The sequence below is a fragment of the Lycium barbarum genome, chromosome 3, assembly GCF_019175385.1.
Source record: "Lycium barbarum isolate Lr01 chromosome 3, ASM1917538v2, whole genome shotgun sequence".
NCBI lineage: Eukaryota > Viridiplantae > Streptophyta > Magnoliopsida > Solanales > Solanaceae > Lycium > Lycium barbarum.
In genome coordinates, this window is record NC_083339.1 from 92,852 (window position 1) to 153,799 (window position 60,948).

Sequence of the window (60,948 nt, forward strand, 5' to 3'; positions counted from 1 at the left end):
TTTGGCAATTAACAAAACATGTAGTGGATATTAAAGTATTTAAAAAGATCAATTAGTATTTGTGGTGATTTATATGGTCGCCAAATAGTATGTTAAGATATTCAAGAAAATTTTTGATAACATAATAATATATAGGGAAAAGATGCCTTTTATGGGTATTTTGTGTTGTTTACTCTAGCATGGGAAAAAAGAACACAAATGTCCACTGCATGCAAAATAATTATCCAAAAATGTCTCTTTAATTGATGTCTCCAAAACTATAGTACCAACATGTTATCGCCCTATTTCTTATATCATAATGGTATCACAAAAAGACTTCATTTTTTCTAATACACTCATCAGTCCTCGATGAAAATCATATAATATATATAATATACTGACAGTGAATCATAAAGGAATATGTTTATTTATTTAAAAAACACTTTCCTGAAAAAACTCTATAATACCATCATTTATATATATATATATATATATATATATATATATATATATATATATATATATATATGTTGAGATGGTATCACGGAAGACTGCTTCAGACCTTCAATGAGACAGTACTCCTCTCAGTCCTCTATGATATTGTCATGGTATATACCGTATACTGAGATGGTATCATGGAGGACGGCTTAAGTCTTTAATGAGACACTCTCTCAGTCCTCCATGATACTATCATGGTATATAAGATTTTGGGTGGGGGATATATCGGGTAAATATTTTTGACTGGACCGATAAAAGTCAAATCAGTTTATGAGGGGGCATGGACGGATAAATATTTTGCCTTTTATAGGTATTTTGTTTTGTTTCCCTAATATATAGTTACTACGAAAGGGATTTATTTATGGAAACGAGCTCTGCTTTTAGTACGCCCAATTTGTTGGGAATTTGTGGAAGTATTTGTGGCGACTTGAGAAACTTTACGTGGCGGCTTGCTTGGAAACAATGTTTTCCGTGACAGTGAGCGACTTGTACTGGCGACTCTTTCACTTTCCCTGGCGGCATTCTTGTGATAAATGTATATATCTTGTTCAAAGAAATTAGCATAAGTTAAGAGATTTGATTTCAGCTAAGAAATTACTAGCTTCTACAGAATGTATGTAATTCTTATTTTCAAGTTGAATTAAGCATTAGATGAATTAATTGTATATGCATACTGAGTATATATGTGTTTTCTTAAAACTAAAATATGAAAAATAATGACTTTGGAGGGAATAATATTAATATTATTATTCACTGGGTCGGCAAACTCACTCCTTAATCCTTAAAGAGATCCAGGAATAGAGCGTTGCCCCACATTCGTTCGTGGAGCCAAGTCAGAGTTATTTATACGTCCTTTCAGAATATTCAATTGTATTAATGTTTTTACCAAAGTTCTTAAAGAGTATTTCACTTTATAGTACGTAGATCCATTTTTTTTTGTGTTGTTTGGATTGTTTAACTATAACTAGGAGGTGCTTCTGGTGGTGCTAAAACCAGAAGGAAAATAATTGTATTTTACATAACTTCCACTATGTTTTGAGAGCTAATTAATCAACTAGCTTTAGTAACGAGTTCAGAATTTGATACTTCGACATGTGATTAAAATATCTGCTATTAATAATTTGCTTCAACAGCTTCTTCACAAAAATTGTTTGGTTTAATATTTCAATAATCAAGTGAAAAGGACCTTGATTTGCGATGCAAGTAGCATCTGATACTTAGGTTCTAATCCCGACGTGCCCTTCCTTTAATTAGGTTATTATATATGGGCATATGGCTTTCAATGACCAAAAAGCACACTTTGACTTGAGCTTAATTCTCATTTGATGAAACACATGTTATTAATATATAATCATAGTACTTAGAAAAATAACTGCAGACCTGCTTAGATGCCAAATTATCTACATCAAATTATGAGCTCAGTTAAATATAATTCCCCGACAGCCCTCCTTTATTTATATCCCGACTAGTATAAATCATTAAGTTGGAAGATGCGTATCAACCTTTAGATTATGATTCATTGCTCTTGGTCTTAAATAATTTTTAGGCAGATGTTACATTGCACTGATACAATCTGAAGAAGACAATATTATATTTTCATTTAAGATGTAATTGATTTTTTCTTTTAATTAATGAATACCTCCCCAAAATGCCTCAGTCATCATGCCAACTCGCTAAGAAAGACTTGGTCATTATTATTTCACGTGTACCTGGCCGCATTTTAAATTCTACAAGAGATAATTATTATTATGCTGTCAGTTATATACTATAAAACTATTCGAAAACATTACTAATATATTATACGGGGGATAGGGTGTGGGGGAGTGGGGGGTGTTCAGTAAGTAAGTGTCACAGATTGGTCATACACCACCAGATAGGTTTTCTCGCTTGGAAATTGGAGAAGTCCAGATTTGGAAGTATTTAATTTGTTTCTTGTTATCAGCTCATTTTTTCAGAGTAGTCACCACTTTCCCCAAATATCTCATGATATTGTCTTGTTCTACCCCATTTGGACAATATTTTATTGAAAATAATGCAGTAACATTATTAAATAAAAAATTCTCGCAACAACATTGTAGATACCTCACCTAACGTTAAATTTTAGATTAAATTGAAAAGTATTCCATAACCAAAAATGAACAGTATAATACATATAAGGATATCATTTTTAAAAAGTTTTGGACACTAAAAGGTTTCACTTGAGATTCTATTTTGATAAGTAGCAATAATAATTTATTCAAACTTTGTTCTTTTCTAACTCAAAATTCGTGAACTTGTTCTCACAAGCATACTTGGTTAATTATATTAATCAACTCATGACAAGTACTTCCGTGATGCTTAGTATTGAAAATATAGCATTATCTTGGTGGATTAATTCTTCATAAAAAGAGTATTAGTATTCGTTTATACATGATTGACAACATTAGACAACGTTGATATGTTTAAGTAACCCATTTAATTCATCTTTAAGAAAGAAAACACATAATTAGTTAGTCGTTGTTTGTTTGTCAGTTGTATAAATAACATACGCAATGTATACATATAATTCTTCTTGTGAGTTAAGCTATATAACGATAACAATAATATACACTCCACCCCAAGCAAGTCGATTAGTCATATAAAATTTTACTGTCTTGTCCTTAAATTTTTAACACTTGGACAAGAATTGTCATGCCAGACAGGCACGACGGTGAAACAGTCACCTTAAGCAGCTAAAATGTGGCTTCTATTATAAGAGATATTATACATCTGTGATAAATGTTTATGTCTCTTAGATGCGGTAGTAGTTTATTTATGTATACTATTGCTCGTGAATTGGAGCCAAAGTTGATAGATGGTGATTTTTGACTTTTTCTTTTGAATAAAAGTGGATTACGAGGAGCATGTGAGATATGCAAAAATCTGTTAATGATTATAAGATGACACAAGATTGTTTGTATGTATTTGTATTGAGATTTGAGGGGCATGCACGTATATATAGATATGTAACAAAGCTTCCCAACAACCTCAATTATACAAGTTTTTTGTGTTCCCGACATCTACTTAATAAACAACTACTCCTGCCTTTTCAAGGGTGTCTGAATCTACCTGGAAACTGAGGTGGGATTTGTCTTAAACACGCAAAGCTATGAAAATATCCAATATTTATTTGAAGAGAATAATTTTAAAAAAGAATCAATTTGAGCAGTATGCAGTTTTCAATTTAATTGTACTCATCATCAACATCAATGGCAAATGGCACTTGTTAAGATAAAACATGACAGGATGTACAATTAGTTGAATTTTGAACTTCAAAAAGTTCCACTTTAGTTTTTCTTTAATTCTAACCTCAAATTCCAAAAGATAGTATATGTATACTAATAGATGCAAGAGTCTAGGTAAACATTTGGTAAGACTCGTCACAAACGTCATACAAAAAGGAGGAGACCATTTCAAAATATTGAATTTGAAATCTAAAGATTCACTTGCTGTAACATATCCAATTATAGTAAATGACCATTGACGTGCTTTGAGAGTCAAAACTTTGCAAAATTCTCTGTATCAAAATTTTTAATGTCCAGACTCCCTGTTTATGAAATTTTCCCCTAAAACTATGGCAAGATATATAAGTATCTTACACTTGCAAGTATATATATTAGTAATACTTTTACATGTACACAAATTTTGATGACAAAGTACCTATTGATAGAAAATAACATATAATCGATGAAATAAAATGAGGTAGGAGAGAGAAATGGGGTGTGTCCAAATTGAAATGAGTGTGATTAATGTGAGAGAGGAAATAAGAGGAGAGAATTCAAACACGAAGTCTAAAATGGAAAAGGCGGTTTCCTTCTCCTTTCTGTTCCCATTGGACAAATCTTATCTCATCTTTTTCTCCCCTTTTCCCTTATTAATTTCTGATGAATGAATAATTATAAGGAGATCTGAGCATTTCTCTCTTTAAATTTTCCTCCCTTTTTTTGTTCTCTTGCCCACCTCCTTTTTTGTTTTCTTCTCGTCCCATCCATCCTCATCATCATCATCATCATATCATAAAACTAGGAATGGCCAAACGTCAATAATGTTGCTGTCATGCACGTGACTAATTTTACTAGTCCAACTAAAAAAGAATTATCCTTACGAGCTGAAAATTAATACTATCTACCTTGCAAGTTCCTCATGTAAAATGTGTCTGCGTCAGATATATATTTCCTATAAGTAGAACAAGTGCAAGAATTTACCATTACTTGCTTTAGCTAGCGTCGATAAATTTGCTAATCAAAAAGGGCTTCTTGGAATCTATCTACCTACCAAATAACTTTCCACTTCAGTATATTTTTAATATTTACTGATTGTCTAGTGACAAATATCTATAGACGAATATCTATGGTGAAATAATTTTCCAATTCAGTGGAAGCATGCATTTGATAAAAATTAAAGAATGCTACTTACAATTCAAAGACAGAATTAATTAGTAGTTGCGACTCTTTAGACCTAAATTCTCAGGCTTAATCCCTATCCAAAGAAAAAAATCGCGTGGGCGATTAGCGTGTTGAAATAAACAAGGGGACCATATATAGCATGTTTATTTGTTTTCCAAATTTGCATTTACTGTATAAAGTACGTATCCTCGAAAAACAAGAATATTTTTGGAAATAGCCCACTCAATCACATAGTTAATCATCAAATGGAGGCTGTTGAACCAAACTAATCAGAGTACACTGAATTAATTAATTACAACATTATCATAGCAATGCTTATTTAATGGTTGCACTACTAATACTTTTCAAATTATTAGCATGGCGATTTTTTAGGTGGTCCTAGCTTATTATTGTGAAGATTCTACTATACAACATCAGGTGTAAATTCTGAAAAAAACTTACCGTGCGAGTGTCAGGCTCAAACTAATTAAGGTGGGTCATGAATCATATTTTTATTAAATGAAGTTTTGGTCTTAGAAAATATTTAACTTATATGCATGACAATGTGAAGAAGAATCACCGAGTAATTAACCTAGCTAGTAGTGAAAACTAAATCTATAATAAAATATTTGACGTTTAGAAAAAAAAAAAAAAAAAAAAAAAAAATCTTAAATCTACTCTTACAATTTCAACTGGTAGGGGTCGTTTGGTATGATGGATAAGAAAAAATAATCCTGGTATAAAAAATATAGTATCACTTGTTTGGTTACTAATCCTGACATAAGTTATCTCATAAATAAAAATAGTACCATGGGATAAGTTATCCTTGGCAGGGGATGAAAAACAATCCCCGGATCAGTTATCCAAGGATAAAACAATGAAAATGACATGAATAGTCCCTAGGTCCCTCAAACCCTTTTTATACTAAATAATGTGAAGGGTATTCTAGTAAACAAACAAATTTTCCTTAGAAATTATGCAATGCATGTTACTTTAAATAAAACAAACCAAACAACCAATAAAAAAATAATACCGGGATAACTAATCCTAATAGAACTAATCTCAATATAACTAATCTCAACATAACTTGTTTTTAAACCAAACGACCCCGTAGAGTGTTAATTAAGTGAGGAGTTTCAAGGTCAATCTCCTCTCCTCCAGAGCATACTTTCAAAGTCACTTTTGTACTGATCAAATAGTAAAATCTATTTATCAACAATTTTTTTCCCCAAATCAACCCTTTCTAATCGGCCCGGCCCCTTGATAGATAGTATAAAATCAACTAAATCAATGAGGTTAATATGATTCAAAGTCGAAGCATTTTGCTATATATATTAAAGAGGCATTTCGAAGAACCTCTGCGACGATTAAGGCTATAACACTATCTTGTGTGGGCATAAAAATTTTAAAAGATAAATAGTATAGCTCCAGAAAGTATAATACGAACTTTGATAAAAACTTTGCATGTTCAGAAATTTGCGTACCCACCCCTAGAGTCTATATTAGGATGTGGTACAGTGTCAGCTGGCTGGGCCTACTCAGTTCATGATCTGTTTGTTTGGTTTAAGAACAAAGGCACTAGCCAGCCAGCAAACATAGTAACATGGCCTGTGTTTCCTATATGCTCATGAAGTATACAGTACTGATCTCTAATTTACATTACTGCAATACATATATCTGCTACCAATAAGATACAGAATCTCTTTCTTACTCCCCAGATTCATATGAAGATACATGTTCTGCCAATTTCAGTGCCACCAGTTATCTTTATATTTCGCTTCCCTCCCTCATTATTAGTTACTCTTTCACATTTTTTCCCAAAAGAAAAAAAGAAGGTGAATAATCCCGTGAGTCATATATATACTATAGCACTACATAATTAAAAAAAACATTTGAATCATTTCAATGGGATCCACTTGAAAAAGTACAATCAATTAATTCCTGCCCTCTTGTTAATTCTAAAAAGTTGGATGTATCTTAAGACCAATGTATCTAGTTCGAATTTCAGACATCAGTTACTCAAATTGTCTCGTCTGATTCAAGTGGGGCTTGCAAAACCAAAGTCGCTTTTGTTATAACATTTTGCCAAAAAAAATGAGTTAACAAACTAATAGCCGTTTGACTAAGCTTTTGAAGTACTCAAAAGCACTTAAAACTTTTCAAAAAATGTTTATTTTAGAAAGTTAAGGTACTTGGCAGACTTTCAGGGAAAAATAATTGCTTTTGACGTAGTAACAAAAATTAGAATTCTCCAAAATAATTTTGATATTAGCCACACAGAAAGTATTGCTCTAATATTAGCAAAAGGGCTTAGATTTTGAAAGTTTGATCAAACAAATTAAAATATATTTAGTTGATCCTTTAAATCTAGTTTGGAACAATCTAACAGACTACTTTTAGTAATCTCAAAAACTTTGAGTAATTTTTCTTGCAAAAAACAGTTCAAGAAAATAATTTTTCAAACACCGAGTTTGCGAAGTCGTTCTCTAAAAACTCTAAAACGAACATTATAGGTAGTAATTCCATCATTTACGTATGTGTATATCTTATATTAAGATGGTCGGCAATGACAAATGAATACTAGTAGTACTAATGTTCATAAAGAAACAAGGTATATGTGATGCCCCGGCCAGTACATAGTAAATTGCAGTGAATATAATGATTGATTTTTTTTCTTATCACGCAAATACCTTAAAGTACTCTCGTACTTACATCTGTATCTACCTGCCCCTTAAACCCCCTCTCCCTTAAATACCCACCTTTTGCTACTAACCTTTTCCTACATCACTTTGCAAAAAAATCTTAATAGTAACCCAATTTCTCTCTCTCTCTCTCTCTCAGAAAAGAAATGTCCGTAAACCATATTTCTTCAGACCTTCCAGAAAGAGTGTTTTGGACTAAACAACAACAATATATCATAGACTCCTCATCCAAGAAATCCTCATTCCACCACCACCCACCTGAAACTACCGCCATGTTCGCCTTCAACCTTAACAATATTAACGACGAAGACAAGGAACAAGAACGACAACAAATGACAGAAGAAAAAGACCAGAACTTGGAAATCCCAAAAGAACATTTGTTCGAGAAACCATTAACACCTAGCGATGTCGGGAAGCTCAACAGGTTAGTCATCCCCAAACAGCACGCCGAGAAGTATTTTCCCCTCAGCGGCAATAACAATAACAATAATAATAATAATAATAATAATGAGTCGGGTATTGAAAAGGGTTTGTTACTGAGTTTCGAGGACGAGTTAGGAAAATCATGGCGATTTCGATATTCTTACTGGAACAGCAGCCAGAGCTATGTATTAACCAAAGGTTGGAGTCGTTTCGTGAAAGAAAAAAGGCTAGATGCTGGTGATATTGTTTTGTTCGAGCGACACCGGTCGGACGCTGACCGGTTGTTTATTGGGTGGAGACGGAGGAACGCAGCCGTACAAGAGAGCGGTGCTGCGGTGGCTCAGCCAGGGGTGGTGGGTGGTGGGTGGGCCCAGGTATACTACGGTGGGACAGGTGGACATCCTTATCCAGGGGCAGGTCTTCCATACCAACCTGACTGTCTTCATGCAGGTACCATCATTTTCTTCACACGCTACATTATACGCATGTACAAACCCTATCTTCTTTTTGTTTTTATCAATTACTACTAATCCGATATTTATCATTTTTAGCAATCTTTCTATATATATACACACACACACTGACAGATCATATTTGTTTGAAAATTTGTATATTTTCCCACATAAATTGGAGAATTGATATTTTTCCTTTTTGTGGTAAATGGCATATTCAAATTATTGAGTATAGTAGCCAAAAAATAATAATGCAGATACTTCAATACATTTTAATGTAAAAATATTCAACTATTTAACTAATTAGGTGGTATTAGAGAGAATCTCTCTCTCTCTTGGTGGCCATACATGTATTTTGCAAAGAGTTGTATATTTTGTCGCATAGCAGAAAGTTTGTTTTGTAGGTTTCTAACAAAGATGATGACATTAATTATATACTAGCTAGTGTTATAACAAGTGGCAGTGGCTACTAGCTACCTACCTGCATATATAAACAAATACTGTTATTGTGGCTTGTATGTGTTTTTTTTAGAGATTCTTGAAAATGGCCACATCTTTTCCAAGTAGCTAGGGCCGTTGAATTCTCACGCATTGGAAAATTGAAAGAGATATTAATGGTCCTAAACCTTGCATTTTGTAAAGTAACTAATAGGTGCAATAATTTAAAGGGATTAGTAGAGTGTTTATTCATTTTGTTTTGTGACTTACATATAGGAAGAGGAGCAATGCAGAATCAAACAACAACAAGTGTGAACAATAACACAAGAAGACAAGTGAGGTTGTTTGGGGTTAATTTGGAATGTGAGGCCGACGAGTTGTCGTGGTCGGAGCCACCCCCAACTCCAGATGACGGTGGCTCCTCCACGTCGAGCCACCATCAGCACCACCAGGGTCAGGGCCAAGCCAGCCAACACTATTATCAATACCAATTTCAATATTCAAAGCCTCATGTTCCTGCTGCTGCATCTTCCTATAATAATAACCATCACAATCACACGGTACATGACTCTTTATTTTATCAATGAAAAGTTTTTATTTTCTGTAACTTCGCTTTTCTTTTTAGACTAATTAGAATATGGTTAAAGATGTGACTAGTCCCAATTTCCAACTATGATTTTCCTGTTTCCTTTGCCGAGACAGATAGATACAAATCTCTACAGTTATCCTAGCTAGTTATAATGTATAGTATTTTTTTATTTCTAAAAACTAGTATCTGCCTAACAAGTGGATTAGTTAGGCCAGAAAAAGGTCAGTCAAGGAAAACAACAAAATCTTGTGCTTATAGTAAGTAGTCTAGTTGAACAAGTAATGTTCTTTTCTGGAAGCAGTCAAATTTTCTGCTTACTAGTAGTTGAAAATAACATGTAAGCATTTTCAGAACTTGTGTTAAATGTAGCTTAGCTTACTTTGCTTTGCTCCCCAACCATATTATCTCTCAGAAAAAGCTTCACCAGAGATATCTGTAGATTTTATTCTCTTGTTTTTTTGTGAAAAATATGCTTTAAAAAATTAGGTTAATCGAATTGTTAAAAAGAACAAGTATGAATGTGAACCACCTTCAACAGTGTCATTTTAGAAAGAATTTGTGAGAAAAGAAAGATAGGGGTAGAAGTGCTTAGTATATATTGGAAGGAAGACCCTAATTCAGGTTAAAGTTTAACACATTAAAACTTTATTTCTACGTTTTTTATTTTAATGAAGATAAACTTTTGGGGGTAAATTTTTGTTCTTCTTTCTTTACCTTTTCTTTCTTTTTCTAGTTTCCAAACAAAAGTTTTTGTTCTTGTTTTTCTCCACCTCCTTTTGTTACACCTGTTGAGTCGTGTGAAATGAGAATACCTGGGGCTAAGACTGGCATGCCTTTTAATAATATAGTATGTTATCATGTCAACCATTTCATGTGACCTACTTGGTTTTCCTTTCCCCTTCTTTTTTTTTTTTTTGAAATGCGGGGTGGGGGGATGGGGTCCAGACTCCTATAGCTGTAATTTAAAAACTTGAATGGTAGCAAACCTCAATGAACCTAAAGATATTTATTACTAATAATTTAGTTCAAAAAGAAAAGAGGGTCAAGATGAATAGCTGTTTGCGCTAGCCTCCTTTAGTTAAAACATAACATGTTATATAGTCAACTTTGCTAGTCACCAGCAGGAATAAACTACTTTACAACCAAACCAAACTCTTTGGCATTCAAGAATATCTTGAAATAACACCAAACATGTCAAAGACTTGAGCAACTTTGCTATGGACCATTTTAGCTTGGAAAGCGACAATACACACAACTTTTTTTGTGATTGATTGAATCTTAATACAATTCCTTTCCAGCCCATCTTTGTTGTTTGAAAACCTTGGGACCCTAACTTTCAAATCTTGCAAAATTGTTTAAACAGGTAAAATTACATTTAGAAAGTTCCCAAATATATGCTTGGCTAGTTTAATATAATATAATCTCCATTATTTTTTTAGTTTAGAAAGTGATGATTCGTTTTAAGCTTAAAGTGTACTTTTATCTTCTTTTTAATAAGGGGGGAGGTCCAAAGATTAGTAGGGGAGTAATATTGTTTACAATCAACATGAAACACACGTCTTGCTTCTGATAAAGACAGCAAAGCTTAATCTATATATATTCTCCTTTTAATGATGCTTTCTAGAGTCGAGTAATCATGCTTCCAACCCTTTTAACATGAACCAAACTGACGTACCTATTCTTTGATTCTCCAAATTGAGGTTCGCAATTATGAAAAGAATTGATACAATAAAATATTATTAATGACCGAGCCAATCTCTACCGCCAAATAACCAAATGGTCCACTGCTGGTGTATGTTACTCCTATTAAATAATATTATCCTTTTTATATTTATTTCTACTTTTTGAATGCTCAAACCTCTATGATGGGATTGCTAATAATTATACTGTATGGTTGTAACAGGATATGAATTTCTCAAGAGATGTCAACCAGATGAGATATCACCAGGGATAAGATCTGTAGATTTGACATCCAGGATTGACTATTACAGGCACTTGAAAAAAAAATCAAAATGAAAATATTGTTGAAAAATAGGAAAAGAAAATCCAAAAAGGGAAAAATCCCAGATTTTCTGGCACAACTTTCTCCCCCTAGAAAAAGCTAGTGTATATCATAGAACTTTTTAACACCTAATTCCAAGTCCAGGGGGAATGGAAAGAACCATATAAAATATTGGAGATGAAACTTTGAAAGAGACTTCAGGGTGTTGGGTTTGTGGGTCCCTCAGATTATAGCTGACGTCAGCAAAAGCCAAGATGGAAGAATATATACATGGGTGGTTGCATTCAAGAATCTATATAATTACATATTTTTGTTTTTTCATTGTTTTTGGTTGCTACTATGGAGATTCTGCCTGAAGATTTTTGCTAGGGGTTCATCATAATCATGACACTTGACCAAAAATGAAGGATAGGAAGAGGAAGAAGAAAGATGGTGTTTTGCCAAGTGGTAGTGGTAGTGATAGTGGGCGGTGGACTTGCTTTCTTACTGATAAGATGGCTGTCTGTCACAGCCCCATTAGTCATTTAGAAAAAAATGTTCTTTGCCATCTCTTGGAAGGCAACTAACAGTTTAACTGCTTTTCTTTCACATGTTTGTTGATGCTAATCAAGGGCAGAATTCTTTTTGTTCAACAGTAGTATGTATATGTACATTGTACTTTTGATGTTTTGATTATTCATATGAAAATCTGACGAAAAGACTCATCAATCTTACCTCTGTGAATTGTGTAAGTTTCAATTGTCACCAACATCAGTCAAACGTTAAAACGTTAAAAATAGACCAACTTTTCCTATTTCCATAAATACTTTCACCACTTTGTCCAAGAAGAGTGAATCTATAATTTACCTGTTCTCTGGGGCATAAGTAGGCGTTTAGATATGCGATTTCATATCATAAAATAAATTTCAAATCATTCAAAAAGACATGATTTGGGATTTCAAATTTTCTAAATGTAAAAGTTGATTTACAAGTTTATATTTTGTAAAAAAAGATCTGTAAGTTGATAGATATATTTATCAATCATGTTTACTAGCCATTTAATTCAAAAATTAAAAGATCTACAAGTTGGTAGGGAATTTATAACAAATTACTCTTATCAATCATGTTGGAGGATTATATTAAAGAATAGTTACATTACAACTGATGTTTAATTTTTCATTTTATTAAACTAAAATTTAATCAATTGATGTTGTATTTTTTAGAAAGGGTGTCTAGTTGTGTATTAATTTTGTTACGAACTATGACTTGCTCATTTGGTTAGATTGTATAAGAATTGGAAAAGTTTTGATGATTTTCACAACTTGTGGGGTTTTTATGTCCGTAAGAAAAAAATACAACTTAAGAAATTCAAATTACATGTCTAAACATGATTTCATCTCATGATTTTATTTCATGATTTCAAATCATGTCCAAACGACTCCTAAGATAAATACTCTATATCAAATATCATGTAAAAATAAATTACAGACCTCTGAACACAAGAAATTGGAAGGTAAGATATAGATATTTCTGAAAGACCATGTATATTCCATCTCGGTGGTGAATGCAAAGAGGTTTAAGAGTATAATTGTTAATTTGCATTTGTATATTCTATTAAGTTTTACTAGTCTGTACTTGTCATGACACTGGCACCATAACTTTTAATAGTGATTGTTTCTAAGGATTTTCCTATTTTGTAAATCTCCAATTACATCTCTGTTCCTACTTCCCCTTGATCGTTCCACATTGGTTGACGATATGGACTAATAATATCTTTATATTGACTTGGAGAATCCGCACAATTAGCTGAATTAGGTATAAGATTCATTAATTTATTAACATCCCTCAATGTCTACCAAAAGAGGCAAACGTACAAGATTAGAGATTCAGGACCCAATAATTTTGATATTTGTCACTAATACTACTCATGCCAAGAATTATGAGCAACTCCAGTAGCATAGGGAAAATCCTACAGAGCAAATGACCAGTTTCAATACTGAGTTTTACAAACTAGTAATGTAACCGAGCAAAAGCAAGATGGCCAGGAATTATCTGCTCATAACTCCAATATTGCCATTTTCTGTTTTGACATTAGAAACCATCCTATGTTTCACATTTTCTAGTGTTTATCAAGATATAGCAAGTTCCTTCATTATCCAGCAAGCAATTGCTCCAAAATACAGAAACATTATGTTTTATGTAAACACCATCTAAGCATATACTAACCGAATCGTGAGATTTGTGCATCCATGTTTTCCTGCAAAATTCTCACAGGGTAATCAGGGGAAAAGGGTCACTAATAGTAATAGCACATCCTTAACATATAAGGACAAAGGCACCACAAATGAAACATGAATACAGCTTCGGAAGCACGTCAATTTGCTGTTTTTTTTTTTTTCTAGGCTGCAATTATGCATCAATAAAAACAGTTTTTATAAACTGCTCAGAGCCCAGTGTGATCTAAGCCCGTCAACCGGTCCGGACCGGCAACCGGTTATAAAACCGGCCGGTTTCCGGTCTAAAAACCGGAACCTGACACCGGTTCCGGTTTATCGGTTTGAAACCCCAAACCGGAACCGGTCCGGTTCAAAACGTCCAAAACCTTTTGTTTTGTATAGTATATGTATATTATAGTATTTATTAGTATATTGTAGGTATATTTACATATGTTATATAAGTTTATAAGTAAAGTTTATATATTTACTGACTAACAGACTAACAGCAAGTCAGCAATACAGCATATACGTGTATATATATATATATATATATATATATATATATATATATTAAGTTATATGCTCAAGTTATACTACATATACCTAAAATATAATAAGAATATACTTATATATATCAATATACTTAGGTTATATAACTTACATATATACATATATATATATATGTATGTTTAAGTTATATATAACTTATATAAACTTAAATTTTTGTTATATATAACTTAAATATACTTAGGTTATATAAATTAAGTTATATGTATACATACACACACACACACACACACACATATATATATATATATATATTCTTAGTATATTTTAGTTATTTTTCAAGTATATAACTTTCTAGTTTTTAATTTAAGTAGATGTATCATGTATATTATAAGTATATATATATATATATATATATATATATATATATATATATATATATATATATATGTTTAAGTTATATGTATAATATATATTATAAGTATATTCTTAGTATATTTTAGTTATTTTTCAAGTATATAACTTTCTAGTTTTTAATTTAAGTAGATGTATCATGTATATTATAAGTATATTCTTAGTATATTTTAGGTATATTCCTAACTTAATATAAGTAAAAATATGAACACAAGTAAATAAAAGAAAGCTCAATGAGCCATATATTTTATTCATTCTTGGATAACATTTATTTGCAAGTTGTAGTTTTTTTAACTTGCAAATAATACATGAGTTACAAAGAAATAGTAGAATAATAAAATCACCAATTCTCAATCATTTGGTTAATTTCCCTCATACCATATTCGGACATGGAGATATCTTCAAAGTCTTCCATTTGGTTCGGTCCACTTGCTATCAAATCTTCAATCTCTTCCTCTTCGCCTTCCTCAGCTTCTAAGTTCTGGTTGCGTCGCTCCGATCTAATCCAATCACGAATGCACACTAGTACTTGCAAGCTAAAGCCGGATAATGAGTGTCTATGATCTCCAATTTGTTGTCTTCCCTGACTAAATGCACTCTCCGAAGCCACGGTTGATACTTGAACCGTAAGGATATCTTGAGCCATTCTTGAGAGTATCAGATGACTTGCCTTGTATTTCTTCCACCATGCTAAGACGTCCAGCTCATCTAGTTCCTTGATATCCACATTTGGCTGCATCAAATAAAAGTGTTATTCATCAAAGTTTGCATTACAAGAAGGATTTGGATGTGAATGTAAAACTTTTAAATCCGACAAGCCCTTTTTGCTACTTTGAGAAGTAGTAGGGCCTGGAGAAACGGGTGTAGCATGTTTTTCAAACTAGAATAATGAGTAAAAAACTTTTCTAAACTCATCATCAATAGTGGTTTCGGCTTCAGCTAAAGATGGTTGAACTCCCTCTTCAATTTCTAAAAATGTATAAATTTGATCAACCAATGCTTTAGTATAAGACACTTTTAAACAAGGATTTAAAAGAGAACCCAATATAAATAAAGTTGGAATGGGAAAAAAAATACTTCTTAAATTTTGTTGTCATATCAAAAATAGCCGCTTGATAATCGGGTTTATACTTATATTCTTGTAAAACTCTAGCTATTTCTGCTAAGTAGGCTAAAATTCCGGTTACCGTGGGATAGAATTATCTAGAAAAAGCAAGAGTTGCATTATAAAAAATTTCTAAGAGTTCAACACATTCCTTAACATCTTTCCAATCTGTAAAATTTAACCAATCATCACTATTAATATTATATTTGTTGTGAACTTATTGTATGAGAATCCTATACTCATATGCTTATTGTAGCATAATGTAAGTGTAGTTCCACCTAGTCTCAATTTCTACTTGAATTTTCCTAGGTCTAAGGTTATTTTCCACACAAGCATTCTTAAAATCTCTAATTCTTCCCCTATTAGCATTACAAAAAAGAAACGCAACCGTGTCTCTAACTTTTTGAATAGAATCGTCAAAACGCATAAGACCATCTTTAACAATTAAGTTTAAAATATGACAACTACATCTTACATGAAAAATATTTCTTAGCGGAGGGTTTAGTTCTCTTTTTAAAAGACCAATCGCCATTGTATTATTAGAAGCATTATCTAAAGCAATACAAAGTGTTTTTCTATAAATGTTAAAAAATCTCATAATAGTAGACATTGAATCCGCTAAAATTTTTCCATCGTGACGACCTTTTCCTTCATCATATAAAAAAGCTATAATTCTTTTTTGCATAACCCAGTTGTCATCAACCCAATGACATGTAATAGCAAAAAAATCTAACTTGTTAAGACTAAGACCAAATCAGCGGTAAGAGAAACATTACAATTTAAAGAATTAAATACATAGCGCAAATAAAATCTATATTTTTTATACAAATCTATAACATCCGCTCTACAAGTACTTCTAGGAATACCCTCAGATAACGGATTATAACAACGTTGAATGTAAGTAACAAACTCCAAACCCGAAGGAAAGGAAAATGGTAAACAATCATAAGCTACCATTTTAGTTATTTCTACACGCTCTTTTTTCTTGTCATACTTAAAAATTTTACCGGTCGTGAGTCAATCGTCATTTGAATACCCCCCACATTTGGACCCGTTTGCTCTCCCCAAACATCCATATGTTTCTTTCTCATATGACCATTTAGTGTACCCGTTCCACCATCCTTACTAGTTTCTTGCTTAAAAGTAAATATTTGTTCACATAGGGTACATTTAGCGGTTCCGGTTTCCCTATCCTTAGTCATAAATTTTCAAATTTTAGCGGTTGACTTACGAGTTCTAGGCGATTTGTCTTGTGTATGTGATTGTGCAGGACATGTATCTCCTATGGGATTTTCGGGGGGTTGTGTTTCATCATCATCATCAATTTCATTAAAAGTATCGGTATAATGTTGTTGCATTACCTCATAACCTAAAAGTGGATTATTTCCACCAATATCAATACCTAAATTAGGTGTTTCTTCCACAAATGTTTCCTCATTAAGCCCACGCCTAACAATACCACTACTACCGACATCATGTCTAAATCTCTTCGCCATTATTAAATAGAATTAATTTAAATCACACTCAAATAAATCACAAGAAAATGAATTGCAACAAATTAAATTGCTAGAATTAAATTGCGAAAAATAAAGATAGAGTTGGAACGAAGGTACCAAATTGCCAGACTAATTTCCAACAAAGTGAAGGCGGCTACAATTGCAAATCCACCAAAGCTACTTCGGATTGTTGCAAAATCACCAACTCCACCAACAATATTATAATTGCAAAATTAATAATTAAAACTATAATAAGACTTTATAATATTTATTTGAGAGAAATTTAAAGTGGCTAATTGTTGCAAAGTAACTATAATTGAGAGATTGAGATTTGAGAGAAAGAGAAGAGTGAATTGGTGTGGATTTAGGAAATGGAGAGGGGTTTATATAGGGATGGGGGATGGGTTAAAGTGTTAAAAAAAAGGGTTTGGGGGGGGGGGGAAAAAAAGAGTTGGGGACCGTTTGGCAACGGCCATTTTTGCAAATGGACCGTTGCCCAACGGTCCAATTTGGGCCCAAGCCGCAACGACTACAAAGTAAAAAAAAAAAATTAAATTTCACCGGTTAACCGGTTCCGGTTTCAAAAAAATTGAAACCGGACCGGTACAAAATAATCGGTTAACCGGAACCGGTTAATTGGTTTCGGTTCCGATTTTACCGGTCCGGTTACCGGTTTGAACCGGTAAAACCGGACCGGTTGACGGGCTTAGTGTGATCATCATCTCAGTCGGAAGCATGTCAATCACTTGCCATATAGTACAGGCTGCAGGCTTTTCATTGTGGTCACATATCCAAAACACAAGTTGCAAATGAATTAGTAGAATTTGACACTATGGCTAGTTGAATAAATCAACCAAAAGATGAAAAGAAAGACTAAGTATTACTTTTTTGTAAGAGTGGACCATTAAGAATCAAGAAAAAGAGATACCCCATTGACTTCTACTGAGGACTCTCGCAAAATATTAGTGCTCCTGCAAGTGGGAGGATCACCAGATATACATATAGATTAGAGGTGGTAGCTTATCACCAGATTGAAGGGACTCCTCTTGCAACAACTAGTCAATCATCACAGTAATAAATACATCTAATAACACAAGGGGCAATTTCTTCCATTAGTTTTCCTCAAGCTCCACATCTTATAGTCCGTGCTTACATTTTCTAGCTGCAAATGAATCAAATTGAGTCTTTTTAAACAGAAAGATTAAGAGGATGGTAAGCTTAGCTAAGAGAAAGTACCTAGTCAATTCTTAAAATAAGCACCTTTAATTTAAAATAGGATAGTGAAATCATATGACTCAGTATTCTCCAAATCAGTATCTGCAACTGTTTTGTGCATATAATAATTGAACTTAGCAGCATAAGAACAAGACCAAAATCACAGTATATGCACTAAAAGAAACATAGAATGATTCCTGATTCTATCTTATGTAGGATCCACGAAGATGATAGAACTACAATTTATTGGACATGGTAGAAGATTCTTATTATAATGTGCTCAAATGAAGACCCATGTGCTCGACAGATTTCAATCAAGTGGCCAATGTTATGACCCCACCAACAATGACCTAATAAAAACACCCACAAACAGTCACAGATGGGTCCGGAACTACAAGTGCAGGGACTATCTTAATGGAGAGCCGATGGCCGTCAAATAAAGATGGAAAGAAATGTATTAACTTTATCAGAGGAGACTCAACATAGCGGGCAAGAGACGTTGATGATTGATTCAAGGGCTAAATCATTATCTTCTTTAGAATCTGTAGCACATATTATGTGGAACAAAGCACCAAATAGAAGGAATTTGGGTGGAAGTCATTTTAAACTATCTTACATCCAGTCCTAGCTCACCTGACCTGTTTTGGTCTAGGCCTGCCTCCTCCATCCTAACTTGAAATCAAACTACAAATTTAACTTCAAGCCACTAATTACTCCAATAAGCAACGGAAAAGCTCAAATGACAACTCCTTTCCCACATGCATTTGGCGAGGAAGCACATTAGATAGGCTCAGGGGCGAAGCCAGTAAGGGCCAAGGGGGTTTATCCGAACCTCCTTCGGCGAAAAATTACACGGTATATACAAGGTGAAAATTATTTTTCATGTATATATAGTAGACGTTGAATCCCCTTGACTTCTTCGTTGGTATACTTCATTATATTTTTGAACCCCCTTATTTAAAATCCTGGCTCCGCCACTGGATAGGCTTATGTGTTCGGTCTTGACCTTACACATTGAAGTTCAATTGATGTCAAGCCAAATCTCTATAAAAAAAGACCATCAAGAAGCTGAACATTGACCATTTCCGATGTAATCTCTTTCTCCCAATTTCCCCACTACATACTGAAAACAGACCACAACAGCATCAGTAATTATATAGAAGCCAAAGGTCAAGGGCATATATAGCATTTAAAATGGAGTTCACTTATGGTATCATATAATGCATCAATAGGACATTGAGACTAAGCAATGTGTCTACATATAGAGCATTCAAGGCAACTTTAGATATGAAACTTACAAAAGCATTGTCATCCTAACATCTGAAGAATGCTACACTTAACAAGGAAAATGAAGTAGTGCCACAATTTGATGACAAGGTAATCCCCAGGTAATAACATCCTTGATATCAACATCATTCTAGTTATCCACACGACATGAAGATACTCGCTTAAAACTGTATAAGTTTTACGAGATTAGTTCATCATGAGAAAACTCACAGCTTTTACTTCGGAGGTCAAGTTTGTCCTTTGGGTGCATCAGTGTCCTTATGTGATTTAGAGTCCTCGTTTTTCTCCATGACTTGTTGAATACCTTCTTGATATCCCCCTATGAAACTTTAAAGTGCATCTTTATATGCTGATGCTCTTGTCATGTAAACTCGCTGCAATGGTGGCCGTAGTGTCTCCATTCCACCTCTTGCAGCCACAGCTAGTGTTGAAGAAATGGCAGAGGTTCAGAACTCAAAACTAGAAAAGTTACCACAAGAGTTAAACAATTAGTGTCTACTGATCGAAGAGGCTACAAAAAAGGTCCAACTACTGCATTATAATAATATCGCACTCCCAAGTATGTGCTATAAGGCAGAATGGAAGAAATAGATATCCAGAATATGTTTATATGCTTCTCTAGTAAGCTCTCACAGGGTTGTATTGTATCCAGGATACATTAATCTTGCAGTGTTTCTTAAAGAATTACAGCAAACATAATAACTTTGATATCTAATACTATGGCACCGACTGACTAAAAAGCTACTAGATTGTCATGCCTGAAGACAATGAATCATAGAATGAGATGCAACAAAATATTCATGTAAATTCAGTTACCTGTCCTCTAGGTTAACCCAGCTTTCAACTTTAAGTCCTCGCCTCGTTCCCTTCTTAAGAGTTGTTATGGATGAACTAATGGAGTATATAGTAGCTGTAATTCTCTATATAAGTCACTTGTAACGATCTTAAGAGATGAAATAGGAGAATGAACTCACTATAATCCAGTGTGTTCTTTTATTTTTTCAAACGATGGTGTCTGAGTCAGCTTGTGATTCCACGGGGTCTTTGCTACCTCCTACCAGCAAAGGTAAGGGGTAACTGTTCCAAAAAGGCTTAGGGAGATGCGGAAAAATAACCTAGTTTTTTTTGTAGAGCCACAGATCAATAATATTAAAGGCTAATGCATAATTGAAATGTTAGTAAGAACCCTAAAAAAGATTTAAGCATAATCAATGTCGAGGGTTGAGAAAAATATGAATCATGAAACTCAAGTAAAAATGGTATGACAAAAGATGAGTTTCCCAATGTGTGTTAAAGTATGCTGAGCTAGGTCGCTCAAATTATTTCTGTCATAAAAACTCATTTCTCTAAGAAATGCATTTTAGACTAATAACAGAAGAAGTTATGTTCTGAAGCACAAAATTGCATATTAAAGAGCAAGACTTTCATGAGATAATCATCAGTAAAGCAAGAAAGTCAAGATATATTGCATAAAAGTTTGAGCAAGACCTAAGATATGCTAAGAGAAAAATAGATTAAGAGGAAGAGAAATAGATGAGATGGTATAGACTTGTGTAAACATACTATAATATCAATTGAGGAAATTCGTTATCAGCTGGTAACCAATATGATCAGTTAGAAAGATTTTTGGCCCGTCATTTATATTCTTCGTATTACTCCTATTCTTGAACATGTCCACATCACTACTTAAATTTCCAATAGCTTGAAAAAAATAATCAAGCTTAGTGATTCCAAATTATCTCTGTTTCTTCTTCTCATTCTACAACTCTCCTCTCTTCTCAGTCTACATGGTATCAGACTAAGTTGTTAGTTCTTTCCCTGAAATCTTCTCTTGATATCTTTTCTCTTTGGTCCGCCAAAAAAAAAAAAAACAAGTCAGAGTCACGAAACATCAAGGGGGAAAGGTAGAGTCTGAAACTTCAAGTCGCCAGATTCAACCGACCTATGAACATCACTAGCCTCACAGTCCCTTCATAGAAGACGCACGTGCAGAGCATGACACTTCTGGCCAACCCCTCTTTGCCAGCATTGGCTCCATCAAGAACATCTGACTCCTCCATGGGAGGAGCCCTCCCATCTTAGATGCGTAGTTGTTAGGTTTCCTTTTCTAGCTTCTTTCTTTAGTATATGGTAACTGGTTGATAGTCTTTAGTAAGGGAGTCGACTCTTATGCTACCACAGGATCAGAGGTAAGCTTTATGTCCCCCTTGAGCCATCCGAACTGCTAGCACTATTCCAGTTGAGACCAAAAACAGCCTGTTTTTATCTCCTCTCCAGTAGGTGTAGCCACAAAACTTGCATTTTGCTCCTCAGTAATCAATCTTGTAACATGAACAATAATGTCAAAATCCTGCATCCCATCAACTCACTTGCGTGAATTGTTCTTTGAAGAATTTACTGCCTCATAAGACAGTCAATTTTGGATTATATTCAATTGAAGCTTCTTAACATGGAAGAACTTAGTATTTCAAAAACTTAGTTAGCTTTCAAAAAAAAAAAACTTAGTAATCCTGTCTCCACTTTGGAACCAAGACGTGCTAGCTTTTTCCCTCCAAAATTCTTCCTCAATTGTGCCTAGTCAAGTGAGCTTGCACCTTGTGCAATTATTTTCTAATCAATTGAGATGGATTAAGTTCAAATTGAATTCAGGCAATTTAATAATATCCTCCAGTGTGGCAATTTGTTGAAAAATATCACCATAAGTGGCCTTACTCCACCCTCTCAAAGCTTGCTTAACATTCTACAATTTGTGATGAAACATTCGTCCTCCAATGCTACCTCACTAAGTCATGGAAAGTCTCATGCTTAGTCTGAATATTTTTCAAACCGCCATGAGTCGCAGAGAGAGGAGTGCTAGAGAGTTCTCGGCTCACATCTCGTGAATAGCCATCAGATTGCACCTCATCAGTTACCACTCTACGGTTAATTAATAACCTTAATCTCAAGATCCAGTATGTTCCAAGCGAGGCCCAACATTCACTCTGAAGTTGAATTCTTTGCAGGCTTTGATGCAACTTCTTTAATTCAGCTACTCCTACAGTCACAAGCTTCACTTTGTTAAGGTTTCCAGAGTCATTGTGCTCTCTGATCTAATCCCTTTATCCTGGTACATCTAGAAACTGTAGCGAACTAGTAACAAACTGATAGCTGCAAATGATATCGATTTATAAATAGGGACACATCTTAGACATTCTCTAGGTAGCAAAATCCAATTGCCTTAAGTTGAGGACTAGAGCCAAGACTGATTTTGAAGATCCATTTGAAATTTAGGTCTATTATGGAAGACAGCTGACACAACATAAGTTGCAGCATTGCATGATTTCCCAAAAGGACTTTCCAGGTGATTCCACAAAGATTCGTCTATACAGATTAGGTTACTAAACTAAGTGGGAAATCCAATTTCATTCTCCGCATGAGGGTTATAGAGGATTATACCAGGATCCTCCAATGTTGTGGGCTCCTCCTTCATGCTACTATTTTCTTCAATGAACTTGTCCTCACCCTCTTGCATCTTTTTGTAATCATTAGGCCTAAGTTCAGGACCAATGTCTCTCTCACCCAGCTTGCAGCATAAAGTCTAGAAGCTTCCTTCAGCACAACAACAACATACCCAGTGAGTCCCACAATGTGGAGTCTGGGGAGGGTAGATTGTACGCAGACCTTACCACTACCTTTGGTAGGGAGGCTGTTTCCGGAAGACCCTCGGCTCAAGAAAAAGCATAGGAAAGGTTAGATACGGGTAAACAATTCAAAACAATTATGAAAATGAAAACAACGAAAGTGAATAAGCCATGATAAACCATTCTGTGCAAACAGATACTCGCAGAAATCAAGGGACAAGAAACTAAAGATCAATGCAACTACTCGCAAGAAAGGATAAACGCGACTACCTACTAGCCTTTTACCCTGATCTGAGTCCTCCATACCCTCCTATCTAAGGTCATGTCCTCGGTAAGCTGAAGATGTGCCATGTCCTGTCTAATCATCTCTCCCCAATACTTCTTCGACCTACCTCTACCTCTTCTGAAACCGTCCATAGCCAGCCTCTCGCACCTCCGCACTGTGACATTTGTGTCTCTCCGTATCACATGCCCAAACCATCTCAGCCTCGCTTCCCGCATCTTGTCCTCCACCGAGGCTACTCCTACTTTGTCTCGGATAACTTCATTCCTAATCCTACGCTCTTAGTGTTCCCACACATCCATCGCAGCATTCTCATTTCCGCCACTTTCATCTTCTGAACGTGAAACTTCTTGACTGGCCAACACTCCGCCCCATACAACATAGTCGGCCTAACCACCACTTTGTAGAACTTGCCTTTGAGTTTTGGTGGCACCTTCTTGTCGCACAACACTCCGGAGGCAAGCCTCCATTTCATCCACCCTGCACCAATACGGTGTGTGACGTCATCATCAATCTCCCCATTTCCTTGTATAATAGACCCAAGATACTTGAAACTATCTATCTTCTGTATGACCTGGGTGCCAAGCTTCACTTCCACGTCAGCCTCATGCACTGTATCGCTGAACTTGCACTCCAAGTACTCTATCTTGGTCCTACTCAACTTGAACCCTTTAGACTCTAGAGTTTGTCTCCAAACCTCCAGCTTAGCGTTAACTCCGCTGCGAGTCTCGTCAATCAGGACTATGTCATCCGCGAATAACATACACCATGGCACCTCACTTTGAATTTGCCGCGTCAATCCATCCATCACCAAGAAAAATAAAAATGGGCTAAGAGCTGATCCCTGGTGCAACCCCATCATAACTGGAAAGTGCTCCGAGTCTCCTCCCATAGTCCTTACCCTGGTCTCGGCCCCATTATACATGTCCTTGATCGCCCTAATGTACGCCACAAGTACATCTCTAGCCTTCAAGCATCTCCATAGAACCTCTCTCGACAATTTGTCGTATGCCTTTTCTAGGTCGATGAACACCATGTGTAAGTACCTCTTCCTCTCCCTATACTGCTCCACCAGTCTCCATACAAGATGAATAGCTTCTGTATTAGAGCGCCCCGACATGAATCCGAACTGGTTCTATGAAATAGACACGTCTCTCCGAACCCTTATCTCCACCACCCTTTCCCACACTTTCATAGTATGGCTTAGCAGCTTGATCCCTCTGTAGTTGTTGCAACTTTGAATGTCGCCCTTGTTCCTGTACAATGGAATCATTGTACTGCATTGCCATTCTTCGGGCATCTTAGCCGTCTTAAAGATGACATTAAATAATCGAGTCAACCACTCCAGACCTGCCTGCCTGCAGTCTTCCAAAACTCCCCAGGAATCTCGTCGGGCCCGGTCGCTCTTCTTCTACTCATCCTACGAACAGCACCCTTAACCTCAATCTTTATACTCCTACAATATCCAAAATTACGACACCTCTCGGAGTGCTCTAAATCTCCCAACACAATGTCTTTGTCCCCTTCGTCGTTCAAGAGTTTGTGAAAGTATGACTTCCATCTCTATCTAATGAGAGCGTCCTCCACCAGTACCCTGCCATCCTCGTCCTTGATGCACTTCACCTGATCCAAGTCACGCGCCCTCCTCCCCCTCGCCTTGGCTAGTCGGTGCAACTTCTTATCTCCGCCTTTGTCCTCTAGTTCTGCATACAGGCGTTCAAAAGATACTGTTTTTGCCGCTGTAACCGCTAACTTTGCCTCCTTCCTCGCCATCTTATACAATTCCCTATTCGTCCGCTTCTCATCATCATCCTTGTTGTCTACCAACTTCGCATACGCTACCTTCTTTGCTTCTACCTTCTCTTGAACTTCTCCATTCCACCACCAGTCCCCTCGGTGCCAGCAACGACTACCCTTCGAGACCCCCAGCACCTCTCTAGCTGCTTCCCTAATGCAACTGGCTATCCTATCCCACATGTCGGTCGCCTCCCCACTACTCTCCCAAGCTCCCATAGCCCTCAACTTCTCCCCCATCTCTAAGGCACCCGTCATGGTCAAACCCCCCCCCCCCCCCCATTTGATCCTAGGCTTGTCATCCACTACCTTCGTTCTCTTCCTCATCTTGATCTCCAAGTCCATCACCAAGAGCTTATACTAGGTCGTTAAGCTATCACTCGGAATCACCGACCTTTATCGCCCTTCCTAAGGAGTAAAAAGTCTATTTGCGTCTTAGCCACCGAACTACAAAAGGTTACCAAGTGCTCCTCCTTCTTCGGGAAACTCGAATTGGCTACCACCAGCCCAAAGGCTTTTGCGAAATCCAACAGTGCAACTCCTCCTCCGTTCCTATCCCCGAAACCACAACCTCTATGCACATCGTCATATCCCCCTGAAATTGACCCGATGTGTCCATTGAAACCTCCTCCTATGAATAGCTTCTCAGTGGGCGGTATACCTCGCACCATCTCGTCCAAATCCTCCCAAAAACGTCTCTTCTCCTCCTCTCCCAAGCCCGCTTGAGGCGCGTAAGCACTAATAATGTGCAAAATAAACCCTCCAACGACCAGCTTAATCGTCATCATCCTATCATTGACCCTCTTAACCCCTACCACCTGGCCTCTTAAGTCACTATCTACTAAAATGCCTACCCCATTCCTATCCCTCGACCTACCTGAGAACCATAGCTTATACTCGTCCACATCTTTAGCCCTGGATCCTACCCATTTAGTCTCCTGGATACAAGCTATATTAATCCTCCTCTTCTTAAGAATCTTAATAGTTCAATGGACTTCCTCGATAAAGTCCTAATATTCCAAGACCCTACTCGCAGACTAGAAACTCCCTTAACCCACCTATCCCCTCCAACCCTCACCCCCATCCGAGAACATGACCCTAGTCTACCATCATCTACCAAAGCCAGTAAAGCAAATATAAACTACTCAAATAGGCAAGAATCAATACTAAAACACAATTTAGCAATAATCTAGATGAAAGTTTAAATACTACGACAAGAACAATATAAGTAATGCAAAAATGTAAATTAGCTACAAGGATAAAAAACAGAGAATTAAGAGATGCAACTGGAGGTACCAACTTCAGCACCTGAATCACAATTATACCACAACTAATTGCAACATTATGCTAATTCATCAAGAAAAGATTTAACATAAGAAAATCATTTCTAGTGTTTGGTTGGGTGTGAAGTAAATAACATAATCATTTTTTTTTTATAACCGTGGGGTTCAGGCCAACTTGCAAGGACCTTGACTAATTTCATCGGGATACCTGTTACCTCCCACCAGCACAAGTACCGAGTAACTCTATCTACCAAGGCTTGAATTTTTTTACCTCCACTGGGAACTGAACTTGAAACCTCATGCAGAACATTCCACTTCATTGACCAATAGGCCAAGTAAATAATATAATCACACAAGATGAAAAATAGAGAATCTTTTGGTGATAGTTTTGAATATGCGGATATCTTTTAAGCTAGTGATACGGAGTAAGAGTTGGGATATTATATAACTTTCATCCATAAGCTAGGAAGTCATTATCTCAGTTTTAATACAAAATGTTTTTCTTATAAAATAGTTGTAATAACCAAACACAATAAAAGTGATTTCATCATGAAAAACATTTTCTAAGAATCTTTTTCCGGATGATAAAAAAGAAAACAATTAAGAGTACTGTCATATAGTCACATATTTTCTCCATGCTACCCCTTGACATGCCACGCCAAAACAAAAAAGTGGAGTAGTATATGATCAAATTGCACGTACATTGCATAATAATATAAATATAAATGGCCAAAGTTCTCAACCCAGTATATAAAAACAGAATTAAACAGGAATATCAAATCAAAATTCACTTATCTCTTGGGCAATCAATCGAGCAGGTTCTGGTCATCTTCAGTTTTCCTTTTTTCGTCTTATCGTATTTCCAAAATTGAAAACTACCGATTTCTGACATGTTAGTGTGTGTTCCACTTCATATTTTTTTTTTGTTTTTTAAAGGCTTTTGTATACACACACAAATTACACGTACGCTTAACGATAAGACTATTTATTTTAAGGAAAAGGGGTCAAATATACCCTTCAAGTTTTGCAAAATTGTAACATTTGTAGCCATTTTTAGTTTGGCCTAACCATGCATAGAGCGTTACTAAGTTGGTCTAACTATGTCCTTATCTCATCAATAACATAGTTAAAAGACTAATTAGTGTACCATCTTCTCCCCCTTTCAAATTATTTAACATGTTAATATGTTATTCCAAGTTTCGAACCCAACTCCCTTCTTCTCTCAACATTTTTTTATTTTGACCTCCTTCTATTGATGATGATAGAAATGTCAAAGTACTTCATTTTGTGATTTGAAGTAATGTTATGAATTTTCTTGTTTTACGACATTATAGTTGTATATTTACTCATTTTACTTGTCATGTTGTCTTTTGCATGGTTTTTTAAGAAAACGTCGATTAAAATTATAATTTGACTAATTTACCTTATTCATTATTTAATCTCCATTTGATATATATTTTTTACGACATTAATCTCTTTTCGCATTTATTAGAGTAAGAATAAAAATAAAAAAGTAATTAAATTCTATCTTATTTTAAAATATAAATATTTTAAGTATATTTATTTTAGTGAACATAACAAATAAATGACATGGCGGAATAGTAAATATAACAGTTTAATATCTAGATTAGATCTCAGGCTAATATAAAAAATAAAAAAAAATAAAAAAACTGTATGGTTTGACTACTTAACTTTTTGAAGAAAAGTAATTACATTTGCTCCCACTAATGGATTGATACGCACGTGGCAATGAATCCATCATTATTGACTTAATGAGATACTTTGGAAATTACATGAATATTGTTTGATTTTTTAATATGGAGTGCACCTTTTTTTTTGACATTATTAATTTGCACTATTTTTATGCATATATATATATATATATATATATATATATATATATATATATATATATATATATATATATATATATATATATATATATATATATATATATATATATATACTATGTTCAAAACACGATTAATATAACATTGTAGTTTGTACTTCGTATCTAAAACTTTAGTATATTAGTGTTTACTACGAATACAAAGTCTGCACTTTTTTTTTTACATTATTTTTTTTTAATATGGGGTTCACTGCTTGATTTTGTTAATATGGAGTCCACTTTTTTTTACAGTGAGTTTGGAGATAGTGGGTTCCACTTTTTTTTTTTATATATATATATATATATTGCTTGATGTTGTTTAGTATGAGGTCCACCCTTTATGGGGTGCACTTTTTTTTTGACATTATTAGTTTATATATATATACTATGTTCAAAACACGATTTATAAAACATTGTAGTTTGTGCTTCGTATCTAAAACTTTATTATATTATTGTTTTCTACGAATACAAAGCCAGCACTTTTTTTTTTAACATTATATTTTTTTTAATATGAGGTTCACTTTTTTTTTTTTTTTGATATTGCTTGATTTTAATAATATAGGGTCCACTTTTTTTTTCCCATGAGTTTGGAGATGGTGAGTTCCGCTTTTTTTTCTTCCTTTTTTTTTATTGCTCGGTGTTATTTATTATGGGGTCCACTTAATTTTAAGGGACAACGGACGACGAAGCATGGGTCTAAACCCATGCTTTATATAGTTTCTTCTTTTTTTTATTGTTATTTTTTATATTGCTTAGTGTTGTTTAGTATGGGGCCCACCCTTTTGGACATTATTGTTTGCACTATTTTTATGCATATAATATATATATATATATATATATATATATATATATATATATATATATATATATATATATATATATATATACTATGTTCAAAACACGATTGATATAACATTGTAATTTGTGCTCCGTATCTAAAACTTTATTATATTAGTGTTTTCTACGAATACAAAGTCTGCATTTTTTTTTGACATTGTTTATTTTTTTTAATATGGAATTCACTTTTTATTGCTTGATTTTTTAATACGGGGTGCACTTTTTTTTTTACATTATTAATTTGCACTATTTTTATGCATATATATATATATATATATACTATGTTCAAAACACGATTGATATAACATTGTAATTTGTGCTCCGTATCTAAAACTTTATTATATTAGTGTTTGCTACGAATACAAAGTCTGCACTTTTTTTTTTGACATTTTTTATTTTTTTTAATATGGAATTCACTTTTTATTGCTTGATTTTTTAATACGGGGTGCACTTTTTTTTTTGGACATTATTAATTTGCACTATTTTTATGCATATATATATATATATATATATTAGAATTATGGGGCCCACAATTTTTTTTATATATTGCTTGATTTTGTCAATATGGGATACTATGTTCAAAATACGATTAATATAACATTGTAGTTTGTGCTCCGTATTTAAAACTTTATTATATTAGTGTTTGCTACGAATACGCATGTGGCAATGAATCCATCATTATTGACTTAATGAGATACTTTGGAAATTACATGAATATTGTTTGATTTTTTAATATGGAGTGCACTTTTTTTTTGACATTATTAATTTACACTATTTTTTTTAATATTAGTTGTTGTTTAATATATATGGGGTCCATAATTGTTTTTTTAATTAAATTGGAACGGATATATATATATATTAGAATTGTGGGGCTCACAATTTTATTTTTTTTAATTTTAGTTGTTGTTTAATATATGTGGTAGAATTATGGGGCCCACAATTTTTAAAATTTTTAATTTTAATTGTTGTTTAATATATGAGGCCCACAATTTTTTATTTTTTTATATATGGGGCCCGAACGGACGACGAGAAATTGCTCCAACTTCCTCTTCTTAATAGTAGTAAAGTAAAGTAAAGTAATGCAAGGCAACCAATGAACCAAAGTCAAAAGATCTTCAATCACATTGGATGATATACTCTTAAAGATTATGTTGTTGTTGAGGTCAACAAAAATCATTAAGGATATAATGAGGAATTTTCTTAATAATTATGTCATATTAGTCTGTGTCTAACAAGAAATTTTCCTTAATTAAGGTATCCAAGAAAATCGTACACAAGGAGTCTTCTTGTACGTATTTAGTCACTAATTTCAATAAGAGCTTAATTATTATTTCTTCTTTTTTTAAGACAAATTCATTATCCGTACATAGTATTAAATTAATTTCCAACAAAATCTTTAAATCTTTCTTCTTTAATTTCCCCGTATTCACTCATCCTCCTTTTTTAGCTTTTGAGAACACCTAGAATTCTACAAACAAAACATACCTTTTTAATTTTTCCTCTTCTCATGGATCTCCAGCCAGTTTCTCCTCATCAACAACAAAACACAACCAACAACAATAATAAACTCTTCTTCTTTTTTCCCTTAAAATTTGCAAACAAAGATATCTCTCATGCATTATTTTTTGTCTTTTTACTTTTCTCTTCCATTTTTTTCTACAATTTACTAAGCCCACTTGACCCTCAGTCTCTTCTTGGCATTAGTATTTTGTCCAAAATATTACCCAAAAATTCTGAAAATTCTTCAAAAGCTTGTGATTATTCTTATGGAAAGTGGGTTTGGGATGAAAGTTATGCTCTTGATCAATATAATGAGAATTGTCCGTTCTTGGATCCCGGTTTTCGATGCCGGCAAAGTGGTCGCCGGGATTTAGATTACCGGAAGTGGCGATGGCAACCTCACGGTTGTGATCTTCCAAGGTAAGTTCTTGTTAATTTAATTCTTTGATAGGTATGTTCTATTTGTTTGCAAAAATAGTATATATTATATGTATGGTATGTACGTTAATTACTATTGCATGTCTCCATGTTTTGTTATATTTGTTTGCCTCATTAAATTATTTCCCATATTTGTACCCTTTTCCTCCCCTTTTCGTCTTTCTCTCTGGTATTTTGTACTTCACGCAGATCTAATGGGCGGAAAGGGTTTCGGATGAACTCCTTCGACGACAATTATATATATAAATTTCTTTTTATGTAAATATATAGATGTTGAACCCCTAATGAAAATTCAGTCTCCACCCATGTAAAAGGGCGGGATCATTATCCATCGAATTTAAAACAATGTTTGCATTATCCCTCGAGGATTTCTCGGTTATGAAAAAAGAAATAAACCTTTTTTCTTGTGACAAGAAATGTCTTTACTTAATGGGGAGAATGATAATGTCTTGTAATATTTCTTGACCATTGCCAAAAAGTTGTAGCTTTATGATTACCTTCAGCTTTATTTGTTATGTCTTTTAGTGATGATTTAGTTTTCTTTTTCCTATTAGTTGTTCAAGCATTAATACTATTTGTGCATATTAAGATCATTGTCAAATGGATAAATATAACAGCAAGACTATCGAATTATGTTCGAACTAAGATAACCAATTGATAATTCTCGAGCACATATGAGTTTAAGCTAAAGGTGTAAAAACATTTATAAGATAAAGATAAGGAAAAAAGTTTATTATAAGCATTAATTTATAATTTGATGAAAATGGCAAATAACCTACTGTTATAGGTTAAACAGCTATATAAATTACTATAAATCACCTTATGCATAAAATAATTTAAAGTTTACATGATCAAGTTAAGCATTACTTCGTAACTTGTTGCAAATGGTAACGATCCTACTATAAAAGGTTAAATTACATCGACAATGTTAAAAGTCTTTGACATTGTCAGATTTCTTTAACTTAAATTATATCCTTTATATATACACTGTGTTCGTAAAGATTTATGTGTGTAGCAATATATGCTAGTTGATGTAACCTATGCTACTCTACCTCCATTACCCAATAACTTTGGATCAAATGGTTGTATGGACAAAAAAGCCGGCCTTGCCTTTTTTCACTATACAAATCAGCGGTTGGGGTGTATAAAGAAAATCGATAAACCGCACGAAATCGATAATCCGAATCAAATTGAAAAAAAAAAAAACTATTAGTGGTTTGGTTTGGCTTGGTTAAGCATTGAAACAAAAAATCGGATCATAATTGGTTTGGTTTGGTATTAACTTAAAAAAATTAACCAAACCAACCCGACATTACATGTATATAAATTTTTAAAATATTTTATAAATAAAAGATTTACTTATAATGTAATTTCTAAATATTTCTTAAGTTTTTCATAGTTTTTGTTTTTTAATATATTATTTCAAGCTTGAACTTACAATTTTGAATGTTCCAATAAGTTTTATAGCCCATAGATGTTAGTAACTCAAATAAAATCCTAACCAAAACAAATCAATACGAATGCTAACAAAAGTAATTCAATCCTAACACTAGGAATGACAATAATGTTGAATATTTATTCTTTAATGTTGCATTATTCATTTAGGAGAAAATTACACTGTATGTTCATTGGGGAAACAATGCTACCAAAATTGACCCATTTTTTTAATTCTTACAAAAAATGACCCAAACTTTTCTCTCTCACTCTCTCTCGCTCTTTCTCTCTGCCTTTGTATATATGTTGGTATAAGTGTCTGTATATGTCTGTACATTTTGGGTTATTTTTCGTAATGTAAGTTTTGGGCTATTTTATTTTTGCAATGTAAGTGGCCAACTTGTATATTTCTGAAATTTTCCCTTAATTTAGACAATGAAAATACACAACTTATTTTTTTCCTTTGTCATGTAATTAATATTTATTAGCCGTACTTATTTTCGCATGACTTAGTATTTTTAGATGATGATCATTTTTATTTTTCTTTATTAATTGCAATACTTATTTTATGCTATTTCATTATCTTTGTTGTTGGAATATTTTTTTTACAATGCCATCACTCATTTCACATTTTTGTTATTTTCGTAAGAATTAAACACCTTAATTATATAGTTGTATCTTACTAGGACTAAAGAATTATTTTTAGTAAAATTTATATTTTGTATGAAGATTTTTCTGGGAAAAAGAAAACCAAAAAATTCGAAAAACAAAACTGAGATCGAAAAACCCGACATTTATTGGTTTGACTTGGTTTATCGATTTAAAAACCCGACACAATTGATTTAGTTTAGTATTTGAAAAAGAAAAATTTACATGCCATAACTACTTCTAACTTCTAAGAGTTATTTACGGATTATAACTACCTTTTGCAATAATTACATTTCGTTGCTACATTTTACATTTCGTAGCTACTATACATGAGGTGTGTTGTAGCTGGAGTGGTCATTGGGCATGTGTTTTGCCCTTGCGCGCCCAGATTCGAATCCCGCTGGCCACATTCTTTTTCTAAGAAATTACAATTTCGGTTGTATTTTCGTGTATTTATTTGTATTTATATACTGATAATCCTTTTGTTTTGGCTGTCTATAAATGTGCAAGTTTCTACTATATATAAATACAATCAAATACACATGTATCTAACTGTATTAACAAAATTGGTTGCACCACATTCGGGTCATATGTATTTGATGTATTGAGGTGTATTTCGAATAGCAACCTAACATTTCATTGTATTGGAATGTATTTCAGTGCATTAGGTGAGATATATGTCACATGTATTTGGTGTATTCAGCTATATTTCGGATAGCAACCTTACAGTTGTATTTAAAAACACGGAAATACAGCCGAAATTGCAAAGGTAGCTATGGTTTGTAAATTGCAAAGTTATCGCTATATATTGTTAGGAGCTTATAAAAGGTAGTTGTTTGTGTAAGTTGCCCTTTGAAAAACGCGAACTAACTCGAGCCATGTACACCCCTAATTAGGAGGCTGCTTTATTAGGCCAGGTGGACTCATTATTGTCCTTTTATTTCTTGCCTTTGTTTTTTCTGTCTTGTCTCCTCACAATGCTGGAAAGTTGGAAAAAGAAGGATTTGATTCCTAAACTTGTCTGTATGGAGTATGAAGATGTTAAGGGCTTTCAAGAACATGTGACAACTCATAAGTCTTTCAGAAATCCATACCTAGCTAACTTTACAGTATTAAATTTTTAGTCATCGTAAAGTTGACCATGCGTTACTAGGACCGGAATGTGAATATACCAGTCATGACCGAAAGATAGTGAACTATGCATGAGCAGGGCGAAGCCAGAGAAAATTCTAGTAAAAGCTCACAGCATAACTAACATGCAAATCGTTCAATTGATTTGGATATAGAGGCGAAAGACTAATCGAACCAACTAGATTTCTTGTCGCGGAATTAGGCACTAGTATGTCGGAGAAGTGAAAGAAAGAATCTTTGTGATTAGTCGTTAAATACAAAGAAGACCCCAAATATAGACATGATTTTATTAAGGATATTTAGCAGTAACATAATCTTTCAGAATATTTTACACAATATTTTTGAAGATTCTTTACTTGGAAAATGATGTTCCATTATTGGCTTTTAAACCCCGTTTTGTTTGGTAGTAACATTCTAATGTTGCAGGTTCAATGCAGAGGATTTCCTCGAACGGAGTCGGAATGGTCGAATAGTTTTTGCTGGAGATTCAATTGGAAGAAACCAATGGGAGTCAATGATATGCATGCTAGCACAAGGAATAACTAACATATCCACCATATATGAAGAATTTGGAAACCCCATAACCAAACATAGGGGTTTTCTCTCTATGAAATTTCACGAGTACAACCTTACTGTCGAATATTACAGGGTTCCTTTCCTAGTAGTCGTCGATCGACCTCCGGCGAATGCATCGAAAGAAGTGCGAGGGGTGATCAGACTCGATAAGTTGCACTGGTATTTCACAAAGTGGATTGATGCAGATATCCTTATATTCAATGATGGACATTGGTGGAATGAGGACAAGACTGTAAACATGTACGATTCACAAGACATCCCGAGTGCTTTAGCAATTTCCTTCTTGTCATTTACAAGTATATCACCCTCCCTCTGGATGCTCTTCGCTTCAACCTAAAGACACCAGTTGGGAGAAAACTTAATATGATTGCTTGTGGGGAATAAATAGAAGGTACTTCAGACAAACGGTCAATTCTCAATTCTAACTTGAGAGGAAGAACAAAGCTCGCCTAAAGCCTATAAAGTGACCATATAGCAATTCCCAATCACCCTTGTAGGCCCTGGCTTCAACTTGATGATTAGCCCTTTTAAGTCCATGACTGAGCATTACACATAAAGGATTGGAACTACCACGAGGTTTAAGTAAGCTTAGGATAAATTTATTTCCTACCATCTAATCATGGCCCAAGACACAACGATTTCGGGGTGGAGTTGACCAGATGGATGTGAGTGTGTGTGTGTGTGTGTGTGTATGAGAGAGAGAGAGAGAGATTAGATAGACAATCTTAATTCAAGTCCATTGCTCTGCTCCTCAATCAGGCCACTAGCGTCTTGTGATTAGATTCATTTTCTAGTTCAAGTCGATCATTTGAGTCCTAGGGCAGTACTAACAAGTTTCTTGAATCACATACCATCTGGATTCTTCGACCATAACAACTTCACCGATCATTAAAATTGCACGAACAAATGTCTTTCTCTACGCAGTTGCCAAGCTTCTTATTTTCACACGAGATCCCTAAAACCTAAATAAGATGGTTCATATTGCAGGGGCATCCATTTCCAAGAAGGAACAACAGTGAACATGACCATGAATGTCGTGGAAGCTTTTCAAAGATCATTGAATACGTGGGCCTCGTGGGTGATTCAAAATACCAAGCCTGACAAGAGTCACATCTTCTTCCGCAGCTTTTCACCAGTACACTACAGGCAAGTACTTTGTAGGAACTAATAATTAGTTGCAACACAAGTGCAGGACACTACTGATACTAACACTAGTTTTGTTGTACTCAGAAGTACTATTGTCATAGTAGTTTAAGGGAATTTGGTGAAATTGATTTGCAGGGATGGAGCGTGGAATGCAGGTGGTCATTGCCACACAAGTACCGCACCAGAAACGGACTATACCAAGCTGGAGAAAGAGCCAATCAACAATATATTCATTTCTGAGGTAGTCGCACAAATGCAAAATACAAGAAGAAATATGACCTTCCTAAACATCACATATCTAAGTGAGTACAGGAAAGATGGCCACCCTTCAGAACATCGTGAACCCGGCACCCCGGTTGGTGCACCGCAAGACTGCAGCCACTGGTGCCTCCCGGGAGTGCCAGACACTTGGAATGAACTTCTTTATGCCCATCTACTGTTGAATGGATTTAGAACCAAGTTGAAATGAATTTGATGGTAGCACAATATGACTAGCTGTTTTCGTATGCTTTGACCTGGGCTATTCATCAGCCTTTTCAGTTGGATTCACCTCAGTTTCCATTTCCTTGACTTTCTCAAGCTGCCTTAGGAGGCCTAGCCTCTCCGATCCATATGTAGAAGGTATCTGCCAAAAAGAGAAATCAACCAGTTAACACTGCAGATAGGCTCACTCAAACTGACAGGAAATTCATGATCAAATACACACCAGAGATGGTATATATCTTTGAATTGCAGCCAACATAGCAGCATGCCCAACTGCTGTAACCTGTCAGAAAAAATTACCTCATGTCAGCTTACAGTGGATCAAGCTCCACGAGTAATAGAGATGCAAAGTGCTGCAATCATGTAGCAGATGTGAAAGGAGAGGTTGAGTTTTTGTTCAAATGGCCTATTTTTCTAATTGCAACTCAGCTGACAGACTTCCAAGGCAGAAAATGCCCTCAAAACTGGACTGCTTGAGTATCAACAACTATGCACTTATCGTTACTAATAGCTTCACTACACTTGTAATGCATTATCCAAGCTCGAAAAACCATGACACTCGGGGAATAATCAATGTGTTTCTAATGCCCGTTAAAGGTCCATCTCTTCAGTTACAGTTAGCATCCTCAGTTCCCATACAGATCTTGGGCATGCATGACAATGAAATAGTTTGAGAAATAGAAAAAGGAAAAAAAAAAGCAGAATTTTAATCATCATATTGAAACATGAACTATCGTTGTCTAATCAGCAAGTTCCACGGTGCTTTAAATAAGAACAATCGAATAGAACTACTTACAGGGAGAAGCATAAGAAATCCAATAGGTACCACTGATGCCAAGTCAGTTAAAGTTCTCCGCAATGCTTGCTTCTCTTTTTCTGTCAACTCATCCCCTACTATCGACCTCCGAAGTAGCCCTAAAGCTGCAGCAACATCGATAGCGAGAAGCTGAGTTCCTTGCCAAACATCCTGGACACGGAAAATCCTTATTACTCTGAGAGGCCGCCTAAATACAAGGGAGCAGGCACTGCTCTCAGCCTGTCGTAACAACAAAAGAGAACTCCGCATAACGGAAAAGAAAATTACCTTATTCCTAAAACGGAATATAGACTTAATAGACAACTAAGAATTCTTACTACTAACTGCTCCTGAAGATAATGCGCTGAGTCATGGTTTCCAACAGAACAGAAAAACATGGAAAACCTGTGTATGTGTAAACTCTAATTATGAACTCTATTTTGAACGCTCATACTCACTCCTTTCCCCCCAAAGCACAACAAAAAGACCCAGAACATGAAGGTGGATCATATGGAAGCAGATAATTGAAAAACACAAAGTACAATGAAAAAGAAAGAAGAAAACGAGTATAGACAATAATAAATAGCACTAGCAATAAGAACAAGACTACAACAAAAACAACATACCCAAGACTAGTCAGCTAAAAGTAAACAATTATCTCATAGTAGTAAGCCCATGGAGAAACCCGAACCGAATGTGACCACTAAGATCCAATTGATGGAAGTTTTCTTTCTTAGACAATTGGAGGAGCTGAGAGCTAAATAATTGGGCTACATGTCTATCCCCATACTCGTGGAATTTTCTCAAAGGTAATTTCACGAAAATGAGGTTATAAAGCAAAGGGAAAACTACACAATGGTTCTATTCAGTTGACATATGATGCACTACGTAAAACAGCAGAAAATAGATCCAGAGCATATTACCGTGCTAGTGTCTTTCAGTTTGTCTAATGATCTCTCAATAACATTCTCCTTTTTCTTCTGAAGAACCAATTGAGTTCTTCCAGCTCCTGCAGCATATGTCGAAGTGCGATCTGCCTTCTGACTTTCCTCCTAGAGTAGAATGCATCGACAACAAGCTGATAAATTTTCAGGGATATATAAATAGACCATGCATCTAGAAACATCACTCTCTGGAACATGGAAATATAGAAAACGAACTCAAAACAAATGAAGCTGGTCATGAACGACCTAGGCTGTGAGCTGGAGGTGCTAGAAGCAGTATTTATAATTAAGTCACATAAGACCACTTCATGCATCTGAATTTTTCTTGTCCACAATACAGGAAGAGATCAAGAAAGGGGATAAAGGGGACAGATGGATGGCTATCTGACAAACACCTGAGGTCTTGCATAACTATCTCTAGAATTTGTGCGAGGAAAAACTTCAATGATTCGTCCATAATGCATAGAGTTTTATTTTATGCTTTGTTTTGGCATAAAGTTACAAATGTTAGATTGATTATACAATTAATATTTACATGTTCAACGGCGTCCTTTAAAAACCACCAATATAGTGCAACTGTTTTTTTTTTTGTTGGTAAAGTAATAAAATTCATTAGTAAAACATCAAGAAGATGCAAGGTTACAGATGGGAAAAGCTGGCAGGCTTGGCAAAACCTGTAGAACAATCTAAAGATATCCTATCTCTACTGAACTAGAGAAAAGGAGCTGATAAAATCTAGAAAGTTACCCACATTGTTTACAGGGGCAAAAAAATGCCAACTAAAAAGACTAACTAAACACCTAGACTTTAGAGAGCAAATAGGAGTTGAGATTCCTTCAAAGCATCTGTTGTTTCTCTCCTTCCATAGGGTCCAAAAAATTACTGCTGGGATCATTCTCCAAATTCTTTTAATGGATTTGTCAACTCTCCAGAGTATCCAGCTAGCATATGCATCTTTGATGTTGAAGGGCATTACCCATTGTAGACCAAGCATAGAGTAGAAGAAAAACCAGAGGCTAGCTGCTGCAGGGCAGTGCAAAAATAGATGGTTGACACTTTCATTGGTCTGCTTGCACATGGTACACATGTTAACAACTATTACACCTCTCCTTCTAAGATTGTCTTGTGTTAGGCATGCTTCCTTCAGTGCAGTCCAAGTGAAGCAAGTAACTCTGAGAGGCTGTCTGGTTCTCCATACAAGCTTCCAAGGCCAAACCTCTAAAAGGCTATTTTGAGAGCACCAGTTGTTGTAACATTCCTTCACAGTGAAAATCTTTTCCTTAGAATTGCCCCAGAGTATTCTGTCCTGAAAATCTGCCACCAAAGTACTTTGTCCCAAACTTTCTAATAGAGAAAGAAAATCATTTTCTCCTTAAAATTGGTGTCCAACAGTTGTTAACTCTATATTGAGCTAATGTTGCTTCTTTGTTAGAAGCTATCAGAAATAGTGAGGGAAATAAATCTTTTACTAAAGTGTCCCCAAGCCATTTGTCCTGCCAAAATCTGATCTTGAGCCCATTTCCAGCCTTGAATGAGACAGCCTGGAAGAATTCCTCTTGGAGACTACTGATGTGTTTCCATACTCCAACACCATGTGGTTCATTGCTTTTCTTTGCAGTCCAGTGGTCTTGAATACCATATTTAGCTTTGATGATTTCCTTCCAGTACCCTGCCTCATTTTGACCATATCTCCAAAGCCACTTCATGAGTAGGCTGTTGTTATGAAACTTAAGATTTCTAATCCCCAGCCCCCCTTGGCCTTTTGGTTGAATAACTGATTGTCATTTGACCAAAGAGAATTTATGAGTAACACTGTTACCTTCCCATAGGAATTTCCTTCTAAGCCTGTCAATTTGCTTTAGAACTGAGGTTGGCATAGGGAAGAGTGACATAAAGTAAGTGGAATGCTGTCTAGGACACTTTTGATGAGGGTGAGCCTGCCACCCAATGAGAGATATTGCATCTTCCAAGTGGCTAGTCTTTTCTCCATTCTTTCAATGACCCTACTCCATATCCCAGATGATTTGAATTTAGCACCCAAAGGAAGTCCCAAATAGGTGGTGGGAAAGGATCCTGTTTTGCAGCTAAGAATATCAGCAAGAGCTTCTAGGTTGGTCACTTCATTCACCGGATATATAGTGCTATTACGCATGTTGATATGAAGTCCAGAGATGGCCTCAAAGATCATGAGGGTAGTGTTGAGATTAGAGACCTGCTGACAATCAGCTCCACAAAATATAAGGGTGTCATCTGCATAGAGTAGATGAGAGACTGAGACTGAGGTGGAAGGATTTCTGCCCACTTGGAACCCTTGAATCCACTGAAGTTCTTTGGCCTTTGCTAACAGCTGAGATAATCCTTCCATCGCAATGATAAAGAGGAAAGGGGACAATGGATCCCCCTGCCTGAGTCCCTTTTGAGAAGAGAAAAACCCAACTGGACTTCTGTTCACCAGAATTGAAAACTTCACTGTCGAAATACAGAAATAAATCCACCTTATCCACCTTTCCCCGAAACCCATTTGCTTCAAAATGTTGACTAAATAAGCCCAGTTAAGCTGATCAAAAGCTTTCTCAATATCTAATTTGCATAGGATCCCAGTCTCACCACTTTTAATTTTCCAGTCTAGCACTTCATTGGCAATCATAGATGCATCAGTGATCTGTCTATTCTTCAGAAAAGCACTCTGCTGTCCAGAAACTAAGGAATCCACCACTTTTCCGAGCCTCTTAGCTAAATTTTTGGCCAGCAATTTGTAGACACTGCCTATAAGACTTATAGGCCTATAATCTCTAAGCTCTGCGGCCCCTTTCTTCTTTGGGATAAGAGCAATGAAAGAGGCATTGCATGATCTCACCATTTGGCAGTTCTGATGAAAGAAATTAAAAGCTGCTAGCAGGTCTGCTTTGATGAAGTTCCATGATTTTTGAAAGAAAGCCATAGTGAAACCATTAGGGCCTGGAGCTTTGTCAGGGGCACAAGTCATGAGAGCTTCTAAAATCTCCATTTCGGTGAAAGGAAGTTCAAGGTCCTCTTTATCCACTGTGTTGAGACTTGACAGACCTTCAAAGACAGCTGAGGGTCTCCAAGATTCAGTTTCTTTGTAAATTTGTTGATAGTACTCCAGAATACCATCCTTGATCCTTCCTTTGTCTTCAATTACTTCATCCCCTATTTTGAGTCTGTCAATGGTATTGCCCTTTCTATGAGAGTTGGCCATTCTTTGGAAAAACTTTGTATTCTTATCCCCCTCTTTCAACTATAAATATCTTGATTTTTGTCTCCATGAGATCTCTTCAGCGGTTGCTATTTGCTGAATTTCAAGTTTGAGATTCAATGTCTGACCTTTCTCTTCTGTAGAGAGAGCTCTGAGCTCAGCTAACTGGTCCAGCTTCCAAAGTTCTTTGAGTGCCTTGTTCCTTTGAGTCTCGATTGTTCCATAGACCTCCCTATTCCATTTAGTAATGTCTTTCTTGAGATTCCTTAGTTTCTGCATTAGCACAAAGTCTGGGGTGCCTAATACAGTGTAAGAAATTCACCATCCTTCTATCATGTCCATGAAACCCTCAGCTTGAAGCCACATGTTTTCAAATTTGAAATAAGAAGGTGTGGTATCCCAATCTCCACTTTCCAGGATAATTGGTTTATGATCAGAAAAAACTCTAGGCAAGGGGTACTGTTTGATAGTATTGAACATCTCGCTCCATTCTGTTGAGATAAGGAACCTGTCAATTCTAAAGGCTTGGAGAGACTCCTCCCCTCTTGACCAGGTAAATTGTGCTCCCTGAAGTGGAGGGTCAATCAAATCCAGGTCTAGAATAGTGTTGGAGAAGCCCAGCATCGCCCTTGATCTTCTAACGCAGTTCAATCTTTCCCCCACAAATCTGCACACATTGAAATCCCCTCCTATGACCCATAGGTCAGACCACAATCCCCTGATAGATGCTAACTCGAGCCAAAGATCCTCCCTTTCTGGATTGGTATGAGGGCCATAAACACTAGTAAAAACCCATTTGAAATCCTCAGCAAGACTTTCGAATCTACATGATAAAGAAAAGGCTCCTGCTTCAAAATCAACACATTTCCAAGCTCTTTTGTCCCACATTATTAATATCCCACCTTTGGTACCAATTGCTTTGACTTCTGCCCAAGAGATCCATCTGTTTCCCCAAATTTGCCTGATTAGAGATGGATTCCATGTCTCTATTTTGGTTTTCTGCAGGCAAATAATATCAACTCCCCACTTGTGAATAAGAGATTTCAAAGTGCTTCTCTTGTCTTTATTGTTGAGACCCTGCACATTCCAGCTGAGTGTTTTAACTCTCATCTAGAATGAGCCTTTTGAGACCTGCCCCTCTCTTTCTTCCCACTCCCGTCCTGGAGACCCCAATCCAATCTTTTAAGTTCAGTAACTGCTTTGCTTTTCCCTATCTTTAATTCTCCTGTTTTATTTTTTTGCTCAAGAATCTGCACTTTCCTTTTTTCCTCCATTCTCAGAATAATTCCCAGAAGTTCGTGTTCAAACCCAGCAACATTTACCCCCAACACTTTGCAAGCCTTCATCATTGTCAACTTCGTCCATTTTGAGGTTTCCACCACATCAGGGATATCAACAGTTTGAATTTGTGGATCATGCCAAGGCAAAGGAAGAAAACTGTTGTAGGACTGAGATGAGATACCAGAGTCAGATTCATTTGAAACTGACAGTGCTGAGAATATCGGTTTGGGTATATGTGGGTCCATCGAGTGCCCTGCGTGAACCGCTTCATCATCTGCTTCAGGCTCGGACAGTGTCCCCTCCATGAGTTCTAAATCCCTGAGACTAGAAGCTTGAATTTTTAGTTCAAAAGGATCAAAAGAGAATGAAGCATTCAAGGAAGATGAAGCTCTGAAGCAGCATGGGTCCAGCTTTGGTACAGATGATCTCCACACTTGCTTCTTTTTGTGTTGCTTGAAGTGTTTGCTTGTAAGTGGGCTTTTAGTGTAGTAACCGTTGTTCAAAGCTAATGAAGTTCTCCCTTTGTAGTGTTCCTTACTACCCTGACTATTAGAAGAGAATAAGGCCGGCCCATTTGTGTTTAAATCCTTCGAATTCCTTCTTTTCTCCACAGGTTCTTCCACACGTGTGTCACGTGAATCATTAATGGTATTAGCACGTGGAGCTGAGAGAGAATTTGATCCCATCTTATTACCAACCTCGGGCAAACCAGTTGAAGGACCAGCATGTAAAGAAAAAGACCGGATTTCCTTAATTATTGGCAATTCGAAGATCCTATCATCAAATTCAAAATTCAAACTTGCCGGAAACTTCATAGCTGATTTTTTGACGCAGATGCGAGCCCAGATCAGGTGGGTTCTGTTCTTCGTATCTTCATCAACACCGACATAACCCCCGCAACGAGCCCCTATATGTTCAAAAGTATCCATTGACCAAGCATTTAGAGGGATTCCAAAAACTTTCAACCATATGTTTTCCGAGCAGTTACCAGATTGCAATGAGAAAATGTCATGCGACCACCAAGATAAAGAAAGATGTCTTCCGTTCCAGAACCAATTCCCTGCCTTTACCCTTATTGCCTCTTGCCTGGAAGGAAGCTCAAAGAGGAACTGATTGTGGTCTAAAGGTATGACTTTGATGCCAGTAGTAACTCTCCATCTACTAATGAACCATTTCTAAATAGTTTCGGGATTGGGACTGTGATGAAATGGATCATTGAAGGTGCCAACCAAGCTTCTGTGCAAAGGATGTTTTCCATTCAATTCTCCTTTGTTGGTTCCTTGACTTATATCTGGCCATCTGTCAATGCTAGCAGCTGCACGATAAGATTTTGTCAATGGGGGAGGAGGAAGCAGTGGCTCTGCTTCGCTGAATTCTTTCAGAAATTGAAGGATTTTCTTCGCAATATCTGACCATCCACTGTTGAGGCTGATCTCAGGGATTATCACTGCTGCTTTAGATGAACCATGCCAAACCTCTATGCGAACAAATCTACCATAAACATTGAAATTTTGGTAAACTCTGAAAAGATTGTGTTGTTGTTTTCTACCCCACCTTCTATATAGTCGACCAGTGCCTTTTGATGCTTGAATAAGCGCTTCGCACACCCATCTCAGGTTCTGAATATCCATATTGATCTTGCTTGTATATCTCTTGCCCCTTTCTATTAATGAAAACCAGTTATAATATTTATCCCCTGTATTCCTGAGTTCAAAGGATTTATCCCCACTGATGAAAAAAAGGTGTGAGCCCTGCATGTTTCTAATGAAAGTCACTGAAACTGAAGGAGTTTTATGTTGATTGATGTGGTCGCCGTCACTGTCAGATGTCACCGGTGATTCTGCCGGCAGCAACTCAAGTCGCCGGAGTTTTTTTTTTTTTTTTTTTCCGGCACTGACAGGTCGCCGGAAAATTTATCCGGCACTGTCAGAGGTCGCTGATGTCGACAGAGGGTAGATCTGAAAAGATTTGGAGGAGAGAGAAAGCAAAAGAACTAGAAAAAGTTGTAGATGGGGGCTATGGAGGAGAGAGAGAAAAAGCTGTAGATGGAGGCTATGGAGGAGAGAGAGAGCTGGAGTCATGCTGGAGTGAGGGCTGTGATGGTGGTCTGAGGAGAGAGAATCAGATCTGGATCTATTTTGCTTACCTGGGAATCTGTGTCTGGGAGCATTTTTTTAGAAAGAGAATTTTCTGCCCATGTGCACAGTTTTTAGTGCAACTGTTAATAACTTCTTCTTTTTAGTTAATATCTTTTATCAAGTAATAGGAAGAATTAAATCTAAACTGTTACATCATCATTTTTATTTCATTTAGCCAATTATATGAAAGTTTAGAAGTATGCTTTCTGGCAGAGGACGGAGGGCTGGAAATAGAGTAATTCTTACAAAGACTGTGTTAAACCCATTAATTTATTTCTTAACTGATGTGAGTAAAGCATTCTTGTGAAGGATTTTGACCTTAAAACAAAATAAGCATAAATCAAATAATACAACCGAAGAGAACTTCTTTGTTTACTATTTAGTTCCTTTGAAGTACCATCATATTTAAACATTGTACATCTCACAACTAGTCAATTCATAATCAAAGACGTAATTTTTTCCTTATCATAAATAGGCTCCCAAATACATTAGATAATAATGGGATAACCATCCCGACTCGTTTTTCAAACATCCTCTTAAATGACAACAAGAACTTCGCATATCAGATATCTGGATATATTAACATCACAAAAACTGTCTTAGCACAACTCACTAAAAGATGTTAAGCAAATAGACTTCGGGCTTAACTCAACCCTAGAGCTAGTTCATGCGGTGACAATTGACCAAAAACATATGATGAACATTGAGCCTAAGACACTTGATGAATGTGGGATTCTAAGCAAAAAAAAAGTTCCAAAAGCAGGACAACTGAAGCCGGGAATAAAATAAAATGGATGGCCCAACATTGAGTAGCAGAAAACCGGTGATGGATTCAGAATTGAAACCATATTAAGATAATGAGCATTGAGCCAGCTCAACTCCCAAACCAAACTCATGATGTGAGAATTGCGGAAAATGCAACCAAGACACTTGATGAATGTGGGATTCTAAGCAAAAGATGAGCGCAGACCGATAAGATTAAAATTCCACATAGAACATAAAATAGACGGTCAATCTCTACCGACGTCTTATACACATTTAGCATGGAAGTGTTCTTCGAATTAGGAAAGCATTGGAAGTTGAACCTCCTACATAAGAGTTTGTTCATCTCTTTTATGGGAATCAATATTGAGAAAAGGTCCATGCCTGGCGAAATAGGCCATCATATTATTTAGCATAAAAATAAGATGATCAGAATTTTTCCACTGTTCAAGTATTATCACAACTGTATTTACAAATAGACAAAAATAACGATTATAGACTAAAGAACCCAGTTTTTAATGAGAATATTTTACTGCTTTCACAAGCAAGATAATCCATGTTCAACAAAATGAATGGAGTGGATAGATATACATCAATTAACAATACTTATGTATGATCATTAATCAGTTAGTTGGCATGACAATCAGTGCAGCCTAAAAGTATATACTGAAAATGGAAGAGTGGAGTCTCAATAACATTAACAAACTTCACAATATGAAAGAGACAAAAAGAAAGTGAAATAAAAAAACGGTGCATCTTACAACATGCTCAACAAGGCCTTCTATAGCAGTTAAAAAATACCTCTACATATTCATATTGATCAGCACTTTTTTGAACCCGCTTCTCCAGTTCCATTAGCTCACTTCTTAGTAGTTCAAACCTTCGAACTTCATTTGAATTTGAATCCATAATGCCTGTACTCTCTGATGGCTGTTTAGAGCCATCATCACCCTGTACTTAAAGAATGATTCTCAGCGACTTTGGAAGATGAAATCATCTTTAACAAGTATACAGCCTAAGGAGGAGAAAAAATATGTGACAGTGGCAAGCAATTGCATTAATCTGCAAGTGTGCAACTAGTCTCAGGAGGAGACAGTATGCAGTAAAAGGGGTTACACAAAGCAAGACGTCACTGCTTATATTTTCAGATGAACAGAATCATCAAAAGAAGCATGTTTGCTCCTTGTTTGACAACTCTTCACAGAACCATGTTATTACTTGCTTTCCATAAAAGTACAATGGTTTCCAGTGATCCGACAAATTAAGCAAAAGTTTCCAATTGCAAAAATAGTTTCTTTTGTCAATGGTTTGAGCAACATGCATATCCTTTACACAAACTGAAGTTCTAACCCACCGATTTCATGCACTAAACCAAGTTTACAGCCCTGCGTATTTTGTTCACCAAACAGGAACCAAAAGCAAGCAGTTCCAGCTTCTTGAAGTACTAAAACGCGACAGATAATATACCTAACCAAAAGGCAGAACTAGCCATGACTAATGAGCTAATCTGTCACTAATGGTTGATTACAAGCATTTGAGCTAGTATATTAACTTTGCATTATTTGTTTTATAAAGGTGGTGTCCAAGACAACTTGCTCGCACCTGTAATCGCCAACTCCCACTAGCACATGTACCAGGTAATTACACAGATGGCAAGAAATCACCTAATATATTTGTGTCTCTGCTAGGATTTAACCCTTGGGTCTCCAAAGTCTGCACCCACTTAATTGACCGCTAAGCCACACCCTTGGGTCATACCTTAACTTTGCATTATTTGTGAGTTCAAAGTAAGCCCAGTTATTTATCTAGAGTGAAAGCTGACCTCTTTTTATTACAATCCTGCATCGGATACATTTCTTTTGAGCAGAGGGTCTATCGGAAACAGCCTCTCTCTCTCTCTCTCTCTCTCTCTCTCACCACACAAAAAAAAAAAAAAAAAACACAGGAAGAACTTATGCATAGAGGAAACACTTTTTCAAGAGAACGGGGAGTGCAACAGACATTAGAGAAGATAAAAAAAGGAAGCAGGTACGTCCTTTTATTTTCACAAAAGAAGAATAAATCATTAAAACAAATCTATCCAATCCCCTTTGCAGATCAAATAATGAATTCATCACTCTAACCCACACATAATCAAGATGCATGTTCAGTGTTCGAAATTTATGGCAATGCATTCGTCTATCCATAGGGAAAAAAAAAACAGTTACAGATGGATTCAAGCGACATATCAATGCCATATAACTGCAAATCACAGCAAAGACGGCTTTAATGTGTCCTTAGATGATACATGTTGGTCAGAAGCTCTATAATAGTCTTTTAAAGTATAAAAAACAAGAAATGCCTGGAAAACTATATCATAAAAACTATTCAAAAAAAAATTCCTTTATAAAAAAACCCTGGAAAACTATATATACAAACTATTCAACAGATCGGGAACTTACAATGGGATGCATAGAGGGAAATTTATGCGACCTAGAAGGATAAACTAAGAGGAGAGAAATGGAGCAACTAGCCCCCGTTCAGCTTGAGACCCAAAAGACTTTTATCTTAAATGAATCAACAACTTCCCAATGAAAGAAGCTAATGAATTTAGGATCAGAAATATTACTGAAAACAAAGATTTGCAAACATACATGCCCAACTTAAAAAGAAAAGCCCAAAAGCTACTACGGTAAAAAGAAAGCATAGAGACAGTTCAAAGGTATACAATATCATTAGCAGTTGATGATGCCTGGTCTGATGATTTGCTAGGCCGACGTCCTACGAAGCTCCATAGGCCCTGTATCCTAGCACAAAGAATCCACAATAATAAAATTGTATGCATGTGGGGGTTAGTTTGCAGAACAACGACGCATAACATTGATACTAAGGGGCATATTTAGCCTTTCTCTTCACAGCCCAAAATAAGACAGAGGTGTCGAATACCTGTTGTTCCCACTCCGATTTCGACCGCCCTTGTTGTCCTGTTCAGAGAACTGTTGTTTGTCACTGCTTGATGGTGTAGACATAGTAGCATCATCCTCCTAGTTCATACATACATCAGAACAAGAAAAAACAACTAATCCCAGTTCAGTATGCAAATTTTAGATTTTTTAAATAAAGAGAATGCAGAGTTTTGTTCACCACGGCACGTTATTTGGCCAAAAGACTCCAAAAGATGCAAATGTTGGTTTAATTGCCTTACGCATGCAAGCCGAGAAACATGAAAATGATTATATGGATATTCCATGCAAATTCATGTTTATATGGATATTCCATGCAAAGAACTCGCCATTTTGTTCTCTGCAACGGATAAATTGGTTTTCTTTTCCCCATTATGCAGTAAAAAAATTCTTTATTGGTCAAGATAACAAGGCTTGGAAGTTGACAACAATTATTTAAATTCAGTGAGCACTTCAAATAGCAGCAGCATTTCCAGGCTAGGTTTTGGCTTCTATATTAGAAGTACGTAAAGTAAAAAAAGCTTTCCGAAGACTGAAGTTCATATCTTGTATTTAGTCGGAAAGACAATCTGATGACTAAATGTTTACCTTTTGCAGGCACCTACTAATTTGTATACCCTCTTATGTTCTGGTGTTTTTGCAATAATGTCAGGGTTCGCTTAGGAAATGATTGACTTGCCAAACCAAGTCAAGGGCTCTCAAAGCTAATTTGTAAGTAATGATGTTGGCCTTCTTGAGGTGCCGACTCATCCGTCAAATGACCTAGGTAATATTTAGAGTGAGCAAGAAGGCATTCATGCTTCTTGTACTGTAAAAACTGGACTTTTCTATCAGGAAGATTACACCAAATATATTTCTCATCTATACCATCATGTTTTCTCCAAGGAAAAATGTGTGATAAAACTGATACAGAAAAGAAAAAAAAAAAGCAGAATGCATACACGGTCCGTTGAACATGTCGCAATTTTTCGTTTAGACAACTTAATTAAAGGACCGACCTATTGAAGACCTTACCTAGCCAAAATCCACATATTTGGCCGTTCTAAATAAACTAAAAGGCGTAAACATTACTTGCTGCTGACATGGCAAATAAGACCAATGAAGAGAAGACACGTCAGGCTTCAGCAAGGCAAAAAAAAAAAACCAAAATCTGGAAAAAGCAAAAAAGCAACCAAAAAAAAAAAAAAGAGAATCAGCAACCGGAATAGAAGAATGCCGGTGAAAGTTCATCTCTCTCGATCCCCTTAAGTCCTCCCACTTTCCCCATTTATTGCATTTGCTTTTCCCATTGTAGAATACAGTTTCACAAAAAGGGTAAAATTTCTGGCCAGCAGTCAGCGGCGATAAAATTGATTCGAGAATCAGAAAATTGATAAGTATCAACATAGGCATCGTTGTAGAACCGCCAATTATCTTCCGCGGTGACACTTTACACAAATCAGAGTATGACCTAAAAGTCCTCAAACAACCCCCACCAGTATTTCTCTGATTGCTATAAGAGTATGACCTAAAAGTCCTCAAACAACCCCCACCAGTATTTCTCTGATTGCTATAAGAGTATGACCTAAAAGTCCTCAAACAACCCCCACCAGTATTTCTCTGATTGCTATAAGAATTCCAGTCTCATACCAAGTCCAGGGAGTTGATAGATTTGTATTTTATATTTCGTTCGGGGTCAAACCATTGACTATATGGGGTTGATGGGTCCAACTTCTGAACTTCATGATTTCTGTTTATGGAGGAAGTAATCTGATAGTCATTAGGACTTCTGTCTTCATTCTTGTTTCTGCTGAGAAAACCAAAGGCCACAGCAATTAGAACCAGCACTACATCGACAGAGTCCCAACTTCTTTTGACATTGCTGGTCCAATATAGTACTTGTGAAAGAGACTTGAGGTAACTATGAAAGCTAAGAAGAAAATCTATGTTACCCGCCAACGATGAGCAAGAGTGCAGAGCTAAAGAAGACAGATGACAACTGGTAGCGGAGACAACACGGCTCGGTGACATGGCAGAATACAAGACAACCGGTGCTCCGTAATCTGCCATGTCGCTGAGCCGTGTTCAATAGACACAATTTCAATAGCACATGGTGTTCAATAGGTCGGAGCCTTAGTTAAGGTATCCACACAGAAGTTTTTGGCAAGTTTAAGGAGCTGTCTTGTAATCTGCCAAAGAAACCAGTACAGAAATCAACAGAAGAATTTTAGTTTATTTCAGTCTTCATCTCCTTCTTTCCCAGCAACGACTATTCATTAAAGAAAGAAGAATGGAGGAATTGTATGGAAAAAAGGAACTAAAAATGCCAAGCTGTAACCCCCTCCCCTGCCCCATGTCTATAAATACGGAAAGCAAAAAAAGACGAAAATAAAAGTAACCCCCCACCCCCACCCCAAAATAAGAAAAAATGCCAAAAAAGAATAACTAATAAATCTTCTAGCGCAACTACGTTGCAATGACCAATATAAGTCATAAGATATCCAGTGGTTGAATCTAAAAGAATCGACACAGTTTTATTAAAATGCCAGGACTGAGCAGGACAATTCTGAGATGGCAAAAACTTGGAAAAACTTTCTTCTTTTTGAAATGAATTGCAGAAAGATACCTGCTGTAGGAAAGCAGCCTTTGTTCTAAACGAAACCTCAAGAAATTCAGCCTCTTTTTTAAGTCTTCGTATCCTTTCAAGTTCAGAACAGGCTGCTTTCAAGTGCTCCTTCTGTGAACTAGCGCTTGACATGTGCAGCTCCTGAAGCAATACCTCTAGCCTTACCAGAGCCTCTTCAACACTCTCCAGTGCCTAAAATGAAACGCCCAAAAACTGTATCTTCAGATCCATAATTTAATCATCAAGATAAAGGAAAGAGGCACCTTACAATGTGCCGTTGAAATCACATGAAGCACTTTGATAAGAAGTCAGGTTTAATGCCAGAAATAGCAATTGATACAAAAATGTGATCATTGAAAGAAGCTGATTGCCTTTTACATCTTATAAACACAAGACGAAGGCTATCTACAATTCATTTAAAAACACAAAAGAAGAGGAAATGTAAAAAGCTGCATGATGACTTTTGTTTGGTAGCAAGAGAACACTGAGAGGATAAACCAAGTAAAGAGAAGTTACAGCAAAAATACGTCATTTGAGTAAAGAAGTCTGGGGAAACCAATTGAAGAGCAAGGTCTCGCTCTCTTCCTTCTCTTTCACATATAAAGGCTTGTGGCTTCTAATTATAAAGAAAATTATCTAAATCCAACAAGTAACAAGTACCAACGGATGTCTCAACTACTTTATCCTCCTAATCAAGAGTAATACCAATTTTGAACAATTAAGAGGTTGCGACAATCCTTTTGTGTTCTATTTAGTTTGTTTTTCATTTTGCTTTTTTGTAAATATTGTGGACAAATATAAGTAAATTATAATGTTCCCTTTCTAAGGCTTGAGTTTTTTATGGAGAGGCGACACGTTAAAAGTATCAAAGAAGACAGAGAATAGAGATCCTAAATTCGAGTCTCACTATCATTTGACATCAAATAAGTTTACATACTTGGTCTATGGAAAAAAATAATCTCGGCCCTCACTTTAGGGTGGTGTGTTAAGTACAACTATAAATCAAGAAAGGTATCTATTGACTAAAAGCATAAACTTCAAGGAAGTGGTCTCACAATTCAACCATACAGTTAAATATTTGAGATACCATTTTTGCTATAACTTGGAAATATAAGGAAGATATAGCCATATGAGAGCAGGAATTGACTAGCCACCAGCACACATGTTACTTCTCCATTGAGGTCCTGGAGAGTATTGGGCGGGATATTGGACTTATAGGCTGTCATTTAATACAAGCATATTATCAGCTTCTTCACTTGGCTGGCAGTGAGGTGGGAGATTTCGACAGCTGAAATAGTCCTTCATGTGCTAGAATCACCACAGGATCTTCTTCTTTTTTTTTTTTTTTTTTTTTTTGGACTTGTCACAGGATTAATTTTTGGGGCTAACTTTTGCTTTTTTGGGCCTCTGATTATGTAAAGCTACAAAAGCACATTCTTAGTGCTGGATTTATAAATTACCTTACCTTTTCAAATAAAAAGTAAAATGGCAACACGATTGTGATGGGTAGTCTTGAAATGGCTTGGTGTGCAACAGACAATGTTGTGTCCAATGAAGGATGTCCTACATAGCTGGGCCTTTAGACGAGGGAAGAGAATACTTAGGTCATGGGATGTTGCCCTTTAGCCATCACGTAGATTCTGTGGAGGTGATAAATAAAAGAGCTTGAGGGAATAGAACAAGGACTTTGTATAGCTAAGGAATAACCTCCTATTCTTAGTTAGCTTTCTCTGAACCTATGGGTGACTAGTTATATAAGAGATTGGGCATTTGATAATAACTATATTTTGTTGTAGTTTCTTGCTTGGACACGGGAATTTTCACAATTCAATAAGATTACTTACCTTATTAAAAAAGGCTGAAGCCTCACCTCTACATCCAAGGGAATTAGAGAGGCACACTTAAAGATTAGCACGTCGCATGAGGATAAATGCAACAGAAAATGTTTCATTTATAAGAGGTAATACCTTATCAAAGGAATCTGTTTCTTTCTTGATCTGTGAATGAGCTCCCACGCGAGTCCTGTCCATGTTTTTTTAGCGTTGTTATCAACATGATTTCCATATCACAAGTGATTGAGTTTGTATTGCCAATGCATTTGATCAAAGTGGCGTAAATTATTGGAATGAAATCACTATCATGATAAGCAAATAAACAATAACTATGAACATAGAAAAGCAAAGGACAGTAAAGAAGTCTGGCTCACTCAGGCCATTTGAAATTTAGTTGACAAAACAGAGCCAAAATAACTACAATCATTTAATGCACTCATACGGCACCCAAGGGTGTGGCTTAGTGGTCAATAAATTGTAGACTAACCTAGGAGACCAGGGTTCAAATCCTAGCATGCTCAAATACCATGTTTAATGGTGTATATCCTTTCATCTAAAAGATTAAGTTGTTGGAGAAGGAACACTTCTATTCATTTATTTTATGTCTTCAACAAGGTGGACCAAGTGCAGTGCATGTCAGTGGTCCAAAGTTTGTGTATGTTTTCTGAGAGATACAATTAGTTCCACAATGACTAGGATAGAGATCAGTCGGTATCTGTAAATAGAAAAAGCGCATGCCTGAATAGATAGATGAAAATAATGATAACAGTCAGAAAGCATGAAAAGGAAAGAAAGAAAGAAAGAAAAGAGAGGAAGAGGAGGAAAGTCGACATTTACTCATTTAACTTACTTCTCAATTCCTAGATCTTCCCTGCACTTCTTAAGCTTGTTATGCCTGTAACGTCCATGTTCACAAATTGTTACTAATTCCTGTATATTCACTTAATTGATTGAATATATTCCGGCTTCCTTACCCAGTTGAAAGAAATCTTGCTGCCTTGACATGAGAAGGGTTCTCCAGCCATTTACTGTATTTGATGAAACTCTGGATCCAGTAAGAGCACACATCTAATACTAGAGGGATAGCTTCTAAATTTGGAGGAACTTCTTGTTTGCTTTTGTGCCTAATAGTGCGAATGCTATTAGCAGTAATGCCTGGATAAAAAGGAAGCCAGTCTAGCTCTTCACTCACAACCTATCATGTACAGATATTTCAGCTTTATGTGCCACATAAATGTGTCCTAATAAAAATTTCTTCATAAGAATGCTAACCTCCACATACAGTTGATAAGAGCTTATTGATGCAAGTTGAGGATAATATAGTACGCTGCCCCCAATTAGATACCTGTTTAGAATTTAAAACGAAAAGTTGGATGTAACGAGAGTACTAACAGTACAGGCTAAAGATCAATAAACAAGGAACACAAAAATATGCTACCTAATTAATTCTTCAATCGGCTCATCAAGGGTATCAAATCCATTTTCAGAAAGAAAAGCCTTTGTGCTTCTTCCCAAAGCAATAAAGAAACCAAATATAGCCAGATCCTTTTCCAGAACCTATGATGTATCAGCAATAAATATAAAAACCCAAGTGCGATGTACAAAATACATATTCAAGTGAGAAACGTGCAAGGCAAAGGCCTCACCTAAAGGTGTAGCAAAATTGTTACATCTCATACAGCTTTACTGCTTTACTATGCCACGATCAATTTATCCTTGATAGGAGACTCATATTAGCCTCAATAGCTTCTACAATATATTGATTACTCCTCCACTTGGGACACCTCCCGAGATAAGGTTCACATACAATGTTTATGCATCTGTCACCTTTTCTCAGGACATTTTAAGAAGCACCAAGTGAAATGACTGTTCATGAGGTGTTTAAGGATGATACACTGACATATTCCATTACATTGACATACTCAAAATTTGCCAACCCATTTTTTAGCATCACTTCACATCTTTCTTTAACAGTACTAGCTACAAATAGAACTTATACTCATTAGACTTCTAAATCAAAGGAATACTCGAATTTTTTTCAAGGAGGTAACTCATGAATAGCAAAAGTGAAAAAATAAGTTTCTGTACGCTGCAAATTGCTTTTGTATAGAAGAGCTTTAGTCTAACCTCGATACTCTCACTTGTAGTGAGTCTGGACCATATTCTCTCTCGATCTATAGCTCGTTGAAGCAGCTTTTGGACAAGACTCACCCAGAATATAACCTCTTCAGTTCCTGAATCATTTTGTACTCTACATGCTGCAGCTCTGGGACCAAAGTGGACAAGAAATTCTCTGCGCAGACCAATAGGCTTCACAGAATGATAAGCCTGTCGGAAAGGAATAAATTCGACAAGCATGTCCATCAATCTTCCAAGTGTGTCTGGAATAAGAGATGAAAATTGTGGACATGACAGTTTTGCAGCACCAAGTTTCATAATCGCTGCAATGCAACTGAGTGCAAGCATAAGGAGTGATACATCACTCGCATTTCCAGGAGACAAAGATGTTTGTTTTCGGGTCCTGAACAGATAGGAACCTATTTGAGCATCAATTAATACACAAATAGCTATGCAGAATATAACTGTAATCATGGTTCTTTCAGTAAGTACATACACTGCAGTAACAGAAGCAAATCGCTGATCCTTCTCAAAATAATTCACAAAGGTGGTAACCACTGCTGGAATTTGTTCGGACCAAAACCAATCATAAGCTTCAGGTTGCTTGGCTGATAAACTATCTCTAATCACGCTCTCCAAAGGAGCAGATTGCCTCGATAAACTTCAATAATGCAAAAAGTTTAGAACAATATATTTCAAATCCAAATAACAGTAGAGGGGGAAATGAATCTCTCCACATCAACCAAACTAAAAATGGAAGAGGATGAACCAACACAATAAACGAATGTAAACAACAGTCTACTTGTCCTTGGGGACAAAAGTTCACAATCGCTGCAAGTTTATAATATTAATAGCCTTCTATGGTGCCTAGTTGACAGAATCGTCTAAGCAAAGGAGGGGTTTGTAGTACATTTCAAGCTTCTATGCGCAAAATACCTATTCTAATTTTCACACCAATATACCATGAGTGATAAAATTAGCATTACATAACATCTGGGAATAGAAAAAGATAAGCCGACTTTTTCAAACAAGTGACGTTTATATTAGAGACAAAGAAATTGGCAATTATGTTCAGCTTTTATAAGGCACAGACATGGACAGTTATATCTGGTATATTTAAAGGAACTTGCAGTTCCAAACTAAAAGGCAATGAGAGAACATCCTACATTTTATCTAGCTTATTATAAGCATTATGCATTATGATGTAGCTAAGAACATCAATGACTACAGTCCTATTAGTCTAGTGGGAAGCATCTATAAGATAATTTCTATGGTGTTTTCTATTAGACTTAAGAAGGTGTTGGACGAGACTGTCTCTACTTCGCAGAATGCTTTTGTGGAAGACTGGAAGGTAGACAGATTTTGAATGCAGCGTTGGTGGCAAACAAAGTGGTGGATTCTAGAAGAAAGCAAGGAGTGCCGGGTGTGCTACGCAAAATTGACCTTGAAAAGGCCTACACAATCATGTGAATTGGAGATGCCTAGATTCTATTATGCTACATATGGGATTTGGGAAGAAGCAGAGGAAATGGATTTATTTTTGCATCTCGTCGGTGTGATTTTCTGTTTCGGTAAATGGTAATCCGCGCGGTTTTAACTTTCTTGTAAGTCAAATTTGTTAGCAATGTCTAGAGTTCCAACAACGCGTGTTAATATTTCTACCTTGCAAGCAAATCTGAAAAATGGGGGTTCCTTTTATGGAGGAAAATGTTTTTCATCAAAAATGTTTTCCATAGAAAATGCTATACCTTAGGAAGTAATTTTCTGGATAATTTCTAATTATTGGTTGGATATAAAAGTAAGTGACATATGATAATTGTACAGGAAATAGGGAATGATGACAGTGTACTATTGATAGCTTTGAGTATAAAATAGTGACAGCAATGCATAAATGTTGATTGAAACAGGTGATAATGGAGATATTTGTAAAGGAAAACGACTTCCATCCATACGTGACATAAGTCCTTTCCTTCATTTGTTGGAAAGTACTTGACTTGTAAAAAGGCATCTTTCACAATTCAAGGTGACCAAATAAAGAAAAATTGGGAAGCTATTTGCCAACACACCAAATACATCCTATGCCCTATAGGTAGTCAAAATCACCAACTATGCATCATTAGTAAGATGCAACAAGCACTATGCTTCTGACTCTTGGTACACAGCTTTTACCTATTCCATTAAAGAGAGTAAAATGAGTTACCTCCTCTGCGTGAAAGCGTTGATATCATTATCTCTTTCATCTCCTCGAGATGAAATCTCATTTGCTGCTTGAAGTATAGAATATACAGATGCCTAGAAAAAAAAAGTTACAATGAACGCCACCACATCAGAAAATAACATCATACAGTGCAAAAATGATATATCATCATAAAATACTGGTAATGAACAGAATTATAAACCTTCAACAGCCCAGAAACCAAAGTTGCATGGTACGGATATTTAAATTGTCTAATAACAAAACAGGTGGAGCAAGCAGTAGAAAAATGAAGAGTCTAAAAGTCACCAACCTGATAAGATAGCACCTTGATCCAACCAGTTCTGTCACCTCCCAACCAGGCAGTTGAAAACCAGGATACCCTGGATGATGAGCCTTGTTGTCTAATTCCCAGCTCAATTACTCTTGCAGCATCATGCAGTGATTGGACAAGTCCAGAAGCGTTCTCTTCATCTTGCACAGATAGATCTAGTTTTAGTCTCATTTCCCCCATATCACTGCTAGTAGTTGGTCTGGGACTGCCATTAACTGACACCCCATCCTCAGCAGAAGCAAAAGGCAATAGGTGTAATATCCTCGATGTTCGAGAATTAATCCTACGTTTCATAGAATCAGGTAATATGCAAATAAGATCACGATTTCCACCCGGTAACAAATAAAGTTTTGTGTGGCATCTCCTCCTTGTATTGCATTGATTGTATATCAGGTGATCCAAGCCTACTGCTTTCCTGCTGAAATAATAGCTTCTCACTGCTTTAACTGAAGGCCATGGACTAGAAGAACTGAATTAAAAGAAACACAATCAGCCATAAGTTAATGTAACTATAAGAAGAAATTAATATTGAAAAATCCGATGGATCTAAGATATTGTGGAAACTCCAACTTAAGTAGCATAAGAATGATTAACTAGACGAGGACTTTTTCTGCTAAACATTTACTAAATCAGTGATCAGTAATCCCCTATATCTATCAACGACACAGTCTTTCAGATCAAAGTATGAATCTTTAACTTTCAGATCAATGTATTAATCATCAGATCTCTTTGTCAATGTCAGGACATTACAAGTCAAGATGTCATTCAGGATAAACGGCTGAAACTTCACAATTAATCCCGTCATTCAAGATGTCACGTTTCACAGTTTCAAGATTACTATTCCCTCCGTCCCAATTTATGTGGCACCATTTGACTGGCACGGAGTTTAAGAAAGAAGGGAAGACTTTTGAAATTTGTGGTTCAAAACAAACCTTAGATATAATCATCTCATAAAGTTAAATTGTTTTTAAATAAAGAAAGGTGACATTCTTTTTGAGACAGACTAAAAAAGCAAGTGTGCCACATAAATTGGGACAGATGGAGTATTTCAGCAAACATTAATGCAGGGAAGTGCGACAAGTAGCTAGAAAAAACTAGCCACGATACAAATTAGGAATAGCAGATGGGAAGGTTTTCTTTCTTTTTTTTTTTTTTTTTAATAAGGTAAAAGAATAAGGTTTGCGGGTGAAGTGAAGAACAATCCAAGTTTTGGTGGTGCTTACTAGTTGACTTTCTTTTCTTTCTTCTTTTTTTTTTTTAAAAAAATAAGGTTTCTTTCTTTTTCTTGATAACTGAGAAATCCGCTTCCCAGCTTTGAAACTCGGCAGATAATGGCATAATGCATACGGCCATCTACCCTGCTCCACTTAAATAACAAACTTGCTTCACCATTCAGGATTCAAACCTGCGGCATGCGCCAAGCAGATATCCACCGTTGTACTACCTTTGCTATTGAACCAAAGCCTACGTGTGTAGGAGACTGTAACAAAAGAAGTTGTTTTTTCCTAAGCTCGTTATTAGGTCATAACTGGAGTGGATAAGTAAGAGATCCAATTTTTCGTATAAGTAAATGAGAGAGATTGTTTTCAATCTGAGACTAGACAGATATAAGAAAAGTATATGCAGCAGAAACAAGTTTAGTAAGAGACTGACTCGTGCTTTACAATAATAGCCACACACAAAGACCCTTAAAAACTAGTCCAGCACAGCAACAGCAGTACAAATTGTGAGTTGTTTTCATCATCCAGCCTTACAGTAAATTTGGTTAATCCTACTAAATGATTTATAGTTGCGGGTTTTCCATTTGTTTAAACGATACAATTGACACCAATGCCATTTTTCAGCTATGATAAGTCCAGGCACCTAATTGGACAATCTCCATGACAACTTAGGTTTAGCACAAACAAAACCTACAAATTGATTTACAGTTGCAGATTTTCAACACTAGCAATTTTCCAGCTAACGGAATCCTATGGTAAAATTAACCATCAAATTACTGTCCAGTTAATATTTGAGCTGTTGAGTCATCGACAAATGAATAAATCAGTCATGAGTTAACGATTCAGCGCAATTTTTCAATTCAATAAGTGATTTACAGTTCCAGTTTGTTTAAGAAGAGTACAAATTTTCAGCTATAAACTCCTTTAGTAAAATTGACAATCAAATTACTGTCCGGTTAATGTTCGAGTCATCGACAAATGAAGAAATCAGTCATGAATTAACAATTGAATTAGCAGATGATGATAATCAAAGCTTAAAGGTATAAAATTACCTAGAGGAAGGAAGATTATGATGCTGGAGCTTCAACGACATCACCTTAGTGAGAAATTTCAAGTTAGAGTGTTTGGGAAGAGAAGATAAAAAAAGGGATTATTATTTTGGGAGGAAAATGGTGGGAAATAAAAATGTTTGTGAAGAGCAGGGGAGCTGACGTGGCACAAAGGGTTTATCCATGAGACGTGGGGAGGCAACTGATCACACAACTCCTCTGCCTCCGTAACTACACTCTTTACTACAAATCAAATAATTTCATTTATCGCTCAATTCGTTTTAAGTATGTCCCGACAAAAAAAAATCATTTTTAATTGTCCAGTATTACAAAAATAAATTTTCGCTTTTACTTATCTTTTTAGCATATTAAGAGAAGATAATTTTATTTTTTCTGCTTTTATCCATAATATCAATTACTCACTTCAAATTATTTTTCAAATTTAATAAAAATATGCAGTAATTAATATGGGCACATTGAGAAATTATGTACTTTATTTATTATTTCTTAAACAGTGTGAAAAGTTCAAAGTTAACAAGTAAAGTGAACGAAGGGAGTATAATTAAAAATTACTTAATTTTAGAATTCATTTTAATCTGCTCTACAAAAAATATCTAAAATTTATTGTAGAAACCATAAATTTCAAAAATCAAATCAAACTATGCCCCGTTGAAAGGATTGAATAAATAATTATGATGGAGACTTTGGTATTGATGCATCTAATATTTGGTTATATTTTGAATTATATAA

General features: G+C 35.8%; 3 protein-coding genes and 1 pseudogene across 7 annotated transcripts; 2 read left to right on the forward strand and 2 right to left on the reverse strand.

Annotated features, from left to right (window-relative positions):
- The first annotated feature begins 7,642 nt into the window (after positions 1 to 7,642).
- Positions 7,643 to 12,199, forward strand: LOC132629791 (B3 domain-containing protein At2g36080-like). The gene is made up of 3 exons (XM_060345141.1): positions 7,643 to 8,455; positions 9,172 to 9,455; positions 11,388 to 12,199. The coding sequence occupies exons 1-3, from the start codon at positions 7,729 to 7,731 to the stop codon at positions 11,436 to 11,438; spliced, it is 1,062 nt and encodes a 353-aa protein (XP_060201124.1). The 5' UTR covers positions 7,643 to 7,728; the 3' UTR covers positions 11,439 to 12,199.
- Positions 12,200 to 19,762: 7,563 nt separating this feature from the next.
- On the reverse strand, positions 19,763 to 26,187 carry LOC132633782 (uncharacterized; annotated as a pseudogene).
- A 4,696-nt stretch (positions 26,188 to 30,883) lies between these two features.
- Positions 30,884 to 36,752, forward strand: LOC132629793 (protein trichome birefringence-like 8). The gene is made up of 4 exons (XM_060345148.1): positions 30,884 to 31,330; positions 34,988 to 35,377; positions 36,125 to 36,283; positions 36,419 to 36,752. Exons 1-4 carry the CDS (start codon positions 30,918 to 30,920, stop codon positions 36,750 to 36,752), a joined length of 1,296 nt encoding a protein of 431 aa, XP_060201131.1. The 5' UTR covers positions 30,884 to 30,917.
- Positions 36,487 to 60,426, reverse strand: LOC132629792 (uncharacterized). Of its 5 annotated transcripts, none has more exons than XM_060345142.1 (18): positions 60,202 to 60,424; positions 57,909 to 58,398; positions 57,602 to 57,693; positions 55,898 to 56,062; positions 55,411 to 55,804; positions 54,722 to 54,840; positions 54,556 to 54,628; positions 54,258 to 54,478; positions 54,134 to 54,178; positions 53,419 to 53,473; positions 51,452 to 51,643; positions 48,830 to 48,927; positions 48,612 to 48,690; positions 46,706 to 46,855; positions 38,486 to 38,614; positions 37,563 to 37,802; positions 36,990 to 37,049; positions 36,487 to 36,908 (listed from the first exon to the last, which is right to left on the reverse strand). In XM_060345142.1, the coding sequence occupies exons 1-18, from the start codon at positions 60,240 to 60,242 to the stop codon at positions 36,804 to 36,806; spliced, it is 2,748 nt and encodes a 915-aa protein (XP_060201125.1). In that variant the 5' UTR covers positions 60,243 to 60,424; the 3' UTR covers positions 36,487 to 36,803. The 5 variants fall into 5 exon arrangements, with proteins under 5 accessions (XP_060201125.1, XP_060201126.1, XP_060201129.1 ...); XM_060345143.1 differs by having other exon boundaries at positions 37,563 to 37,733; positions 60,202 to 60,423; XM_060345146.1 differs by lacking the exons at positions 36,487 to 36,908; positions 36,990 to 37,049 and adding an exon at positions 37,901 to 37,967 and having other exon boundaries at positions 37,738 to 37,802.
- Positions 60,427 to 60,948: the final 522 nt, after the last annotated feature.

What these genes read in the sequence shown, in the direction of transcription:
- LOC132629792 (XM_060345142.1), bottom strand. Translation starts at nt 60,242, where the DNA reads ATGTCGTTGAAGCTCCAGCATCATAATCTTCCTTCCTCTAG. An exon ending in CCGATTGAAGAATTAATTAG is followed by an intron (nt 54,629 to 54,721) that starts GTAGCATATTTT and finishes AATTCTAAACAG; the next exon opens with GTATCTAATTGGGGGCAGCG. An exon ending in AATCGGAGTGGGAACAACAG is followed by an intron (nt 48,691 to 48,829) that starts GTATTCGACACC and finishes TCTTTGTGCTAG; the next exon opens with GATACAGGGCCTATGGAGCT.
- LOC132629793 (XM_060345148.1), top strand. Translation starts at nt 30,918, where the DNA reads ATGGATCTCCAGCCAGTTTCTCCTCATCAACAACAAAACACAACCAAC. An exon ending in GAGGACAAGACTGTAAACAT is followed by an intron (nt 35,378 to 36,124) that starts GTACGATTCACA and finishes TTCATATTGCAG; the next exon opens with GGGCATCCATTTCCAAGAAG. An exon ending in TTTTCACCAGTACACTACAG is followed by an intron (nt 36,284 to 36,418) that starts GCAAGTACTTTG and finishes ATTGATTTGCAG; the next exon opens with GGATGGAGCGTGGAATGCAG.
- LOC132629791 (XM_060345141.1), top strand. Translation starts at nt 7,729, where the DNA reads ATGTCCGTAAACCATATTTCTTCAGACCTTCCAGAAAGAGTGTTTTGG. An exon ending in ACCTGACTGTCTTCATGCAG is followed by an intron (nt 8,456 to 9,171) that starts GTACCATCATTT and finishes ACTTACATATAG; the next exon opens with GAAGAGGAGCAATGCAGAAT. An exon ending in ATAACCATCACAATCACACG is followed by an intron (nt 9,456 to 11,387) that starts GTACATGACTCT and finishes TGGTTGTAACAG; the next exon opens with GATATGAATTTCTCAAGAGA.